Source organism: Sphaerodactylus townsendi, linkage group LG01 (assembly GCF_021028975.2).
Source record: "Sphaerodactylus townsendi isolate TG3544 linkage group LG01, MPM_Stown_v2.3, whole genome shotgun sequence".
Lineage (NCBI taxonomy): Eukaryota > Metazoa > Chordata > Lepidosauria > Squamata > Sphaerodactylidae > Sphaerodactylus > Sphaerodactylus townsendi.
Window position 1 is genome coordinate 23,170,637 of NC_059425.1, and position 71,470 is coordinate 23,242,106.

At 45.0% G+C, this 71,470-nt stretch overlaps 2 protein-coding genes and 1 pseudogene across 2 annotated transcripts; 2 read left to right on the forward strand and 1 right to left on the reverse strand.

Annotated features, from left to right (window-relative positions):
• Positions 1-1,493: 1,493 nt before the first annotated feature.
• On the reverse strand, positions 1,494-25,759 carry LIX1L (limb and CNS expressed 1 like). Its single transcript, XM_048513634.1, has 6 exons — positions 25,318-25,759; positions 12,560-12,723; positions 8,854-8,994; positions 8,300-8,395; positions 6,449-6,526; positions 1,494-5,184 (listed from the first exon to the last, which is right to left on the reverse strand). Exons 1-6 carry the CDS (start codon positions 25,667-25,669, stop codon positions 4,942-4,944), a joined length of 1,074 nt encoding a protein of 357 aa, XP_048369591.1. The 5' UTR covers positions 25,670-25,759; the 3' UTR covers positions 1,494-4,941.
• Positions 25,760-26,224: 465 nt separating this feature from the next.
• Positions 26,225-46,871, forward strand: PEX11B (peroxisomal biogenesis factor 11 beta). The gene is made up of 4 exons (XM_048513645.1): positions 26,225-26,595; positions 40,010-40,125; positions 42,859-43,060; positions 44,339-46,871. The coding sequence occupies exons 1-4, from the start codon at positions 26,540-26,542 to the stop codon at positions 44,709-44,711; spliced, it is 747 nt and encodes a 248-aa protein (XP_048369602.1). The 5' UTR covers positions 26,225-26,539; the 3' UTR covers positions 44,712-46,871.
• A 20,578-nt stretch (positions 46,872-67,449) lies between these two features.
• Positions 67,450-69,493, forward strand: LOC125436998 (annotated as a pseudogene).
• The last annotated feature ends 1,977 nt before the right edge of the window (positions 69,494-71,470 follow it).

Genomic DNA, 71,470 nt, shown 5'->3' on the forward strand with positions numbered 1-71,470 from the left:
TTTCTGAGTCAAAGCTCACATCAACTGATATCACTTCAAGTATCTGATCAAGTGTGCTCTGACTCATGTTTTACCCTGAACTGTTTGGGCTGGGTCTTTTAAGGTGCCACTGGACTCACATGTTATTCGAGCCGCCTTGAGCCTGACTTTGGTTGGGAAAAGGTGGGCTAGAAAGCAAACAAACAAATAAAAATACTGCTTACACAGCTATCCGTCTGAACCACTACAGATTAGAAGAACGCTGCGAATAAGACCGTAAACCAATTTTGCAAACAGGATATCTGGAGCTCTTAAGCTGCAGCAGCCAAATGGCAAAGTCTTATCTTTAAGAGCGGAGCAGGGAGACATCAGATTAGACTCCACTGAGAAGACTGGCATGTTGATAGACAAGCAACGGGACAGTGCTTTGTAAGAAAACAACAGACCTCTGTGAAAGAAATATCCACCCAAATACTACTTTATTGTATAAAATTATACATTACGAAGTAATTGCTGACTTTACAGAATACTGTGGGGAAAACACTGGACAATGTATAAAACAATACTTTTAGGTAACCTTTAAATTGGAAAAACGCTGAGATTAACTGATTACAGCTAGGTCTTACCCAAAGGTAACGTTTACAGGCCTGTCTTCAAGGGAAATTCAGGAATGCTACTTTATACAGACGGAACTTAAACCAGCATTCTATCTGTAATAAGCCAAAGACTGAGAGAAGAGAGGGAAAAATCTTGAGAACCTTCAAAGAGTTATAAACTGAGTATATAAATGCATTTAAACATGACTAGTACTGTATACATAAGTTTGTATATAAAAATATATATATTATATATAAACTGCCAGACAGATGAGCTCAGGTATAGAAACAACAAGGCGCTAAGGCCAAAGAATATTGCTATTTCTCGAGCTCTATGTCTTGAATAGACATAACATCCATGCTTCTGCAGCAACCTGTTTTTGAGAAAAGGGAATGTGGTGAAGAGGTCAAACTTCTGCAAGCTGACTCCAATCCATACTCAACAATTCTGAGTTGCCGGTATATCGGCTGAACTGTCAGAATTAACTATCTAGGACACTTGAGGATTTCTGCTTGTTTACCAAGCCTGACACCAAATCCTAAATTCACATACAATATACCAACTGTTACGGATTAAGTTCCAAGAATATAAAGCTACGGCCAGCTACCAGGTGTACAAGAGTCTTGACTAAGCGGGCGATGGATGATGATCTAGGCAATACAGCAAAATGACGATGATAGAAGCCTTATTAACACAATCCTAACACAACCACCAGTCTCTCACATGGCTGTGCTTTGTTAATACAAAAGGCCTTCAGGTCCTCCCTAGAAAGCCCAGTTTGGCTCCAGGGCCTCCAGCAGCTCATCTCTAAGTTAAGGGCAAGGAACAGAAGTGCTATTTGTGTTGTCGAAGGCTTTCACGGCTGCAATCACTAGGGTGTTGTGGGTTTTCCGGGTTGTATGGCCATAGACATGGCCATACAACCTGGAAAACCCACAACACCCTAAAAGTGCTATTTCTGCACAGAACTGCATTCCAATCTTGAGTGAGCCACACAAATGTCCAAGTACATAACCAGTACTTTTTGCACACTTGTCAGGGCTGCCATCCTTTTAGGATGGGAGGTGTGGCAATGCCAGGCCAATTTTGGTTGCAAGAAACGTATGGAAAGCCGAGACATCAAAAAGAATTATTGCTGAAAACTGGCTGTAGAAAAAATTTCCCAGTGGCAACCGTTGAAATGGGAGTTAAAAGAACTTAGTATTTTATGATTCACTGGAATCCAACAATGCTGAATGAAGCTGAGATTTAAGGTCCGCAAGGGTAGAACAGAAGTGGCAAGTTAACCACCCTTCACTTCTTTTCGTCCTCCCTCCCGTAGTTTGTTCACCTGCAATGTCAAGATCAAAAGTGCAGAGAGCCAAATTGGCCTAGCAGCTAGTGTCTGAGTAGAGGTGGAGTCCCAGTTTCAAATCTCTCCCACTGCCATAAAGCTGAGTGATGCTGGGGTAGGCAGCCTATCCTATTTTGCGATGATAAAAAATGGTGAAGAGACATCCATGTTTATCACCCTGAGCTAACTGGAGGAAGGACGGGATAAAAACATATTGAATAGCCCCAAAAACCTTCTCATGCTGCCTTGTAAACGGTAACGGGGTTTTGGTTTGTGTGAACACTGTGATTAATCTCAAGTCTGCATCACTGGGATGAATTATGTGCTTCAGAAGAGAAGGAATGGCTAGACCCTGGGCACTTGAGGTGGGAACACTCACATGGTAAAACGAACTCTGTACTTTCTCCCTGGAAATACATTCAGCCCTACAGTTGAGCCTTCCAGTATGGCTCAGCCATGTCCTAAGCTACATTAAGATCTGAACCACTGATAATTTTTTTTTCTTTACAACGCCTTTTTGAAACCAGCCCCATAATTGCAAGATAAGGGGAAAGTGCCACGTGGCACCAACCTAAAATAATAAGCAAGGTATTAAGATGTTATCCTAGAAGTGGCTCCTAAACAGAGTAAATTTAAGGTATCCAAAAATTCACTGCACAAGGACTCACAGCTCAAATAAACGTCCCACTTTAGTGTTAACTGATTGTTACGTAGCCCCTCAGAGAGATTACTGGCTGGCCATGTCTTTTTGTCGCTTATCATTATTGGTTGGTATTTTACAAAACCAAGCTTTAGCAGCAAAGTTTCAGATAGGAATTATTCACATGCAGAACAAAGTCAAATAAAGCAATCCTAGTGTTCTAATGATGGTGCAGCAGAGTTAAAAGATTAAGCGGCTGTCATGATTTCCTTATGTTTTACTGTTGCTTGAACCAGAGTGTCTCTAGCTAATCAATACATGGGAGAAACCACCATGTCACAGCTGATTCATGACGACCCTATAGGGGCTGACGGGAATTGTAGTCCATGAACATCTGGAGTGCCATAGGTTGGCCACCTCTGCTATAGGGTTTTCAGAGCAGAGGTGGTTTGCTGTTGCTTTTTCCCACCTAGCAACCCTGGGCTTCCCTGTGGTCTCTCAGCCAAATTTTAACTAGCGCCAACCCTGCTTAGCTTCAGAAATCTGATGAGATTGGGCTATCCTGGACCATCCAGGTCAGGGCTTCAGTACATATGACCTGCAAATTACCTGTGAATATGAAGCTTGCTTCAAGCTAATATCTATATCTATATATATACATAGTCAGTGTTTTTACTTAAGAGTCCTGCTTCTAGTTTCAGTCTCCCCCCCTCTCTTTAAAAAGTGCACATATAAAAGTTTTTTATCCTAGGAATGTTCTGTTCAAGCAAGATCTGAAAATCTCTGAAGAAGCTACCTTCCCCCAACTGCACAGTTAAATCCTTTCAATGCTGCGCGTTTCACCAGAAAGTAGCTCTAATTACTACGTGGCAGGCAAACTCAAGACTGTCACACACATTTCCCAAGACGCATTAGGCTGATCTACCCACAATATGTTGAGGAGTCCAAGCATCTCAGTTCACAGGAGGTTTATGTACACACTGGCTAATGGAAACCATGTGAGCAAAATGGGACCAGAGCAGAGATCTTGCTATGATCTTTTAAGGGACCAGATCTGGCACAAACTCTATTCTGGTAATAAATGCGGCTGATACGATAGCATGCACTGACTAGGTTTGTCATTGGCAACCTCAAGTCTACAGCAACATCTGTAGCCTAAAGTAATTATAGACTCAGAAAGACAAACTGGTACGAGAGGCACGGGTTCTGCTTGAGGAGTAACAGCTACTGAGTGCCTTAGAAGCAGCCTTTCTATCTACTTACCTACTACAGTAAGAAGCAGCTAGAAAGAGGCTTAAATGTTAAAGGCTATGAACTCTCTACTTAAACTTAATTACTCGATTAATTAATCTCCCCCAAAGCCATGACAACTCCTTTAAGCACCTCAAGTCTTGTTCTTTGGCACAGATATTCCCACTGAGTGTAAGCCACAGAAAAGCCACTGGACAGATCTGATGGGACAAATAAGAGAAAAGTAATACCATTATGTGTGGACATCTAAAACTCTCTGAAACTCACTGCGGTTTTCAGTATCCACAAGTCAAATCTTCATACTATGTGAAATTTTGCAGAGATACCTGTCAGAACAAGATGCCACAAATACTGAGGCAACACAACTGAATCACAACTCTAGCACAAGCCAGAGGTTATTGCAACAGAGCTGTTTAAGTGCTGTGCTTTTCAGGTAAGTGAGGGAGGGGAGACAATACCAAGCCAGGTTCACTTAAAAGTACCTAGCGTGAAAAATAAATGGCCTCATGAATCATTATGTATCAAATCTGGGGCACAAGCTGGTATTCTCTAGGAAATGCTACATTTACATTTAATACTGATAGCTGTACAAGACCTGGAAAGAATGGAGGGCTAAGTGTTTAACACTGAAAGGGCTACATTTAAAAGGTGCTCAGACTCAAAAAAATCCTCCAGCAAAGAGTATACATGAACTAAGGAAACCCAAGTACAAAAATTATACAAAATGTCAACCAAAAAGTTTAAAATATGTGCAAACAAGCCACAGTTCTTGAAAAGAAGGCATCTGTGCACTCGTAACATGGTTCAGATTACAGCCTAAACAAAGATGGAGCAAATACAAAATTTGGCAAAATTTCCAGATTCTGAAATGCTCATTGTGCATTCCAATTGATGTATACACGCATCTGGACTCTGACTAGGAAAAAAGACAATCAATTTGCCAGCTTCAGTACTTTACAACCCAACAGGAATATCCCCTTTGATATTCAACGGTATGTGTATAATGGCAAATCTTGTTTTAAAAAATCAATTTGCTTATTTTGCATCCTCAAAATTTGTTAAAACTAGGTCAGATCCCTTTAACAGCCTGGCTCTATGGAAGAGGAGGGGAGAGGAGAGGCAGAATGGCTCTCCTGAGGTCCTAACAGTTGGAAGAGTGCATGTTCCCTAGCTGGCCAGCTGCCAACATCAGGATGTCTTTCTTCTCCTTGTGGAATCGTAGTTCCTTCCCAGCCAGCCGGGCTTCATCCAATTCCCGCTCTGTAGAGGCCAACTCTCTGGAAAGGGCCCCTGGGATATTTTGTTCCCGACTGACCCAATCCATTGCCATCTGGTTCCTGATGTCATCATCCAGGGCACGGTGAGAGTAGTGAGCCAGCACCTCCTAGAGAGGGAGGGACAAAGACCTGCAGGTGAGCCTTTGAATGATACAAGTAGTTGCTTCCCAAATACCAGGGCTGTGAAGAAAACCGAGATTGATTTCAGAGGACCATATGGGATAGCTTACAACTCCGGTACAGGCTTTAAGCTGCACTCAGAAAGCCACACAAAGTTGGAAGAACAGCCAAGGACAGAGATGCATTGCTAAGCTGCAGAACTGATGGAAATTCTCAATTACATTTGTCTTCTGTGCCTATCTGGAGAGCGGATTCAATGAGAAGCCACTAATTCCACTATAAATATGCATTTATATTTAGGATTTATTTACAAAATGTGTATCCTGTTTTTCTGCCCTTACAAGGGACACCCAGGTGGCTAACTATTTAAAGCAGGGGTGCTGAACTCATTTGTTGCAAGGGGCAAATATGACAAAAATGTGACTTGGTCGGACCAGGATGGCTGCCTTGGCTGGCCCTAGAACAGCATTGGGGGGATGCCTGCAGAGGGGTGGGTTGGCTGCCATAAGAGGGCTCATCAGGCCCATGAAGCAGCTGAGGCAACCTGCCCCCCGCTCTGGCCTGGGGAGCCTGGCATGCCAGGCCATATTGGAAGCAAGGGAAGGTGCCTTATCCAGCTCACGGGCCTGATAAACCCACTCAAGGGGCCAGATCTGGTCCCTGGGCAGCATGTTTGACACCCCTGATTTAAAGCATCATGATAAGATTTAAAAACCCCTCTCCCAAACATACACGATTAAAATCATTTTTCAAAAGAGTTAAAAACATATGCAAGGCATAAAAACTTTGGTTAGGAAGGAGAAATCATTAAGGGAGTGCTAAACAAAGCGAAAAGACGACAGCAACAGAGAGGACAATCAATCTCCCTGGGGAAGAGAGTTCCAAAGCTTTTGTGCCATGGCCAAGAAGGCACTCTTGCAGGTTGTTGCTGCCTAATCTCAGAAGGTGGTCAAGCAGGTTCATAAAGATCAGGTAGGTCTTCAGGTTTGTTGGTCCCAAACCATGCAGGGCTTTGAAGGTCAAAGAGACTTAAGCACTGGTTAGAAAGTTCTGAACTCACTTTCAGAGGCAAAGTGGTAACAATCGAAAGCCTACATTAGCTGAGACACAAGCATGCTTCCACATTATCACACCTGGTTCAACACCCCATGCCACTTCAGGAAAATCCACTGGCATTACATATATATACGAAGAGGGATAGATGTTCACCAGTTAGAAAGTGGGCCAGGGATTTTTCAAGGCTGTCCTCACCTGTCGCGAGCACTGCCTCTCTCGCATGGCTTTAAGGCTACCGTTCCAGTGCAGCAGCTGGAAGACTGTCATCAGTTCCTGCCAAAGGAGAGTAGTCCAGTTTTGAGTACCATTTCAACACTAATGAAAAAAGGGAAAGGAAATGCAATAGATATGCACTCACAGGAGACATGCACTTTGCAGGAGCTAAGACCACCGGCCCTTTTCCATCCACAAAAACCCACTACTGTGGTGGAATGATTGAAGAGTGGTGCTCTAGATATAATCTTGAATAATCCTGGACCACCCAGATCCATCCTCCTGAACAGAAAATGGCTTCCATGCAGCTAGAATTGCAGCCCAGTGCAAGAGAATAAGGTTTCATGCTGAGAATTCCAAAATTACCGGGCGATCAGATCCTTCAATCCATCTGCCCAAGTACATGCAACTCTTAAAATATCTGTTGGGGTTTAACACAGATTTACCACATGTTTGACATTCTTGGAATAGAAGTTTGTATCTCTGCAGCAATGTGATATGGCAGAGGGATCACCAGGTCACTAACAAAAATCCCAGCTTTTACAACGACCTTTTGTGCTTCTCAAAAACCTTGTGTTATTGCATATGTTTCGAACAAACCAGCTCTACTATGTCAGGGGATAGGGAAAAAACAGTCCTGGGAAAGTATCCATCTGCACATTTGAGGATGATAGTCAGAATGCCTTGTGGGTTGTACTATCATGTGTACAGGGCTTATCAGTGCCACCAACAAGTCTGGAGCAGTTAAACTATGCACAGATAAGCAACAGCACACCCACAATGCTTTGTGCAGGTCACATCGAAGCTCATGCCAGAGCTATCCCGTAAACCTCACAAGCAAGTCAGGGAGCCCTATACATAACAAATCAGAGCGGGAAGGAAAATACTGGCAATGGCGTCACTCTGTGTAAACAGGGCCATTAATGTAAACCTTGCTCTGTCAAGCTACCGGACTGTTACTATTCCTGGGAGACAAACAAAAGGAGAGATCAGCACTGGAGAAGTTGGCTCATAGTGGATTGCCAGACAAAGCATCAACTGTAAGAGCCAAGGTGCTGGGCTTTGAAAAACAATCTGGCTCTGCAACAGGCTGTAACCATGGAGCACTGACGCTAGACTGTGCCTTGTTCAAACGCCTCTCCAGTCAAAGCACGGCCAAGACTGAGTAACCGCCATTCAAGATTTCCTCTGACAACACATAGTAAACAGCAGTGAAATTCCTCCCAGTGCACTTTGAGGTTCAGCTACCTAGAAAGAGTGTTGCTGGACCAGACCAGTAGTCCATCCAGTCTCAGTAAGCCAAGCAGATCCTCTGGAGGCCCACCAAGAGGGCATAGAGGCTAAGGCCTTCCCCTGATGCTGCCTCCTGATATTTACTGCCTCTAAACATGGCTCTATATGTCTCCAACTTTGAAAAACTGTGACAAATAATGACCCAGGTTGTAGAAGGCTGGAACTCACCCATCTCCAAGGATTATAAATTAGATTGTGTTTTCTGAGAGTTGTGGCAGAAGAGGACATTGCGTCCTGCATGTCTCACATTGACAGACTGCTGAAGTCATACAAGATCTCTCTTGGACCTGCTGCAGTTTGTATTCCACAAATTTCAGTTCTCCAAGAGAATAATTTAAAGGTGTTGCACAGGTCTTGTCTTAGAAATACAAAGATAAAAGTCTAGCTCTCCACTGGTCAATATGTTGTAGTATACTGGCATATACTTATTCACTTGTTTAACTATTTTAGCTCTGAACCTCCTTGAGTGGATCGGCAAAAGTGGAGTGCACACATTTTCTAAACATATAAGGGAACATTTAATCAGACTGTCAAAAGTACCTGGAATTCCAACATAGACTTCCCTTTGTTTGACTCCAGCATGAAGCGGAATGCACCAATGCCAGTGCTCGGATTATCTGCCTCTTCTCTGTTACCCTGCAGGAAAGGCAATGTTTAAGGGATTGTGATTCTTTCAATCTTGATGGGTTTATTGTATCAACTGTCACATGTAGTGACATCCTGAGAATTTCTCACTTAAAAAAAACAGCATACAAATATCCAAAAGAAATACACTCTTTAGTTGCTGTGCTCTACCAGCACAATGATTGTGGCATCTGTGCAAAGAGAGTAAGAGGACAGAACTGAATTATCAAAGGAACATCAGCTTCTACAGTTACCATAATAACTAATAGGCAAAGGTCTGGAGCTTATGAGAAGAAAGCTTAGCAAACATTAAGGAGGGTAATGATTGATTTTCATGAAATTCCAAGAGCGGTTAGAAACCCTTCCATAAGGATTTCCAGATGCAAAACACATTTCTTTTCCCATGGATGCACATAATTCCCAAGGCTTCTGCCCCCAATCCCAACAATGGAGCTTTCAGAAGCACTTACATTGAAAGATGCCAAGGCCTCCAAGACGCTTTTTTCAATAAATTCATCCGTGATTCTCCGGGATGGATGTTCATTGAACACAGAATTCATCAGCGCAATTTTTGCTGCACTCCTCCTTGCTTCAGCTTTGGTGGGACAAAACTGGTGGAGGGGGGAGCATAGGCATCAGAAAGAAAGACAGAAGGCCAAGGTCAATTAGATTCTATACACTCCAAAGTGGTACCTACTCAAAATTATTATGCTGCAACCAGGCATTGCTGAACTGCTATTCTTTAACATCCTGAAGTCATTAGGAGTGGGTTTTAGAAGCCAAGCAACTCCAGCCGCTAGAATGCAAATTATGCAAGCAGCTGAAGTCAGCAAAGACATACATGGGGAGGGAAACTCCATAGCTGGAACTGTCAACAAAATTAATTAGCCTGAAGTCAAGATATAGCCACCTTATTGTAAATAATCCAGACTGCTTTCCAAGTAGACTGGGTGGTTCAGAAGCCAGACTGCTTCTTTTGGATGTCTGTTTCAAACTGTAGAACTAGAGCTTTATTCTAATGTAATCGAATGCCTCCCTACCAGTAACCAATAAAATTTGTGGGCATTAAACTTTACAACTAGTTATCAGTTACCTTTGTTAAACAGACTGCAGTTGTCAAGCAAAACTTCTTAGATGGATTTTCAGTCATGGGGAACCCTTTATGAATGCACCAGGATAATAACTGGAAGTGCATCTCTGGCTGCCTGGACACCAGATTCCAAATTCAAATTCTCCAACACCACCACCTCTGAGCTATGACACACATAGGGTGAAACTCTGGAAATCTTACTTGCTACAGATATTCCTAGTAGAGCATGCTCTCCTAGTTACTCTTATGCTTTGATAAGTTTGAACTGAGTTCAGTGTTTGTATCCTGTTGTTAAGATCAAATAACTCCAATTTTTTTTAAAAAAAATCTGTAAGTATAAAGCAATGTAAAAGTATAAAGCAAAGATTACACAATCTGAGAACAGGAAAAATCAAATACAAACTCAATCCCTTTTTAGGTCTAAAACTTATCCCTGTAACGTTAAAGAGATAAGCAGAAATATCTTATTGGTTCCAGATTTGTTGTTATCCGCAGTGCATTACAGCTTTACCTTCTTCCATCTGGCTGATCACCACTGTTTAGACCATGTATCTGTCTGACTGCAGGACTTAAGTCTGCACTTAAGCCTTGAACACTTAAAGTATGAACCTAACATTCACAATGCAAAACTCACAAAAAATTTTACCCAGACACTTGATTGAAATGTCATAGCACCACTGCAGAACCATATGGAACAGCAGCCATATGGGTCAGGAGGGTGCAGAGAGCAGGGGTCAAAATCACTCCCTCCTGCCACTTTTATTAGTGACAAAAGAGAGTGATTTTCCCACTCCACTGATGATTATGTAGATAGTGCAAACTCTGGAATAAAGTTTTCTCTGTGTTAAGTTTTGGTATAATGGTTAATAAATTTGACTCTGGATATAAAATCAGACATCTTTATTGGGTTGTCAGCAAGAACTGAAGAGGCAGGAAGCCAGATCTGGGGATCCTGGCTCTTGCAACCACATTCTTTTCCCGCTTGAACACCCCCTCCCATCTTCCTACAGATTAATAGAACAAGGTGTGAAAAGCTTTGTTATGGAGTTCTGAGTGTCTCAAGGTCGAGATATAGTCTTCTGCCTGGAGCCTCCCGCCTTCCAGAGGCCCTTGGCAAGGTCACCTACTTAGCTATGTTACCAAGCACAGCGATTAAGAACAAAAGGTAATTAAGATTAAAAACAAAAGGTAACATATGACAGATGGGTATATGAAAGGATGTTTCCCCTTGCCCAGATGTGGCCTTTGGCCTGGATGGTGTGAGGACGGGAGCCATACCGGACACTGTGGTTAAAAATGGCTGCTGGGGGGGTCCTTGAACAGACCTTGTAAGTTCCTTGCTCTGGATCCAATCCACAATCAACCCTACTGCAACAAATGTGTGCGTGCTTGGTTTGCCTACCAAATTGTGCCCCAGCTCATGCAGGGAGATGTTCCTTACCTCCAATTACCTGGAGCATTTTTGGAATGCTTTTTTATAGTTTTAAAATTATAGTACATAAACACATGGACGTTTACCTCATTTTTTCAAACCACTTTAAAAAAGTGATCCAGACACTAATTAATTGATTCAAATAGTATTAGAAGAGACCGTTGTCATCGAACTTCCATTTTGGCCTGCCTTTCTCTTTTGAACTCCATCTTGAGATGTGGGATTGGCTTTTGTTTGCTAGGCCAAGAGGCTTTTCTGGCCATTAGCACTTCTAAAGAGTGAAGGCTAGCAGGTATGGCTTGTATAGCACACTTGCTGGCAAAAGAGTAGCTCAATAGAAAGCAAGTCTTTCCTGGTATATGGTAATCAGACCATTCATCAAGAATATGCAAGTGATTAATCAATCAGTGGGCTATCAGACACAAGTGGATTTTGATGTATTAACATTCTTCAAATGAATTAGACAACTCTATCACCCAAAGAAGGCTGTTTAAAGTTTCCAACCAAAAAAATCATCTGTAGGAGATTATCAAGACCAGTGGTTCTTAACCTTCCTAATGCCGAGACCCTTTAATACAGTTCCTCATGTTGTGGTGACCCCCAACGCTAACATTTATCCATTTTACAGATGGAGAACACTAATGCAGAGAATCTTAGGTGACCCCTGTGAAAGGGTCGTTCGACCGCCAAAGGGGTCCCGACCCACAAATTGAGAACCACTGATCAAGACTCTGGTTCCTTGCCTTTCTTACTTGGAATATTCCCTAGACCACGGAACCACTTCCTCTCACCACTGAGGAATGAACTGTCATCTAGCTAACATATTGTCTCCTCCCATTTCCAACTTTCAAGAAAGGTTTGTTTTGTTTTGAACTCAAGTCTTCTGTGTTATAAGTGGAACTAGAATCTCACCACAACCACATCCAGCAGTCAATTTTTGTGCATTTGCAGTGTACTTGCTGCAAATATGTCATATGATTCCTTGTTTCTCTTCTCTTGTAAATTACTGGCTGCCTAGATGTTAAACTGGCCCTCTACCCAAACCTCCATGGATAGGTAAGTAGCTACAGTACCTGTCTCTCTCTCTCCACCTCTTTGGCCTGTTTCATTGCACCTTGGTGTGTGCCAAACTGGAAAATTGGCTACCTTCACACTGATACAGGTATAAGGCACATCTGAATCCCGACCACACATGATAAAGTGATCACCATCAAAATCTGGAGCAAATAAGTTCACCATCATAATATAATTCCTTAGCTACCCATGTAGTATCAACACATGGCAGCAACAGAAAAGGAATTGGCTGCTGCCGCCCAACAATTGTCTGTGCAGTCTAAACTCTTTTAATCATTCCTATCAAATCACAGCCTTGACTTGAATAGCCTAGGTTAGCCCAGTCTTGTCAGAACTAAGCTAAGCAGGGATGGCCCTGGTTAGTATTTGGATGGGAGACCAAGGAATACCAAGGTCACTACTCAGGAAGGCAATGGCAAACTACCTCTGAACATCTCTTGTCTTGAAACACCCCCCACCCCGGGATCGCCATCAGTTGGCTGTGACTCAATGGCAAAGAAGAAAATCAGGTCAGATTTCTGTAGGGATGAAGGCAAAAAAAAAGAAAAAAGGAAAACACCAAATGAATAAAAACTCTAACCTGAAAACTGCCAAAACAGCTCCCTCCAGGCAAAGTGACATAGCAAACATAAGGAGGACTGTTAGATGGCACCATCTCATAAACCACCAGAGCACCATTTTTCAGATCTGCACCACGGGATTGTTTCATCTGCCAAAACTCCTGAAGAGCTTCTACAACATTGACTGAAAACAGAGAAAAAGTGACGTATATCAGAATATTAAAAATGAGATGTAATTTTTCATAGCAAAAGAAATAAGGAAAATGTAATACGGATGTAGCATTTTAAACTTGTATTTTTCCTCTAGACAGTCAAATCTACGTGCAGTTTCAGTCATTCGCAACTATCAAACAGCTACCAGTCACCTCTAATGAACAGAATCTCAGAAGCTTGGTCTCTTCAGGTGACAAATCCAAAAGTAGAGGATATAAGGGCTATTTTACAATAACAATTATTAAATACACATTATTTCAATGTATATAATAGTCAAATGACTAAACAGTGTCATTTGGAATATGCTGCCACAGGAGGTGGTGATGGCCACTAACCTGGATAGCTTTACAAGGGGCTTGGACAGATTTATGGAGAAGAAGTCGATCTATGGCTACCAATCTTGATCCTCCTTGATCTGAGATTGCAAATGCCTTAGCAGACCAGGTGCTCGGGAGCAGCAGCAGGCCATTGCTTTCACATCCTGCATGTGAGCTCCCAAAGGAATCTGGTGGGCCACTGCGAGTAGCAGAGTGCTGGACTAGATGGACTCTGGTCTGATCCAGCAGGATCTTTCTTATGTTCTTAGTGAGTAGAAGGCACCCTCGGAGTGTGCTTCAGGTTCCCCCCTAAAAACAGAAATCTTCTTGCTATTTAAAAACCAAAAAGACATTGCCATGTCTTGCTTACCATTCTGATTTGAAGGGAAAAATTGTGACAGCGTATGTGTGGGTGTATGGGTGTGCGTGTGCTAAGGCAAACAATAGCTCAGCTGACCTGCACTGGCATTAAAATTTCTAACAAAAGTTGCAATAATTTTGAATGACCTGTGAGATGAATTTTTGAGATTTTTGAGATGAATACAAGAATATTTTGTGACCAAAAAGTGAGTAACATGAACAGCAGGTCTATTCAAGGATAACTTGTTCCTTTTCAATTAAACTTAACTGGGTTTACAGTAGCATCCTTCCTCAAATATTGGTAACACTATTTCCAATATAGGAGTTAACAGAACCATGCACCTCTGTTTCAAACTTCTAGAACCTATTAATAAAATTAAACTGGCCATTTTACTGTAGCACAGTGGTTCTTAAGCTTTTTCTGTCAGACCTCCTTTGGGAAAGATCTTATGACTCACACCTCCCATGCATCTGGCCTAAACTTTAAGCAGGGTGAGTTTTAGGACATAAAAATGCAACTTTTTTTCAGCCAGATCCTAAATTTAGCCACTGGAGTGAATTAAAAATGCATGCTCACAAGCAATAAAACAGTTTTGAGGGAATACATTTTGTGAATTCTGTATATGTAAAATACAGATAACACAATTTTTCTCTCCCAATATTGTTAGAAAACTTCAGCACATCCTGCATGGGGAAAAACATTAGCACACACTGTAGAACTCTTGAGTTGAAAGAGCTTTGTTTCACAATGGAACAAGAGAGAATTGCACCTCCCACCACTGGACACCACTCCCTTGGGTAAAAGGTTTCTTTACCCCAGTGATTCTCGTTAATAGTAAGTCATATTGTTCCATCAAGTCACACTCAGACCAGAAACAAAATTAAAATGGAATCAAGGTATGTTCACATATTATTCTGTTCCCCTTCATTTTATCTTCACCAAATCCTCTGAAGTTGGGGAGACAGAGTCTCCCAATGAATTTCAAAGCTGAGCACAAATTTGAGCCCAAATCTCCTTAGTCCTAGTCTGATATTCTTACTACTATTGGGCACTGGCTCAGCCAAGCAAACTCAGGTCTACTCAGTGGCTGGATGAGAGACCTCTTGGGAAGCTTGCCTTGAGTTCCATAAATGAGAAAATATGGAAAAATAAACTTAACTAATAAAATTAATACATTAAAAAGCAGGACCCTTTTGGTGATCACAGAAGAGGGATTGCCTGGAATACATAAAAGCATTTGAAAGATATTTTTCTAAATGCAGATCACCGTTAGAAGGGAAATATCCATTGTACCTAGAGAAAATGCCTCTTCAAACAGCCACCAATATCTTTCACCCCACAAGTTCTCAGCAAAGCACTGTTACTATACGCTTTTCCACCAAGAGATCCATATAGAATTGTACCAGTAAATCCATCCACCACTCCTTCCTGTACCTTATTTGCAGTAGAATGCTTCGCAGGGGTCACAGTGCGTGCCTTTTTCTGTTCTAGCGTCTGTCATTCAGGAGCCTCCATGCAGCTGCCACCATTTGCAGAATGTTCCCAGGAATTTCTTCTGCTTACAGCTCATTTGAAGGTCGTTTCACTGCAAAAAGCTGATGAATAAAGTTTGTTTTTCCTGGCAATTGCATGCACATATTGCACTCACGATTTAAAATAATCTGTAGGTCTGTCTTCCACAGCAGACAGATGCACCCATTGCTTCTTAATGGGAGGTAGACCAGCCCTCCAAGCAGCTGCAATTTTTAAATGGTATCTTCGTAGATATGAAGAATTCTCATTTAAAACAAAAAAGAGGAAAAAATGACACGTGAGGGATCGCCAGGAAAAACAAGTTTTACGCATCAACATTTTACAGTGAAATGCCCTTTAGATGAGCTGCAAGCAGAGGCAATTCCTGGGAATTTTCTGCAAATGGCGGCTGCGCCGAGACTCTTGAAGCTAACACAAAATAACGGCCATTGAAAAAGGAAAGGGAGAACTCTAAGGTGGGCGGCGGGAGGACGTTTCTTCAATAGTTGTTCAATACACTATAAATGCTCTTTTATCAAACTACCATGTTCAATAGCGCACAGAATTATGGTTTGACGAAGGCTGTGCTTAAAATTGATTCTTCAACACTCACACACGTTTGGCACTATTTTCACCTGTGGAAACATGGCACTTTCACTTCCACCAAACCACAACTAACCGCACTTTTGGTGAAAAAGGGTATAGACCACTATGTTTTAATCTTCTTAGCAGAATCAAGAAAAGACAGTGCGTTACAGGTCTTTCTGAAAGACTTCCTTGGAATCTGGCTGGAATTTTTTTTTTAATCTATTAATGGAAAACTTCTGGTTTGGGCCGTTTTCAAACCTGGGATTTCTACATTCACTCCCCAACTCAGCCCACAAGCACTTGCCAAAACTGAAATGTTATTTTAAAAGGGCAACTGTGCCTATCATCAAAATTAGCTCAGGAAATCTCAAAATTGGGCCAGTCAAGTCAAAAGTGAAAGAAGTTCTGGCCAGCACAGTTATCTTTAGACATATTTTCCTGACATATGAACAGCAATTCTTCAATATAGTACTTTCATTGTTGAAGTGGTACAAACCTCTTTTATTCTGAAGTCCTCTGCATTGGAAAATAAAGTGTCACTCAATCAACTAAAGTTCCGAGACTTTAAATACTACAGACCAGCAAAAATCAACATGTTTTCTAACTAGTGCTTTGAGGTGATCTAGAATCGAGGTGATAGTGGGTGATGACAGCAACTCTTTCAGTTTCTGCCCTTCAAAAGAGGGGGAATGTCATCCCATCTCCTTCCTTTGGATTGAGTTCATATGCCCTTTCATAGAAACCCAAAGGACTGATTTATCATATTTACCAAATGGGCAACAGTGATTTGATTTAAAACCCATTTGTTTGTTTTTTGGCGGTCCACAGTATCTGTAACACTCTCTGTCAATACAGTATTCAAAAGGAATATATTGTTTTCCTGTCAACTTTCTTCATTGTCCAGCTTTCACACCCATGTTCAGTAACAGAGAAAGCATGAATTAATTTTATTTTGGTTGCAAAAGACACATCCTTACACTTAAGAACCTTTTTAGCACCTCCATGGTTGTCCTTCCCAGTCTCAATCTTCTGATTCCTGGTTGCAGACTCCCTATTGGTTGATTATGGAGCAAAAGAATAAAAAGTTTCCTCATTGTCCACATCAATGTTGAGTAATTCTCCAGTAGTCCTCCTTTCCTTTAACTTAAAGCAGTACCATACCCTGTTTCCCCAAATATAAGACATCCCTGGAAAATAAGACATAGTAGAGGTTTTGCTGAAGTGTGAAATATAAGGCATCCCCCAAAAGTAAGACGTAGCAAAGTTTTTGTTTGGAAGCACGCCCGATGAAACAGAACACAGAAAAATAAAACATCCCTGAAAATAAGACATAGCGCATCTTTGGGAGCAAAAATTAATATAACACACTGTCTTATTTTCGGGGAAACACGGTAGTTGTTTCAAGTCTTCACTATTTTATGCCAGTAATGTGGTATCAGTATCATTCATATCTGTTACTGTTCCTTTTCCCTTTACCTTCATCTAATTCTAATCCAGCTTTCCTTATGATGTGCGGTATATCATTAAACACTAAACTAAACTAAGCCTTCAGAAGCCACAAGATCAGCTCTTCAACAAACCAGCCAACTTGTTGACATTATGTTGCTTGAAAACAGCCAAAAGAATCCTCTATAGAAACACTAGAGCACAAGAGTTGTATTCTCAGCCTAGACAAGGCTCTCCTGTTACACATTGCCCCTTTCGTACTACAAAACCACTGTTTCAAAAGAAAAAACACAAACTTTAGGTCAGACAGCAGTAAGAATATCAGACAGCCACAATCCTTGACTGAATTAAGCACTGCATTTCCAAAACCACAAAACAGTTCTATGGAGACAAGGATTTCATTTGTAAATTAGATTTTATAAAAATGCTTGCATTTTTTGAAAAACAAGTCAGCAGGCCAGTGTAGATGCTGGTCCTGCCCTGCAAATGTGGCTCCTGCACTTCTATCATTCTGCAGAGTGCATAAAACAACTGTTCATAAGAGCATTTTTTTTAACTAAGGAAATAGGACTGTAATAACATTGGAATTGTTTGGCAGGATATTTTGAAAGACTGGCGGTTTATGGCACTATTTACTGTATGCCTTTCTTCATTTTACAGCATTGTTTTCTAATTTCTGTAATTCAGTTTTTCCATTTCATATGTCACGTTTTCAGTGTTCTTTTCTAACTTTGTAATCCAATTTTATTACAATATTTACGATATACCTTCTATTGTTTCTAAGGCACTGCTACATTGTGTAATCCGCCTGGAGTCTCAGAAAGAAAGGCAAATTATAAATAAATATCCAAGTTCTACTGTAATGTTATTAAAAAGTTCCTATGATCCCACTCCTATAATTTAAAGTTTAACAAGAACATCATCTATCTAAAGCAACATACTGCAAAATATAATTTTTCAAGCTACCCCAAATCCATGAATTCAGAGGAAGCTGTAATGCATCTTGTGTTGGGTAAAAGTCAGTGTTTTTTTGGTCCTCACCAACATTCTTTCAAAAAGCCCAAAACTCACAGTGACGTAAAAGAAAAAATTCTGCCAGGCCCGCAAAGAGAACATACTGGTCCCCTTTCAGACTACTTTCTGTCTTGTATTTTAAATAAAGACAGACGAGGTTCTGATTTAGAAAGAAATGATGGAAAACAAGCATCAGCAGCTCAAGCAAAACTAGGATGACTACTTGAGCCAGGATCAATTGAGAATGCTAGAAAAAATGACTATGATGTCCAGGTTTCCATAAAGAGTTGGCAAAATCCAACCCCGAAGTATGCAAACTCTGAATACAAGATAAAAAGCTTAACAAAGAACAGCTTTCCAGAGACTCCTTACTGCCCCTTAGGATACTGTGGAAAAGCAATGCTGTCCAAGATACTTCATCTGAACCTGGCTGCAGCACACAATGACATAGTCTAAGACTGCAGGTGTTTAAAGGTTAGAACAAGAAGCCACCTTCACTGACATCACGTAGCTCTCTTTGGTCTTCTGGCAGAAGTATTTTTTCCATTTGTTTTTGCTGCAGAATGCTTGGAGCTAGGAATGCAGGAACATTCACAGTTCAGTTTTTCTTTGGTTTTATATGCTACCATCATGAGCACTTTAATTTTACTGAATTTGGTTCCTGAAGTTCTCAGTTTGTTCGTTATACATCATGTTTATACCTTCGATACACAAACACTGCAAAATGCATACATTTTACTGGAATATATTAGCGTGAAAGCCACAGAAAATAGTGCAAATACAAAAAGAACTGTTATTCCAGGCTGTACACTGCCAAGTTCTGCTAACAACATTTCCACTCCATCAACCGCTGCACTTTTTTTGGTAGAATACAAAGAGAAGTGGTTCTGCAACTTAGCCCTTTTAGGTTACTATCATCTGCATATTAATATACAGTGTTCCCAAACACAACCACTTAATACTTAGCTGTTACCAGACTGACCTATGGTGGGTGGGGGGAAGGGTCTGTTTTAAGAACAGTGTCTCTACCCATTCTGCCAACCCTTGGGATCCCTAGCAGTGCCAAAATGGGGAGCCCAGTCTCTGCATTAACTAGTGTACCCACAAGGACAAGGTAAAATCTTTCCTGGACTTGCCCTTGCCCACATCTGCCTTACAAATAGCCACCACACCCATCCTAAAGGGAATAAGAAAACACAGTGCCTCCATCTTGGTAGCTGTTGTTTGCCATCTCCAGCCCTGGGCTATTCACTCTGTGAAAACAAAGGACTTGTTAATGTATTTGCCCTTAGTATTACCCAATACTACTACTTCTGACTAATTTATCTCTAATGAGCACCTCATTTACATTGTCACAGAAACTGTACTTCATCATTTTCCTCCCACCTTCAGGTATTCCCAAGCTTGGTCCATCAAATTAACATCTCAACCATTAGATTAACGACTCAAACCATTAAGGTTGATGTCTGTCTTCTGTCTTTCACCAGAAAGGCAGGAATCCTCGAAGTCTGGGAGATTAAAGGTCACTCTGCATAACCCCGAGGGTTCCTTTTTCCCTACAAGAAGCCCCCTCTCCTAGAAGCCACTGTTCAATATCTCTGGACACCAGAGATGTTGATATTGTCCCACAATGCATTGTTCTTTCTTCTTCCAGAACTAAGCGCTGGTCACTCAGATCTGTTCAACGGACCATTCTGCTCCAAGATCAGGTGACTATAACCCATATTCCCCCCATCCCCTTCATCTATTCCAAACCAATCCATTCAACACTGTTTACATCCTAGGACTCTGTGTGTATTGCTTTGATTATTGAGTGCTTCTGTACCCCTATTATCCCTAAATAAAACTGTTACACTTTATTTGCTCTCCTGCTCTCCTGATTTCTAGCAAAAGCTGACTTTCATATGCTAATTTCCCCACTCTAAAAGGGACAAACTTCCACCATTTTGGGTAACACATCTGTCTTTCTCTAAGCAATGTCAAAAATCTCCTGATTTCAACCTCCTGAGTATCTAACTGTAGACCATACAACCTACTGAAATACAAAAATACTCCCTTCCCTTTAAAAACTGCAACACAAAGTGCTAGACTAGGATGTGGGTGAGTCAGGTTCAAATCTATAATCGGCAATGAAAGCCCGCTAAGTGATCTTGAGTCAGTCACTTTCTCAGTCTAAACTACCTCACAGGGTTTTGCTACAATGATAAAATGGAGGAGAGAAAAACAATGTTGTAAGCAATTCTGGATCTCCACTGGGGAGAAAAGTAGGGTCTAAGTATTTAACAATTATGTTCATGGAGTACAAAATTTCCTCAGATATCAACATTAGAAATTATTAATTTTAGACGTTATCCTTTACAATTATAATAGTTTATTAATTTTCTAGTACCTTACGTTCAAAACATAGGGGTTTTTCCGCTGTTTTGTATGGTTTTGTATGGTTCAATATGCAAAGGGAAAGCCACTGGGATAAATCATCAGGAGGTTTGGGTTGCAGTGTCACTGTTATTTCCACCTCATTCCAAGGATCCCCCTGATGCTCTGAGCTGGTGCTTGGAGTCATTCATGGGCTAGATGAGGGTGAAAACTGCAACTTAATCCTGACAAGACCGAGGGTTGGTAGAAAGGTAGACTCAAACTTGAGGTCTCTCCAGTTTTGGATGGGGCTATATTTCCTTGAAAAGCCAGGTTTACAGCTTGGGATTGTTGCTGGACACAGCAGTCATCTCAGAAAACCAGGTAATAGCAATGGTCTGAAGTACTTCAGCTGATGCGTCACGTGCATCTGTTCCTGGGCCTAGCTACAATTAAACTTGACAACTGCAATGCACTCACCATGGGGCTACTCATGAAGAATGCTTGGAAGATACAACTGGTGCAGAATGCTGGGCTAGATCACTGTTGGGGCCAGCCATCAGGCACATGATATTATAGTAATTCTCCTGACCACCAATCTGCTCCATCAGGTGCCGATTTTGACCTTAAAAAACCTCACATGATTTGGGACCAGGGTCCCTGACATACTATCTTCTTCCATATGTTCCTGCCCCAGAATTAAGATCACAGGGAGTGGCCCCCCTGAATGTCCTATCAAATGTGCTTACTTGGTGTGTACGCAAAAGGACCTTTTCATTGGCAGTTCCAGGATTATACAATAGCTTCCTCAAGGAAGTGCACCTGGTCCCTCCATTTTGATCTTTAGTAGGCAGTTTAAGACAATTAGATTTAGGAATGCATTTAATTAAAGCAAAGCTGAACTGTGATTTTGGTTTTATGTTGACTAATTTTTTAATGTTATGTTTATTAATTACTATTGTAAGCCACCTTGAGATCTATAGGAAGAAAGGTGTCTAATAAATAAATAAAATGGACAATTGTGTTTTCAGGCTCTGGGTATTTGGATACCGTGAAACATAATGACTACTTCCAGCACATGCACACAAACTTCTTTGGAATTTGCCTTGGAGAACATTAATGCAAAAGTGACTTGACAGAGTTGTGAATGTTTTCTGCAACCATGGTCATCTTTCAAAATAAGGAAAATTAACTGAAGTGAGCAGATTTGCAGCAATGATCTTCAACACAAGTTTTAAAGAGCAAGACTGGCTATTTTTTAATTTGTGCCCCATTTTTACTATTATTGAAGGTGGTTATAAGTTAACAATTAATTAAAAAGCAGAGACACAGATTAACTAAGCCAGCCCCAGTTTCCAGCAACTGAAAAAAACTTTGTGATCAGCTCATCTGCATCAGGAGAAATCTCCTGAGACTTAACCACAGCTTGTATTCTACTGAGATCAGATATTTGAACAGTTTGCTACTCATCTCTAACATTCAGGGTAACAACTATCTGAGTCTATCCCCAACCCTACCCTAAAACTCCCACATCTTGCCCAGGAGAGACGAGTGACTTCAAGGGGCAGTGGCTAGAGATTAACAGCCGGAGAACAGCAAATCTTAAAACTGAAAGCTATAATACACCCATCCAAAAATATTCCTATGAGGAAATTGGGGTTGTGGCATGAAGCAGAAAGAGAGAAAATGTCTGGAAAACTTATGAAGAAAACCAGTTGCTTATTTTTAACATTTGTTACTCATGGTTTCAGACATTTACAATTACAGTCCACTTGGCTTTTATTTATATCCATTGTTTATGGCCTTGGAGCAGACACTGGTCCCTGCTTTGTGTATGACACCAGATCTGACTTGCATATTAAATAGGAAACAGTAAATTATTCCACATGGCCTTGAAGGTTTCCAGAGCCAGAAAAGCAGCACTGAGTTTAAGTCAGATTGCTTGCCAAACCTTTACCGCTTAGAATGTGCAAGGCAGCATCTACATAGATTTGCAGCCCTATCTAGGATCAAATATTCCAAATGTCAAAACTCCAAAGCAAGGAAAAAATATTTCTCTACTTGTGAGTTTTGTAAAATCTCAGATTTTAACAGCCCTTTGTTCCCTTTCCATACATTTGCTATGAAAACTAAACAGGTCTTGATGGTGACTTAAGTATGAGGTTACCCAGGGGTGTCAAAAATTTGACATCTTCTATGCAATCCCAGAACAAAGTGTGATACGAGTCACATAGAAAAAGCATACACAGGTAACTTATTGCATTCAATTAAAAAAATAAAATTCAACCATTCTGGAAAAAAAAGGGGGGGGGAGTTTACAGAAGGAAACTTCTGTGAAGAATAAAATACCCCTTCCTTTCACACTACTTTAATCAAGATTTTGACAAGTATCCTATAGTCAACATGTATAATTAAAATTCCCATGGGACAACTGTTGGTTACAAAGGTTTAGTTTCATCTAGTATATTTGAGACTGAAGTCTACGTCTTTCTGTTTGGAAGCCTCCTTAAGCGCAACAAAAAATAAAGCAGAAATAGCAGTCTTGAAAATAAATCAATGATAAACAAACCTCTGGGAAGGTAGTTTACATTGTGTCACCCACTATCAGTTGAAAGCTCTGCTTAGCAAAACAAAGGGGACAAGAGAAAGAGAGAAAACTGCCTCAAAGGACTTGGCAGCACTCCAAACCCTCTTTCTCCACCATTACATGAACTTTTCTACCCTGCAAGCTATAAAAAGTTGGGACCAACACTAAAGCTCCCTTGTTCAGAAACCCACGAACAGAAACTGTATGCTTTTACTTTGCACTCACAGAATCCTCCCCCCCTCCACCTTCTTGTCCAGTCTTGGTTTAGAGCCAATACAGCAAAAGGGACAAAACTGTCCCACAGACACAGGATCCAATGATGTTATTTTAAAACACAAAAATTCAAAGAAATACAAAACTTGAATGACAATGCCAGCTGGTATTTAAAATGCTTAGTTGCAAGTCTGGACCACAAAGGGCTTTTAATTAGGTCTGGATGTTCAAGAAAGTTGATATAAAGGTGAACTAGAGAGTGTGAGAGTGAGCTGCCTCAACTCTCACATTAGCCATGTCTCCATCTCTCTGCTGTCCATCTGCAATTTGGTGACACTATTTTGCACCTGAAAGTTGTTAAGCCACTGATTCTCAAACTTTCTGAAAAGCATCACTCTTCTAAATTTACAGCACTGTTCATAACCAGTGCTACTTTCCCTTCCACAAAATTAAAAGCAGGCATCTCATATCAGTTAACGCCCAGCTACATATTCTAACTATTGTGTGTAGTGCTTGGAAACATAGCATTACTATATTTCAGCATTACTGCCTTTTAGGACATTTTGCACACTGTAGAGGAGCAAAACCTGGTGTTACTATTAAGTCTCCTCTCCAAGCTTACCTTGTTCCTCTTCCTTTCGGACTTCTCCACCCACCTGCTAGACAGTCTCTATGTACATTTTGAGAGTCACTATTAAAGCATTTCAAGAAGAACTCTAAATGCTAAGCAGAATTTGGCCAACTACCAGAACAAAAGGATGCAAAAATTGTTTTAGAGTCAACGTTTCCCCCTCATCCTCTACATAATATGCATTAAGCATAAATAGTCTTACGGGCAGAGAGAATGGATCTTCTATTCTGTACTCACTTAGGAGCACCACCTTGACACAGATTTCTATTAAAACCATCTGGCAGTGTTTCTTGAGGTTAAGCAGTGGTCAAACAAAATGAACCCTCCATGCCCTTACCACAGCTAAAAGTCTCACATTACGACACTGGAAAGATAAAAGCCCACCTCTGGTGAATCAATGGATGACCTTAGAATTCTATCAATATTCAAATGCATAGTATCTACAGAGCGAATGAGCACAGCCTTATTTTTAGATATTTATAACCTGTTTATAGAAACACATGTGCTGCTCTGCCACCACTATTACATTTTCGGCTTTATGTATATGATTAAATGACTTTTGTTTTTTATCTTGAGTTTCTTTTAAAGGACGCCAGAAAAAAGAAAAATGATCCTGGCAGAATGGCACTTTGCCTACCCATTTTAAGCAATTAATCTGAAAAGATGATCCACAGTTGCTTTTTAAATATAGGCTTATTTTAAGCCTTGTGAAGCCCAGAGAAAGAGCCTGCTGGATCAGACCAGAGTCCATCTAGTCCAGCACTCTGCTACTCGCAGTGGCCCACCAGATGCCTTTGGGAGCTCACAGGCATGATGTGAAAGCAATGGCCTTCTGCTGCTGCTGCTGCTGCTCCACAGCACCTGGTCTGCTAAGGCATTTGCAACCTCAGATCAAGGAGGATCCTACATCCTGTAGGAATTCTGAAATAGCAAGCAAAGCCTTTATTGGCATACAGAATTCTGAAAAACCATCTTTAAACAGTGAAAAGGCCCTTTTTAATTGTCAGTCCAGAAGTAACATACTGCAAACGTTCAAAACCATCTTTCACTTGCATGTCCTATTTGTTTCTGAACAGAGAAAAGGGCAGCTTGCATATGCCTATTCTATTCATGCTCATCCCCTGCATTTCGAAAAAGCATTCTGCACATGCCCAGAGTCCTTTTCATTCAATTCATGTCCAACCCTCACTTTTTTCCTGCATTTATAAAAAGCACTCTGTACATACCCAGAGGCAGGGTACTTTACATTCCATCCATGCTCAACCCCTTCTTTATCCTGCATTTCGAAAAAGCACTCTGCACATGCGCAGAGGCAGGGTCCTTTACATTCTATCCATGCTCAACCTCTACTTTATCCTGCATTTATAAAAAGTACTCTGTACATGCGCAGAGGCAGGGTCCCTTTCATTCTATTCGTGCTCAACCCCTTCTTTATCCTACACGTATAAAAAGTACTCTGCACATGCCCAGAGGCAAGACCAGAGCCGGGGAAGGGGAAGAGAAACCGTCCCTCCTTCTCTCCCCCGCCTCGCCCTCCTCACCGCGGCCGTATCCCTGCGTGTGCTTGGCGAAGCTCCTGACCACCGCCTCGACGGCCTCCCTCAGCACAACGGGCGGCCCTGTCGTCGTCCCTCCTGGGGAGATGGAGACGCCCAACGCGCCCGGCAGGAGCGGCGGCGGGAGAGGCGGGAGTGGAGGCAAGGGCGGTGGAGGGGGCGGTGGCGGAGGCCCCAAGGTGAGCCCGAGCCCCAGCGGCGGAGGGGGCGGCGGTAGCGGCGGAGGGGGCGCTGAGGCGGCTGGAGCGGGGATGGAGACGGTCACGCCTGGCCGCAGCGTTCGCAGCGTGGCCCCGACTCCCGGTTGCAGCCGCTGGGCTCGCAGAGATTCCATCATCACGGCAACGTCGAGCCGCTGAGGGAGAGGACAAGAATAAAACTCCGTTACCTACACCCTGCCTTCTCTGCCTTTCCTCATATTGTCAATCATCCCCTAGTCGCGGGAGTTCTCCAATGGCAGAGCGCGACTCCGGACAGAGGCGTGGCCGGGCGGGCGTGCCCTCCAATCGCCGTCGTGATCGCCTCAGGGGTGTGGGCGGGCAAAACAAAAAACTCCAGCCGCTTGGAATTCGCCTGAGAAGACTTTAATAAGTAGGCGGGTTCTTTGGTGCTTTATCCAATCGGCGTCGCTTTATCTCCCTGACCGGCGGGGGAAAATATGGGCGGAGATGAAAAAGAGGGGCTTGGCTCAGCCCCTTGCTGCGAACCAATGAGCGTGTCTCTTTGATATGCATAGTAGGAAGGCTTTAATAAGCAGGCGGGCTCTTTGGTGGTTTATCCAATCGGCGTCGCCTAATCTCGGAGACCGGCGGGAGAGAAAAATGCTGCGAACCAATGAACACGTCCTTTTTATTAAGTTTGTCCCACGAGCGCCACCGTGTTATTTCCGGAAGTGGCGGCGGTTTCTGGAGTTGGAAGGCAAAGTATGAGCGACCCTTGTCCCTAGAACGAGTCTCGGCGGTCGTCGCTCGGGGCGGCCTAGAACGTGAGCGTCCCCGGTCAGGGGTGGTGACTCGGAGTCTGTCGCGACCTCAGGGCGGAACTGCATAAGGAGATTGAAGGCCCTACGGCGGAGTGAACCTGAAGGCGGTTTCCTCGGAGAGCTGCACCGGGCGGCCCATCAAGAAAGGCTATAGTCCCGAGGGGAGTGCCTGCGAGAGCTCTCCGTCCTCATTCTTTCTGAGCCCCGCGGAGAGTGACAGGAGCGATGGATTCCTGGGTGCGATTCAGTGCCCAAAGCCAAGCCAAGGAGCGGGTGTTCAGGTACGGTGCCAGCCCGGGAGAGTGTGGTTGAGAGTAAGTGGTTCCCTGGAGACCTCGCAGCTTCTTACCTCCGCTCCTGAGAATTGTTCTGTCAGGTGAGGTACAAAAGCTTCTGGCTGTTCGGGGATAAGGCTGAGCTCTGTCAGGGCTGCTGGTTTTGTATAGGGAGGGGGTGCCCTGAGCAGGGGCATATCTACACAAAATATTGGCCAGGGGAAGCACTGAAATTGTGACACACCCACACCCTTCCCCAAAACCAACAGGTCTTCCCCATCTTGGTGGACCAATTATTTGGCAGCTAAGCCTATCCATTGCTTTTAATTGTGGGTCACCAGATCTTTGGAAGCCAGGTCTACCCATGATTGTAATCTATGGATGGACTTGTTGGAGGCCAGGTCTACTAATTCTTCCTAATTTTTTTTTGGGGAGGGGTGTAGACCAGCTCTCTGAGCGGTGGTGAAAGGTGGAGGCTTGTCGGGTGCAGGCAGGAGGAGGAGAAGGCATGGTGGTTTCCTACCTTGCATGGTGTCTTCCTACTCCCAGGCAAGTGGTGCCCAGGGCAAATGCCCTGGTTTGCCCAACCCTCAATATGCCAGTGGCCCTGGGGCTTAAAGAATTGGGTTCTCCACAGGGGCTTAGTGGCAGGCTTAGTGACAGAAGAAAGAAAACTGGAGTTCAATAGTGCTTGTAAAGACTAATGAATCTTATAAACATTCATTAGTCAGAATCCTTCATCAGATGCGTAGGTGTATACAGCCATAATTGCTGTGTATGAACATGCTGTGCATCAGATGAGGTAACCTTTGATTCTCAAAAGCTTTTCCTAGAATATATTTTGCTAGTTTCGAAGGTAGGTGCCCTTGAAGTCATGTTTATTTGGTACTACCTTAAGGAGTTTGGGCACTGAATCGCACCCAGTTCTACCTCAAGGAGTCTCAAAATGACTTATAATCACCTTCCCTGCCATACAGAAACTGTGACTGGTACAAGATTACCCAGCAGGCTTCAGATGGAAGAATGGGGAATCAAACCTGGTTCTCCAGATTACAATCCACTGCACTTAACCACTGTACCACGCAGAGGTGGTAGTGTGTACCGAAACAATGTTATTTTAATCTGCGCAGCCAACCAGTTCCCCAACACTAACTGAAATGCTTCTCAGTCCACTAGTCATTCTCACTTTGTAAAAACACTTGGCAGGCACCAGAAATGGTATTGGTGGGCACCACACATTTGCATGCACTCTGTTGGAAACTCCTGCTTTTATGCTCATGATGCATTGAGCCGGGGATTGGAATAGATGGCCTGTATGGGCCCTTCAAACGCCATGATTCTATGCAATGGTGGGGGAGAGATTTGTAGTGAGGTTAGAGATGAATGTTATGAGTTGCTTTGGGTCCCTACTTGGGAGAAAAGTTGGGCATATATATCTAAAGCAGGGGTAGGGAACCTGCGGCTCTCCAGATGTTCAGGAACTACAATTCCCATCAGCCCCTACCAGCATGGCCAATTGGCCATGCTGACAGAGGCTGATGGGAATTGTAGTTCATGGGCATCTGGAGAGCCGCAGGTTGCAGACCCCTGCTTTAGGGGGTTGTGGATGCTAAAGCATGACAACATGGAAGAAAAGGAAAAGCTGCTGTAAAGCGTTGTAAAAAGAGTCAAAGTGGTGGGCGTTTTCTTTCTCATGGCACAGCAGCTTCAATATCCCATTTTGGCCTGCCTGAGTTTGCCAGGCCTCGAGAGCTAAGTCCGGTTGGTTGTGGCCAGTACTTGTGTGGGAGACTACCAAGAAAGACTAGGGTTGCTGCATGGAGGAAGGCAATGGCAAATCACCTCTGCTCATCACTTGCCCTCAGCAACCCATGGTTGCAGGCATGGGCAACCACACACTACACACTCTTCTCATGGCAGCCAATCACCTGCTTCCATCACTTGAAACTGACAGTGTACATGCTTACATACGTACATGCTGTTTTTGTCTAGCAGCTGATCCTTAGAGGTTCACTGCCTCTGAATAGAAGTCCTTTTTAGCCATCGTGGCTACTAGCCATCATCCATGAACTCATCTAATGCCCTTTTAAATCCATTACTATACTTGTGGCCATGAATCATATTATTGTGTGAAGATGTGATCTGGTTGGGTTGACTGAAATCTGCTGACCATTGTGTGACTCTGTCTTCTTGTATTGCGGGAAGAAATGGGGAATGGCCATTTTTTAATCTACTATGTGTGCAATTTTATTAATGATCATATGCCCCCCCCCCCCCAAGTTATCTTTTCCCCCTGATATATAAAGCTGTTTCTTCCATTGGTGAACTGCACTGACAGAAGAGAAAGCTGTTTCTCCCCCTTCCTTGCTGCAGCCCATCAATCTTTGTGGCTATTTTGCCATGTAGGTCCTGTGACACTTGGAATCAGTAGGGAAGATTCATGATGCCTTTGCTTTCGAATCCCTGGATCCAGCCCAGTATTCCAAACGCAGCTGCACTGTAAATCTATGCAAGGGCATCATCACCTTTGTTTTCTAATTCTTTTACTTGGAATTTGCTTTTGCAGTTGTATTTGTTTAAAATGTTTCTAAGCCTGCCTACCCTGACGAATCAGGAACTAGGCTTAGGCTTCCTACCCTCTGAGTGGGAAACGACTGCTGTACAAATCTAACATTTTTGCAGTTGCTATGTAGGAAGCAGAAAATTCATGAGGTGTGGAGAAATCAAAGATGAATATCACCTTGGTTTAAAATAACTAGCCAGACCTTTTCCTATGTTTTTTAAAAAGAGTGATCCCATGAGTGCTGGGAGAAGAGATCCAAGCTAAACGTGCAGTTCTGGAAAAATTGCTTCTAATTACCTGTGCTTGTTATTCTAGTATGCGGCTCTGGAATGATAAGCAAGCACGATGCTAGTACACTTTGGTTCACTCCTGTATGGGAAATACTTTATTTTATTTATTAGATCTTACATCCTTGACAGTGGAAGGATATCCACACAGAGGTTGCATGTCATAAGGCTTTCTGAGGAGATTTTAGTTTCTCCAGATGCCAAGATATTTCACAAATTGAGCAGTCCTTCCTCCATTTGCCAAATAATACGAGAACATCAGAAAAGCCTTTCAGGCCAAGATCCACTTCCCCCTACTTTCCATAGCGGCCAGGCAAATTCCTCTGGGAAGACCAAAATCAGGACACAAAATCAACAGCAAGCTGGAATGCAAAATCTTATTCTTTTAAAAAGAGGCTGTGATATCAGTATGTTTTTGTTTCTGTTGTGATATAATATCAATAATTTAGAGTGTTGGTTTGCTGCAGTCTAAGCAGCTAAGAATCTTGTGGTTGCTTAGAAACTAACACCCTAATATAGTTGTAGTAGTAACTCGTGTGAGTAACCTAATTCTGCTATCTTCCTTTCATCTCCTGTTGCACCCAAAGATTGACCAAGAGCTGCCTCTTATACAACATCTGTGCTCAAAGTTCAACTATTGAGTGTTAAAGTAGAGGCATTCTATGGAACTGCTCTGTATTTATTAAATTTCTTCCCTTCTTTCCGAGAAGATTTCATGAAGCCTGAGAATTTACCCAAGCCAGGGAATATATCCAACAGTTTGCAGATGGGGATTAAGCAAGTGGCGTGTTTATTTGCCCAGTTGGATCTTTGCAAACAGAGTAGATCATGATCTTAAGATAAGGAACATTCTGCTGCTGCCAGCTCCTTAATAGACGCTCTCGGTTTCAGTGAGTGGGCATGATCTTGGGATCTTAAGAATCTTGTGCATTTAACTCCAGTATCTTGTGCCTTTAACTCCAGATGTGCTTCTCCCCACCACATCCTTGCTTCCAAATTGTAGCTGTTCATTAGAACATAAGAACATAAGAACAAGCCAGCTGGATCAGACCAGAGTCCATCTAGTCCAGCTCTCTGCTACTCGCAGTGGCCCACCAGGTGCCCTTGGGAGTTCACATGTAGGATGTGAAGGCAATGGCCTTCTACGGCTGTTGCTCCCGAGCACCTGGACTGTTAAGGCATTTGCAATCTCAGATCAAAGAGGATCAAGATTGGTAGCCATAAATCGACTTCTCCTCCATAAATCTGTCCAAGCCCCTTTTAAAGCTATCCAGGTTAGTGGCCATCACCACCTCCTGTGGCAGCATATTCCAAACACCAATCACACGTTGCGTGAAGAAGTGTTTCCTTTTATTAGTTCTAATTCTTCCCCCCAGCATTTTCAATGTATGCCCCCTGGTTCTAGTATTGTGAGAAAGAGAGAAAAATTTCTCTCTGTCAACATTTTCTACCCCATGCATAATTTTATAGACTTCAATCATATCCCCCCCTCAGACGCCTCCTCTCCAAACTAGGAGTCTCCAAAACGCTGCAGCCTTTCCTCATAAGGAAGGTGCTCCAGTCCCTCAATCATCCTCAAGCTCCTTTCTCTGCACTTTCTTTTTTCTATGTCTCTTTCATGATATCCTTTTGGAGATGTGGTGACCAGAACTGAACACAGTACTCCAAGTAAGGTTCGCGACTAACGTAAGCTTTATATAAGGGCATGACAATCTTTGCAGTAGTTTTATTGTCAATTCCTTTCCTAATTATCCCCAGCATAGAGTTTGCCTTTTTCACAGCTGCCATACATTGAGTTGACTATTCCCAAGTGGAACTATCACACTAAGACGCCTAAACTCCCTTTCCCTGGTCTGTGACTGATAGCACTGGACCCCTGTAGCTGCGTAGTAGCGTGAAGTTTGGATTTTTGGCCCCTATGTGCATCACTTTCTTACATTTTGCTACATTGAACTGCATTTGCCATTTCTTAGCCCACCTTCACCTAATCTCTATCAAGGTCCGCTTGGAGCTCCTCAAGAATCCTTTGTGGTTCTTCAACTCCACCCTACATAATTTGGTATCATCTGCAAACTTGGCACACCTCACACGCTTACTCCAACACCCTACTTCCAGGTCATTTATATGAATAGGTTAAAGAGCACTGGTCCCACACGGGATCCTTGGGGACACCACTCCCCACATCTCTCCATTGTGAGAGAATTTCCCATTTACACCTACACTCTTTGCTTCCCTGTTTCTCAACTAGTTTTTAATCCATAGGAGGACTTCCCCTCTTATTCCTTCATTGCTGAGTTTTCTCAATAGTCTCTGGTGAGGAACTTTGTCAAAAGCCTTTTGGAAATCCAAGTAGACAATGTCCACTGGTTCCCCCTTCTCCATATGCCTATTTACATCCCTCAAAGAACTCTCTAGTAAGTTTGTAAGACAGGATTTGCTCTCTGCAAAAGCCATGCTGACTCTTTCTCAGGCAGGTCTTGCTTTTTGTACATGTTTTAGGGAATTTTATCTTTAATGACAGATTCTACTAATTTCACCAGGAACAGATGTCAAACTGACTGGCCCTGTAATTTCCCTGGTCCCCCCGTAGATCCTTTCTTAAAGATTGGTGTGACATTGGCCATCTTCCAGTCTTCAGGGATGGAGCCTGATTTCAAGATAAGCTTGCATATTAAAGTGAGAACATCAGCAATTTCATGCTTCAGCTCTCCAAGAAACTTCTTGGGTGAATGCACCTTGGGCCAGGGATTTTGGTAGGCATTGTAGTTTATCAATGGCTGGCCATGAAACTTCTTCCCCATCTACCACTATCTTCAAGTTAGTTCCTCGGATTCTCCTAAGTAGCTTTCTACTCAGGTGCAGGAATTTTCCTCACCTCCTCTTGGGTGAAGACAGATGCAAAGAACACATTCACCTTTTCTGAAGCCAATCTCCCTGTCATCTTTAGCACACCCTTTGTTCCTTTGTCATCTAACCGGCTCTACCCAGCTCCCCTTGCTGGCTTCCTGCTTTTGATGTACTGCAGAAGAACTTCGTTTGTTGCTTGGCTCTTGATGTTCACAGCCATGCCCTCATAATCCTCTTTTTGCCTCCCCCCTTACAGCTAACTTGCTTCTCTTTTGCCACCATTTGTGTTCTCTCTGGTATTCTTTATCCAGTTAAGTTGGACTTCCATTTTCTAAAAAAGACATCTTTTTTTTTCTCTAATAATTTCCTCAACGTCCCTTTGTTAACCATGGTGGCTTTCTTTTTGGACTGGGTGCTGCTTTTCTAACCTGTGGAGACACATTCCAGCTGAGCTTTTAAGACTGTGTTTTAAATAACCTCCAAGCATCTTTGGACATTTTTTTGACTCTCTTTGATTTTTCCCTTTTCAGCCTTCCCATGCGCACTATCCCCCCTCATCTTTGAGAAATTTCCCTTTCTGGAAGGCAAAATGGCATTAGTAGTTGTCACCAAGTTCTATGTAGAGATACTGAATCTGGACAGCATTGTGGTGGCTGTCTCCCTATCGGCTCAACAACACTGGATCTCTCCCGCACCAGAGTCCTGGGTCCCCACATAGAATTAGATCTAGGGATCACATCTCCCCTGGTTGGTTCCTACCAACGACCATCTGCTCTGTAAGCTCACAGTCATTTAGCATATCCAGGGAATGTTCTCTCCTTACTATGACCTGAACATGCACTTTTCCAGTTTATATGGGGATAGTTAAAATCGCAGCCACTTACCACGCATATACATTTTTTTTGGCACTTTTTGTTGGCCTCCTCTAATTTCTTTTTTTTTTTTTTTCCATCTCTGTAGAGATCCTCTTGTGGCTTTTGGTCAGGGGGACTATAATATATTCCTTTAATGTTAAACTATGCTTCCACACCCTGGTATTGATATCCACAGTGCTTTGCTGTAGAGGAATCAGGCCTCCCCCTGCATTGTCTATTTTATGTGACACTTTGCTCTCTTTGATGTAGAGGGCAACCCCACCCCCAATACGCCCTGTCCTATCCTTCCTGTAGAGCCTGTAACCTGGGATAACAGGCATCCCACTGCTTTCTCCTCATTGGCCCCACCATGCATCTCTCTGGCTGATGCTCCACTATATCAATGTCCTCCTTCAAAACTCTGTAACTCCAGCTCCCCCATTTTAGGTCGTAATTGCTTCTACTGATTAGCATATGAGACACTTCTGTATACTCTGTCTCTGTCCCTAACCTGGGATTTATGTGTTTTGCCCCTTCAGCCTTTTGTAGAACCACTATCACTCTTATCACATTGCTATGTTCCTCACTTGTATGTGGATTTGATTTAGTGAACCTCCTCTTCTGTCTGCATCCCCATGCTGACTCTGTATTCTGAACCTGTCACCTCCAGCTCCTGTCCAAGCTTTCCCCCAGAGGATCAGGGTTTAAAAGCTGTTCTGCCACCTTTTTTTAATGTTGAGCGCCAGCAGCTTCTGGTTCCTCATTTTTGGTTAAGATGAAGCCCGTCCACTTTGTGCATATTACCAGGCCTGCCTTATCCCAAAAGAGTTCCCCAGGTTCCTGGTTTCAAATCTGAAACCCTCTGCCTTGCACCACCTTCTCATCCACGCATTGAGACCCTGTATCTCCGCTTGCCTAGCTCGCCCTGCAGGAACAGGTAGCATTTCAGAGAATGCCACCTTGGAATTCCTGGATTTTAACCTTTTTCCTAGCAGCCTAAATTTAGCTTCCAGAACCTCCCGGCTACATTTCCCAATGTCATTGGTACCAATGTGGACCACAACTGCTGACTCCACCCCAGCACTGTCTAACAGCCTATCTAGACGTAGCGTGACATCCGCAACCTTCGCACCAGGCAGGCAAGTCACCATGCGGTCATCACACCTGTTACAAACCCAACTCTCTATATTCCTGATGATCGAATCACCCACTACAAGGAGCCCCCCACCTCCCCGAGGGGTATCCTCATTGCGAGAGGATATCTGACCACTAGCTAAGGAAGGGGTCCCATCTAAGGGAACATCTTCCCCCACCTCAGACTGGCACCCTCTGTCACCCAGACTCTCATTCTCCATGACATCTGAAGAGATGTCACCTTGGGAGTGGGACCCGGCTGCTAGGTCCCTGAAAGCCTTGTTTGTTGCCCTCTCTGCCTCTCTCAGCTTCTCCAGGTCTGCCACCTTGGCTTCAAGAGAACGCACACGTTCCTTGAGTGCCAGGAGCTCATTGCAGCGAGGGCACACCCACGACTTCTGGCCTAGTGGCAGATAGTCATACATGTGACACTGGCAAGCCCCCATCCCCCATCCCCCTGCTGGCTTCCTGCCTTCATATCTGCTTTTGTTTAGATATTTAGATATTAAACTTTTAGTCAGTGCCCCTTGGAGCTATCTGTACCTACTATCCCTCAAGAAATGTCCTTATTAATTTATTAATTTATTTTTTTAAAAAAAGAAAAGAAAGAAATTGCGCGCGCCGCTAGGCGCGCGCCGCTGGTTCCAGAGACTGAACTAAAGACTGAATGACTCACCTCAGGAGCCCCACCTTTAGCAGCCCAGGACAAAGAGTAACCTCTGTTAACCCCTGTTAAGCCCCACCTCCAGCAGTCTCAGCTCTTAGCAACCTTACAAGGAGAAAAAGAGATAACCCCTGCAAACCCCTGTTAAAAATACACTGTTTTAAAAGATGTGGCTTTGAGAAAAGCCCTCCAAAATGAACACCAGAGTCACTCTGCTCTTCCTGGTCCAGTTGCCTTGTCCACTGCTGCTCCTTTCTGCTGGTTCCAGAGACATTCTTCAATCAAGCTGCTTAAAACATGCCTGCATCTGACTACACTTTAATCTCAGCCCTCCTTCTGGAAGATCAGGGCGGGCCACACAGTCCTCCTTTGTTCTTGCAAGGGAAGGTTAGGTTGAGAGAGAATGCTGAGTGGCACATGTTGGTGCCCAATGTACTTTTGTGGCCAAATGGGGCTTCGGACTTTGAATCTTTCTTGGCAAGGTCCAGAACTCTCCCTACCATATCACTAGTACAGAGCCTAAAGCAGAAATACTGTAGGTCACAGGGAGCAGCACTTGCAGCTTACATGTTTTCTGATGGCAGTTGCTTCAGGGTAGGCTCCAACTGCCAACCACAAAATCCAGGAAATGATCTTGCCTCATTTTCCGAACTATGAGGTGGGTACCACATTGGGGAAGGGGTTTTCCAAGCCATTGAGTCAGCCAAAGATTGAAAAGTACTTGATTTTCCCTTCCCTCATTCCCTTTTCCCCCCCAGTGCTTTTTTTAAGGGTGGGTGGGTGTAACAGTGGCTAGTGCAGACCTAGTGGGCACTCACCTAAGGTTCCTGTCAGCTTCACTCTTACTGCCACCAATTAGGTATAATCATTTTCCCTCCAAAACAGACTCCCTTTTTGTGATTTAAGTATTGTCCTTGTGAAGATGTTTCCCTAGGACAGTGGTGGCGAACCTATGGCACTCCAGATGTTCATGGACTACAATTCTCATCAGCCCCTGCCAGCATGGCCAATTGGCCCTAGGACCTTGGCACAGGCTTCACATTTAGCCCGGCCTTCCTGGTCCTTCACCAAAACTCGGCTATCCAGGCTCTTGAGAATCAAAACTCTCCCTGTGCTTTTCTCTCCTCCTTCTCTTCAAACACTCATCCTCTGGCCTTTGCAGTACCAGCCAGCCAATCAGGTGGAGCTCCAAAGTAACTCCTTAAAGTCCTTTTGCTCTGGCAGAACTGTTCTTCAAAAGTAACCCTTAATCAGCAGTCCGTCACAGGGGGATGTTCCTCTAACACAGTGGTGGCGAACCTATGGCACGGGTGCCAGAGGTGGCACTCAGAGCCTTCTCTTTGGGCACGCGTGCAGAGAGTTCATCATGTGGGGGGGAAATCACACACACACACACACACACACACACACATGCATGTAGGCTGGCCTGGCCCCCTGGACTTGATGTGCATGCACCTCAGTGAGCAGGCACGACTCGGCTGGTGGGCCTGGTGCCTGTGCTCCAGGTGGCTGCTGCCCGGGGGGTGGGGTTGGCCATAGATGCTAGAGAGGCGCAGAGTGGCGCATGTGGAACTTGCTGGAGGCTACAGCAGGCTGGCCCCTGCTCGAGGGGGTTATTCAGGTTAAATTGCTGCGTTGGCACTTTGGGAGACATAAGTGGGTTTGGGGTTGCAATTTGGGCACTCGGTCTTGAAAAGGTTCGCCATCACTGCTCTAACATGGAGGTTAACATGAGCATGCACCTTTTCTAACCCTTTTTCAGAACACACACGCTTTGCATGTCAGGGGCAATTGGCTTTTGGAGTAGATGACGAGACGAAAGGGACAGCTTGCTGTTTTCTAAGGCAATAGGTCCTTTTTGATAGCTTGGTTGCAGCTCAAATTAAATAGGTAATTCCCAAGCTGCCTTCTGTGTGAGAACTTGATAACGTGCCACAAGAAGTAAATTTAATTAAACGTTTAAAGGTTCCCCTGAGTCCAATCTGAGTACCCACCTGCTGGGAAGACTTTTTGTTGCATCTTTTCATGGATGACTGTTTTCCACACCTCCTTCAGCTGTGCTTAGGATAAGCAATCCTGGTCCTTTTCTGCTGAGGTTGGGGGCATTCAGTTGCTCTCAGTTGAGAGGGACAGCAAAATCCCCAGCCTTCAAAGGAGGCTGCTGTTGCCTCCTCCAGCCAGGTCAGTGACTCATGTGGAAATGCAGAAGGAGGCTTTCTCTGAGGGTAGATTTATTATTTACTAGCGGGCCCGGCCACGCATTGCTGTGGCTCAGTCTGGTGAAGTGGAAAAAAAAGAAAAGGGGAAGCAAACGGTTTGAGCATGCGTCATTGCACAATGCTTGCAAGGGAGGGGAGGGGCAAGGGGCCCCTCACTCCCCTCCCTCTCTCCCATTCCCTTGCATGGCACCCCGCTCCGTCCCTCCCTAACGTTCCCCTTCCTCTGCTAGGGTGGGTGGGCCATGTCCAGGTGGCGGGCCCTGTCTCTTTCACTCCCTTCCCTTGCAGACGAATTACCTAGCTTAAAACACGCTGGGAGGCATGAGCTACGTTGTGTTCAAATTTCAGAGTGTTTGGTCCAGCAAACCCCCGGACCCTCCCTCACCTTCCCCTTCCTCCGCTAGGGTGGGTGGGCCATGTCCAGATGGCGGACCCCATCTTTTTCACTCCAGATGGCAGCAGTTTTCAAGGAGGCATGGTTGTTTCCCTTGTATCAGAGGGTGTTGCTTTGATGGCCAGCAGATGGCACTGTTGCGGAACAGAACTGTGGTTCCAACTGTCACAGGTGTGGCATGTACACAATAACTGGCACAGTTGTGACATGTACACAACAGGAGGTGTGGAAACAGTATGGAAACCTGGCCGCATGTGAATGCAACGTTGTGTGAAAATTTCAAAGCAATCGGTCTAGTAGTTTGGGAGATTAGCAGAAAAACGCACTGATAGATTTATATATATATAGATTAAAATTTTTGCATCCCAGCTTTCTTCTCATGAGAGGGCTCAAGGCAGCTAACAAAGTGAAAGGTAAACAGATCTGGGCAAAATCCACCAATAGCATTATAACAAAAGATCAGTGCACTGAATTCTGATGAACACTTAACACAGAAGATTAGCCTCCCCTCAGATGCCTTTCGAAATGGAGCCGTTTTACCATGCTTCCTGAATGCTGGTAGAGAGACAGCTCCATGCCAGAAAGGCAGGCTGACTGCTGAAAATGCAGATTAATGCCCATCTGAATCATATTAGGTGAGGACAGTGAGAGGAGCAAACAGCTGGAAGAACTGAAACTTGGGTATTGGTTCATACCTGGGTTATTTTTATACTGCCTCTAAAAATAAAAGCATCGCATTTATTAGAGGAAAACGTGATTCCAATGTTAGCTGAGGTACACTTTCCTCTAAATTATCAAGTAACTGGGCAGCATTGGCTTAAGTTTGTCTAGAACTGGGATGAAGAAAAGGTAAATTTAGTTCATATCTCTTATCCCTTTTATTCTTCTGCTTTTCAGTAAATGGCCAATTGTGTAGCCTGCCTGCTTACAAGTCCTTCACTGTAATAATGCCAAACCTTGGATGGGTGAGAAACACATTTATAGTTTGACTGGCAGCCACAATTTGCTCCCTTCTCCAAGGTCAAGAGTGTACACTAAATCAAAGTTACTTTTATGTGCCATTAAGTCTCTGTGGTAAACCATGTCCTGTCAAGTCTCTTCCAGCTTATGACAACCCTATGAATGAATGATCTCCAAAACATCCAATCATTAACAGCAATCATTAACAACATCTTCAGATGCCAGCCACAGATGCAGGCGAAACATTAGGAGAGAATGCTGCTAGAACACGGCCATACAGCCCGGAAACCACACAGCACCCCAGTGATTCCGGTTGTGAAAACCTTTGACAAGCCTATTAATGTTTATCATCGCTCCATCTAATAACAAACTTCAGATGAAGAACATTTGGGTTTGCGGAAGTCCTCCATTTGTTGTGGCACTTCAGATGAACAAATGGAGGACTTCCGCAACCCCAAATGTTCTTCTTCAAAGTCTCCCTTCTGTGGCACAGGAGTGAGATGGCTGAACCAAGCTTCTCTGAGCACCTTGTTGATCACCTGGCCCCAACGCTCACAAGTCTGGCACAATACCAGTGCCTTGACTGCAAAGCTGTGGGTCTGTGTGAGCAGAAACCTACTAATCTAGCCTTGGAAAGCCTTTACTGAGTCAATTCATTTCACATTGGATCTTCCTATTGTCCTGTTGCCTTCAACTTTTCTTAGCGTTATTGTCTTTTCCAGTAAGTCTTCTCATCATGTGATGAAAGGACAGTAGCCTCAGTTTAGCCATTTTGGCTTCTGCAGACTGTTCAAGCTTGATTTGATCTAGAACCCACTTATTTTGTCTTTTTGGCAGTCCACAGTATCAGTAACACTCCCCCAATACCACATTTTCTTAATCTTGGTCGCCAGCAATACATCCTTATGCGTAAAGATCTTTTCCAGATCCTTCATGACCTGCCCTGCCATTCCTCGGCCTCTTCTGGTTTCTTGGGCGCAGTCTCCCTTTTGGTTTTTAATTTATTTTTCATTTGATTTGATTGATACCCTGCTCTTTTCTGGCAAAGCCAGGTTCTGGGCATCTAACATACAATAATCAATAAATATGCATTTAAATATAAAATCAAAACATATTATTAAAAACATAAATCCTAATCTAGTACATTATAAAATGGCACCCTAAACTACTACACTCTCCTACCTCACCTAGGGAGAAATCATCACAACCTGGTGATGGTGAACCAACCTGGTGATGGTGAACCAAACGATGGCATTAGAGAGGTGGATGATTGAGCTGAACGTACCAGTGTTACTTGCTTACCACCACCACCACCACCACCTTGTCTAAAGCTGGACTATGGATTTCTGAGACTGGAGGAAGTTTCTGGTTTGTTTGAGCTGCTGAGGTTGGGGGCTGGGAATCAGGCTGATGTGATGAGGCCCTTCTGAACAACTGTACCAACCTAACACTTTTATTTCTCGTGTGTGTGTGTGGCGTATTGCTCTTTCATTCCCAGGGCTGCCCAGTATGCCTGCACACTGCTTGGCTACACACTACAGAAGAATGGGGCCAGCCCTGATTTCCTTGCTCAGATCAAGCAGTTGGAAGCTCACATGAGTTTGGGACGCAAATGTGAGTACCAGGACAACTGGCTGGGTGTGGGTGGCAAGATCTAGTGAAGAAGAGTTGGATTTATACCCCAGTTTTTCTCTCAAAACAGCTTACGACTCCTTCCCTTCCTCACAACAGACACCTTGTGAGGTAGGTGGGGCTGAGAGAGCTCTCAGAGAACTGTGACTAGCCCAAGGTCACCCAGCAGGCATCATGTGGAAGAGCGGGAAAATAAATGTGGTTCACCGGATAAGAGTCTGCTGCTCATGTGAATTAATGGAGAATCAAACCTGGTTCTCCAGATTAGAGTCCATTGCTCTCAACCCCTACACCAGGGGTCTGCAACCCGTGGCTCTCCAGATGTTCATGGACTACAAATCCCATCAGCCCCTGCCAGCATGGCCAATTGGCCATGCTGGCAGGGGCTGATGGGATTTGTAGTCCATGAACATCTGGAGAGCCACGGGTTGCAGATCCCTGCCCTACACCATGCAAAAGTTATTTTTAGGATACTTTTGAGGAGAGGAGTACCCCTTATTAGGGACTGACTGGCCCTATTGCTTACCAAAGCACTGTATAGTTTTTTACAGACATGTTTGACTTTGCAAGGACAGCCCTATTGCACCTGAAAGAGCATTAAGATATTTGGGGATAGGAGCTTTCAGAAAACAAAGCTCCCTTTGTTGGCCGTGAAGCTTCTGTTGTCAAAAGCTCATACCTATAAAAAACGTGTTGGTCTCTAAGGTGCCACTGGATTTGAATCCAGCTATTCTACTGCAGACCAACACGGCTATCCTCTGAAACTATGAGCAGCCCTGTGAGGCTGGTTGCTGTTGTTTCCAGTGGGCAGCAAAGGGTTGAGGCTGAGGGGGGAAGACTTATCCAGAGCTTACCAGAGACACTGTGGCTGTGAAGCGGCGTTTGATTTCCTACAACCGTGTGTCTGAGTTCCGCAACCTGCCCACCAGCCACAGCTGGTAATTAGCTGCAGACACGGTTTCCAACAGTGAGCTCAAATCTTTTCCAGGTGACTAGGCAGGGAAGGAATTTTTTTTAAAATAGTAGTTTGGTTCTTTTCTTTTCCCCCCAGGCCACCTGTAGGCCACAAATGTGCACAGGTGGAATCATTAAGATGTCTTGTTACCGCAGTCCATTCCAAGCCATGCAAGGCTGTATATTTTAAACAGAAGTGTTGCAACGTTATAAGGTCTTGATCACCAGCCTAAAATGCTGTTGTGGGGGAGGCGGGGAGGGCACTAGCAGTGCATTCTTAACATTGGGTTGGATCCCACCACTCAGTGCACAGCCTTCCTCCAGCACAAGAAGCTGTCCTCCAAAGAGAGAGGATCTGCACCTCACTAGGATCCAACCCATGATCTCCATCTGGGTCTGAGTGAAGCTAAGGCTGAAACATGGAATGACTTGTATTGTCAAAGGCTTTCACAGCCGGAATCACTGGGGTGCTGTGTGGTTTCCGGGCTGTATGGCCGTGTTCTAGCAGCATTCTCTCCTGATGTTTTGCCTGCATCTGTGGCTGGCATCTTCAGAGGATCTTCTGAAGATGATGGTGATCCTCTGAAGATGCCAGCCACAGATGAAGGCGAAACATCAAGAGAGAATGCTTCTAGAACACGGCCATACAGCCTGGAAACCACACAGCACCCCATAGAATGACTTGCCTAATAATGCCACCTGGTGAATCTATCATAGTAATCAAGGCAGGTGTACAACAGGTAAAGACCAAAGTAATCACATTAATGCATACTTACACTCACAAAATGAGTAATATTTAAACTAATAATAAATTGGAATATCTTTGTTTTCCCAGTAACTCAAAATATTGTCAATGTAGTTCAACAGGTAAGCATGTAGGCTATTTGGCTACAAAACCTCCCGATTTGGTTTTTATTTCAATGATTCTTTTTCAAGCCATTATAATTAATGTAAGGTTGTTCTTTCTCTAGGAGCAAACCTATTTTCCAACAGTTAATATCGCCCAATTTTTTTACATGAATCATAACATCTTGAAAAAGAATAATTGAAATGAAAACCAAATCGGGAGGTTTTATAGCCAAGTAGCCTACATGCTTACCTGTTGAACCTGTTGAATCTATGACAGAAGCATAATTCAAACAAGGATGCAAGGAGATCTAAGGATCTAAATTCCAACTCAAATGGACTCCATTTAGCCAAATTGGCCCTCCTACACAATTCAAACTGGAGCGTACCTGGTTTGTGGCATTATACCAGCCATTCTGTAGACTTTCATGGCAAAGCTAACCTAAAGGAGCAGCAGTGGTGTAGTGGTTAAGGACAGGTGCATTCTAATCTGGACGAACTGGGTTTGATTCCCCGCTCTTCCGCTTGAGCTGTGGAGGCTTATCTGGGGAATTCAGATTAGCCTGTGACATGCCAGCTGGGTGACCTTGGGCTAGTCACAGCTTTTCGGAGCTCTCTCAGCCCCACCCACCTCACAGGGTGTTTGTTGTGAGGGGGGAAGGGCAAGGAGATTGTAAGCCCCTTTGAGTCTCCTATAGGAGAGAAAGGGGGGATATAAATCCAAACTCTTCTTCTTCTAAAGCCCCAGACCCTGCTCCTTAAAGGCCCCCGGTTGCTTTGTCCTCCCTGGGCCCCATCTTCAGATATCTTTGTCTTCATCCATCCTGAGGCAGAACTGCTGCAGCTTTGTTTTAAACTTCTGGATGAAGTCTTGGGGACTGGTGCGTTTCTCAATATTTGCTGGGTGTGTTTCAGTGTTCCGGCTGGGGAATTCTGCCGATGCCCTGGAAGCAGCCAAACGAGCCATTCACCTGTCGGACATGGTCCTTCGGTTCTGCATCACTGTGGGCCACCTGAACAGAGCCATGTACTTTGCCTGTGACAATATCCTGTGGGCTGGGAAATCAGGCCTTGTCCCACACATGGACCAGGAGAAATGGAGCCAGAGATCATTCAGGTGAGGTCAACCCACCTCCCCATACCTGCCTTATGCTGTCACCTCAGTACTTGACAAATACTTCCAGGGTGGCGGAGAGATGTGTTCTATGTTACCGGAAATTGTGAATTCTTGCACGTGAAATACGATGAGGTTAATTCTATGGAGAACTCGGATTTTGAAAGTTACTGTTGTAATTGTTGAGGATGGAAGAGACAGCTGTGCAACGCTGATAGTCCAGCGGCCCTAAGCAAAAAGTGAAATATTGGACTAAACTCAGGGAGGGAACCTGGCTCCTTCTGCACATGAATCATGCGCTGCCCCACAGAGCCACTGCCCCTCCTTTGCAAGGAGAGAGATGTTTTCTTTCCATTTCTTGCCAATTATGTGTTAGGTCTCGGACCTTAGACCAATAGACAGACTCTGGATTCCTGATCAGAAGTGTTTATTGAAGGCATCAAGTCCCTAGCTTGAGAAAGCCAGTTCTGCGGGATCTGGCTTTCCTAGGTTGTTTTATCACTGTCCAAAACCCCTCCCTTTTCCCCAGAGAAAGTCTGAAAAGAGTTGTTTAGAAGGCTAAGGCACCTCAAGGACACAAGAAAGGAACAATATGCCACCTGTCATGCCTCCCCTCTACAGTTCAACGGAGATCCTGTTGGCCAGGACAGGAGGCTTCTGGGGGTCATTCGCCTACTTATCTATAGTCGATGTCAAGCCATAAACATCGAGGAGGAAGGTACAGAGGAGAGAGAGAGAGAAGGGTCCCTTCTACATATCAATCACAGTACATATCATTCAGGTTACACATCAAACAGATGGATACATGGCACCATTCAGGCTTTGGTCCTGACATGCCGTTTTGAAAATAACTTCCCTGAGTATGTCCCTCAGATCATCTCCCCGTGCATCTCAGTTATATGTTTGGGGGGCAGTCCTGAACTTCTTTGGAAACTTGTCTGGAATTCCTCATGACAAAATGAATAGTGGTAGAAAAGCTCTCCTGACTGCTATTAATCTTTTTCCAGATACACGCACTGCCTCAAGCAAATATCTGAATATGTTCAAGGTGCATTTCACAGTCGAGTGTTTAGTTTCCCTCAGTAGCCAGCTGAATCAATTCGGGAAGCCCAAAAGCAGGGCTGGAAACTAACAGCCTTCCTCTGTTGTTGCTTCTAGCAGTTGGTATTTGGAGATAGCCTGCCTCCGAATGTGGAGGTTCTACTTAGCATCCATAGTTGACTGCTGTTGACAGGTTTTCCTCACCGTCAATTAAAGGCTGTCTTCCTTCACACATTTCAGATACTACCTCTTTGCACTGATACTGAACCTAAGCCGGGACGCCTATGAAATCCGGTTGCTGATGGAGCGCGAGGTGAACGGGAAGTGCCAAAAGGGGGCCAGCGGGGACAACAGCTGCGCCCCCAGGGAGGAGGGCAAGCTCCAGCAAGTGGCATTGAGACTGAAGCTGCAGCTCCGCCTCCTCGTGCACGTGCTGAGGAGCAACCCGCCTCTGCTCTTGGACCTGGCGAAAAACGCCTGTGATGTTTTCATCCCGCTTGACAGGCTGGGCCTGTACAAGACCGGCCCGGGCTTTGTGGGCCTCTGCGGCCTGACGTCTTCGGTCCTCTCCATCCTCACTATTGTTCACCCGTGGCTGAAGCTGAAGCCCTGAAAAGGTGTAGGAGGCAAGGGCCAGCTGGTTTCCACGGAGACAGCAGCATCCTTCACAGTGTTCTGGTTCAGCAGCTGGCTGTGCTGACGAGCTGAGGGCATCACCCAGCCCGCGGCTATTGTGGTGGCTCCAGGACTTGGACCTGTTCTTCTCCCAGACACTCTTTTGCACTCTTTTAAGTGGCAGATAACAGCTTCGTCGCCAGACTTCTTGGAATGGCATACCACAGCCCACCTATACAGATTATCCTTCACTCACATTCTTTTATCTGAATCCCCCCCCACCTTGTTCCAGCTCAGGAATGGCCCTTCTTACTCCACAGTAGTCCTTCTCACAAATCCCCCGCCCCTTCATCTGTCTTTTTAAAACCAAGCTTAGAGCTCATGGGTCAGCCTCCCACATCTTGTGGGAATGTATTCCTCATTTCCAGGCAGCCGTATCAGGGAAGGTGGCTGGAGCAAGAGCCCTTGTTCCTGTTTTCCAGGCCCAACTAGAAGAAGGCGAATATAATAATAGACTCAGGGTCAAGCCTCACCGGATAGTAGGCCTACCTGCGTTCCTTGTAGCCCTGGCAGCCACACAGTGAGGACCGGCCTGGGGTATTCTCTGTCCTCTGCTTGCTGTTCCAGAGACTGATGGGGAGCAGCCTCACTGGAACTGAAGAATAAGCAGTTGCTTAGCAAGCTAGGCTGATCTACTCCTCAGAGAGAAAGCTCTGAAGGCCAGAATCCTGCTGTGTTTGGTGTCCCTCAAAATGCTTGGAGATTCTTATCCGCGCCTTCATCTTCCACCGTCTCTCCATTCTTTCCTTCCCTTTTCACTCTTGATTGTAAGAATTCCTCACTTCCCACCCACCCGCTCACTTTTTTTCCTTGCCACGAACAGGACCTTTAGAGTCTTGTCAGTGAGCCAAGCGTCTGGATCTAAACGTAACCATTCCCTTCCCCCACTTCTAATAACTTTTTAATAGTTTGACATCTTACTTTGGTTCTTCCCTCACCTCCCTTAAATTCTGAGCCGGGGGCTGCTGAGGTTTTTTCCCCCTGCACCTTGTGATTTCCACACCAAATGCGGTTTCACACTCAAATCTTGAGGTGGGGGGTGGATCTTGTTTTCAGAGCGGCTTAGTCCTCATTGCTTTGTTTTGTCCCTCTCCAAAGAGGGCTCCTGTCAGACTGGAGAATTTTGGCCAGAGCAACTTCTCATTTCGCTGTGATCCATCGCAGTGATGAGCTGACCACGTTTCAGTGTCACTCCCAAAGAAGGCAAGGAATCCTCTTGAATTTGGTAATCTTGTTTTTTATAATACCGTCTATCTGCCACCCCCTTCCCCTCTTTCTTTATAGTTGCACAACAGGCAGGCAGAAGTTCGACATATGCACTGCTTCTCTCTTCATGGTCTCTCTCCTGGGGAGAGCTGCACGGTTTGACTGCCTACCTCCTGTGCAACAGCTGTGGATGCATAGTTTTCAGGGTGGCCAACCTGTGTATGGCTGTCTCCTTTTGAGGGTTTAGGCAGGCACTCGCTTAACTGACAACTCTCTTTAAATAAATCAGCTGCCTATGGAGAACTAGTGTGCTGGGAGAAAGGATCTGGTAGCTTCTCCCTGACAAGCCAGCTTTCTTTGGGCAAGGAGTAGTTCTCAATGGAGGACTCTGAACAGTCCACAGCAGTCAGTCAGGCGCCCTACTGAGACATGGGCCTATGCCAGAGATGGAAAGCTGGTTCCCCTCCTCCCCGCCCCTTGCCCCCCACCATGGTTCAGCCAGGCTTTCTACAGTGCAATCCTAAACAGAATTAGTAAACCAGTTCTAAACTGGCCTAAGCCAATTAATTTCAGTTGGTTTTGAAAGGTATAACTCTGCTTAGGATAGCCCCAACAGTCTCTTGGGCGGTGAGCTTTTACTTTTGTCCTCAGATCCCATTTCTGGACTCATCCTTAGTGCCTGCTAACCCCCCCCCCCCCCCCCCCCCCAACTTTAGCTGCTAGCACCATTCATCTGCTGAATAATTAACTTTTCTTTGCTGTGTTGTGACTGAGTACCTTACCTTGGAAAAGGCAGCACCCTCTTCTTTTAACCATTCGTTCTCCCTCAGATCCTCTCCTGCACCTGTACTCCCTTGTAAGATTATTGAATAAACACAGTTGATAATTTTGATCCTGTCTACTGAATAATGTTTGAATAGGTTGTGTGCACCTGGGTTGTTTCTGGCTTAGGGTGATTTTGGTTAAAAAAATCATTTGAGATATTTATTTAGGGAGTAAGCAGCCATCTCTCTCCTCCACGCACCTGCACTGCTGCTCATCTCTTTTGCTAAGCTAGGGATTTCAGGAAATGTTGAAGTCATGAGGGGGATTCCCCTCCCTGCCCCCCCAGGGGTTTCAGCTGGGAAATTGAAACAAATGCAATACTTGGTCATCACACTTAAATATTACCATTTTCACAACATAAAATGCATGTTTTGTAGTTTAGCTTGCAGTATTTTTATTGCACTATAGTATTTGGCATATCTATATAATTAGAACTATAAACGCCTTGGTTTTGTACAAGCAAAATTGTGAACACACCCAATAGCTGAGAAAGAGAATGGCAGACTGCTATACCCTATGCAGCCTTAGCTGCATATCTTTGTTTTTGCCTTCTGAGAGACAGGGGCAAACAAAAGCTGAAAATAGGAAATAATTTGTAGCAGACCAAATCATGTATTTTTGGACAGAAACACTCTTAACAGACCTAGTGGCATATATGAAGCAGTAATGAGCATATATAATGCATAGCATTATATAAGCAGTAATAAATGTATTTTTGAAAAGATGTGATATTTTTCTAAAGGTGGGGGAGGGACTTTCTCCCTTTCACATCTTTAACCTGCTCAGCCACACCAAAGACCCATCGGGCCCAGCTTCCCTTTTTGTGGTTTCCCCACAGTGGCTGGCCAAATACTTCTGCGGAAGCCAAAAGCATGGCCTGAAGGTAGAGGACTTCCCTACTTTTTCTCTGGCCCCTGGTGTCAGTCAGTCAGAAGTGGACTGGCCCTGAACAGGACACCTCTGCTTTAGCTATCATTGTTTTTGACCAGGGGTCTGCAACCTGTGGCTCTCCAGATGTTCATGGACTACAAATCCCATCAGCCTCTGCCAGCATGGCCAATTGCAGACCCCTGTTTTAGATGTGTCACTCTGTATAGGTATATAAAGACCATCTTGCTCAGTTTGGCCTATCTACCCCAACATGGTACTTCCTAAAATGGCCCAGTAGATGCTTCAAGGGCATCCAACAAACGGGGAGAAAAATAAAAGCCTTCCTCTCCCTTTATGACCACTGGATTTATACTTAGGTTAAAAATGGAAGTTCTGTTAGATGTTGTGAGTAATAATTTTTTTACCCAAGGAGCCCTACTGCGTCAAACCATTGAGTCCAGCATCATGTTTCCCACAATAGGTGACCAGTAGACTTAAGGAGCCGTGTGGCGTAGTGGTTAAGTGCTTGCACGGCCACTCACACAGGAGTTCAAGCCCCCTGTGGGTCAGATATCCTGGTAGCTGGCGCATGGTCAGCCATCCATTCCTTGGTTGATAAATGAGTACCTAGTTCATAGCAGAAGAGACTTGGCCAGGAAGAGCAGAGTGACCTGCTGGTGTTCATTTTGGAGAGCTTTTCTCAAAGCCGCAGCTTTTAAAACAGTGTATTTTAACAGGGGTTATCTCTTTTTCTCCTTGTGGGTACAAGGCCGCTTAAACCCTGGAAGGTGGGGCTGCATTAGGCTAACAGAGTTCATCTCTGTTCCTCTTTGTCCTAGAGGTGGGGCTTTTGTCCTGAGAGGTGGGGCTTTAGTTCAGTCTCTGGAACCAGCAGAGAGGAGTAGCAGCAGAAGAGACTTGGCCAGGAAGAGCAGAGTGACCTGCTGGTGTTCATTTTGGAGGGCTTTTCTCAAAGCCACAGCTAAAAAATAACAGTGTATTTTAACAGGGCTATCTCTTTTTTCTCCTTGTAAGGCTGCTGAATCTGGAAGGTGGGGCTTAACAGGGGTTAACAGAGTTCATCTCTTGTTCCTCTTTGTCCCTCAGAGGTGGGGCTTTTGTCCTGAGAGGTGGGCTTTAGTTCAGTCTCTGGAACCAGCAGAGTGGAGTAGCAGCAGAAGAGACTTGGCTGTGGAAGAGCAGAGTGACCTGGTTGGTGTTCATTTTGAGGGCTTTTCTCAAAAGCCCAAGTAGCCTTTGGAAACAGTGTGTATTTTGCAACAGGGTTATCTCTTTTCTCCTCCTTGTGGGCACAAGCTGAATCTGGAAGGTGGGGCTTAACAGGGGTTACCAGTTCATCTCTTGTTCCCCTTTTGTCCCAGAGGTGGGCTTTCTTTGTCCTGAGAGGTGGGGGGCTTTAGTTCAGTCTCTGGAACCAAAGCAAAGAGGAGCAGCAGCAGAAGAGATCATTGGCCAGGAAGAGCAGAGTGACCTGCTGGTGTTCATTTTGGAGGGCTTTTCTCAAAGCCACGGCGCTGCAATTTTAATTTAATTTTTTTGTTTTTTAAATTAATAAGTGACATATTTGACAGATAGTAATTTGCGTAAGATAGCTCCAGGGGGCAGTGACTAAAAGCTTAATATTTAAATATCTAAACAAATCAGATATGGAAGGCAGAAAGCCAAGCAGGGGATGGGGGCTTTCCAGTGTTTTGCACTGAGTGTCACATGTATGACTATCTGCCACTAGGACAGAAGTCGTGGGTGTGCCCGCTGCAATGAGCTCTCCTGGCACTCAAGGAACGTGGTGCTCTCTTGAAGCCAAGGTGGCAGGACCTGGGAGAAGCTGAAAGAGGCAGGAGAGGGTGACAGACGAGGCTTTCAGGGACCTAACAGCTACGGGTCCCACTTCCCAAGGTGACATCTCTCTCAGATGTGTCATGGAGAATGAAGGCCTTGGGGATGGAGGGTGCCAGTCTGAGGTGGGGAAGATGCTCCCTTAGATGGGATCCCTTCCTTAACTGGTGATCAGCTATCCTCTCGCGACTGAGGATACCCCCTCGGGGAGGTGGGGGGCTCCCTTGTAGTGGGTGATCTCGGATCATTAGAAATGTAGAGAGTTGGGTTTGTGGAGAGGCGTGATGACCGCGATGGTGACTTGGCCTGCCTGGTGCAAAGCGGTTGGCGGATGTCACGCTTCGCCTAGATAGGCTTTAGACAGTGCTGGGGTGGAGTCAGCAGTTGTGGTCCACATTGGCACCAACGACATTGGGAAATGTAGCCGGAGGTTCTGGAAGCTAAATTTAGGCTGCTAGGAAAAAGGTTGAAGTCCAGGGACCTCCAAGGTGGCATTCTCAGAAATGCTACCCGCTCCACGCGCAGGGCGAAGCCAGGGCAAGTGCCCGGAGATACAGGTGGTCCAACAACAAATGCCGTGGGATGAGGCCAGGTGGTGTAAGGCAGTGAGGGTTTCAGGATTTGTCAGGGAACTGGGGAACCTTTGGGGACAAGTGCTGTAGGCCTGTACAAACGGGACGGGCTTCATCTTTAACCAAAGAGGGAACCAGGAGCTGCTGGCCAACATTAAAAAAAAAAAAGGTGGCAGAACAGCTTTTAAACTGATCACTGGGGAAAGTTTCTATTGCAGGAGCTGAGGTGACTTCGGTTCGAATCACAGTATCTATGGGGGATGCAGACAGAGAGGGAGGTTTTTCTAAATCAACCACATACAAGTGAGGAACACAGCAATGTGCATGTGACAAGGGATAGTGTCTACAAAAGACTTGAGGGTAAAGCACATAAATCCCAGCGTTAAGGGACACAGAGACAGGGCGTTATACAGGTGTCTCTATGCTAATAGTAGAAGCTATCTCGACCTAAAATGGGGAGCTAGAGTACAGAGTTTTGAAGGAGGACTTTGATATAGTGGGCATTACAGAGACATGGTGGAATGAGGAGAACCAGTGGGATGCTGTTATACCAGGCTACAGGCTGGCTATAGGAAGCTGATAGGGACAGGGCGCTTTGGGGGTGGAGCGTTGCCCTTTACATCAAAGAGAGCATAGTATCACATAAAATAGACAATGCAAGGGTAGAGTTGCATGTCTCCCTCTACAGAATCACTGTGGATATCAATACCAGGTGTGAAGGACAGTTTCAATATTAGGAATATATTATCGCCCCCCTGACCAAAGTGCACAAGAGAGATTCTGAGATGGAAAAAGAAATTAGAGAGGCCAACAAAAAACACAAAATGTAGTGGTAATGGGTGATTTTAACTATCCCCATATAAACTGGAAAAATGCATGTTCAGGTCATAGTAAGGAGAGAGCATTCCTGGATATGCTAAAATGACTGTGGCTTAGGAGCAGATGGTTGTGGAAACCAACCAGGGAGAGAGGTGATCCTAGATCTAATCTCTATGTGTGGGACCCAGGTGACCTGGTGCAGGAAGTCAGTGTTGTTGAGCCTGATAGGGAACAGGCCACCACAATGCTGTCATCAGATCTAGTATCTCAGCATGCTTAACAAGTGGCAACTACTAATGTAGTTACATATCTGCCTTCAGAAAGGGAAAATTTCTCAAAGATGAGGGGATAGTGCGCAGGAAGCTGAAAGGGAAAATCAAGAGAGCTCTAAAACTGTCCAGGATGCTTGGAGGTTATTTAAAAAACACAGTAATAAATAAAAGCTCAGCTGGAATGTGTTCCACGGAAGTTAGAAAAAGGCAGCTCCCAGTCCAAAAGAAAGCCACCATGGTTAACAAGAGAGGTTGAGGAAATTAGCAGAAAAAAGAAAATGTCTTTTAGAAAATGGAAGTCCAGTTTGGCTGATGAAGAATATGAGAGGGAAACACAAAATGGTGGCAAAAGAGAAGCAAGTTAGCTGTGTAAAGGGGAGGCAAAAAAGGATTATGAGGAACGCATGGCTGCCAACATCAAGACCGGCAAACAAACAAAGTTCTTCAAGTACATCAAAAGCAGGAAGCCAGCAAGGGAAGCCGTGTAGGCCCGTTAGGATGACAAAGGAACAAAGGGTGTGCTAAAAGATGGTGCAGGGAGATTGGCAGAGAAGCTGGAATGAATTCTTTGCATCTGTCTTCACCCAAGAGTGGAGGTGAGGAACATTCCTGCACCTGGAAATCCAAGCTACTTTAGGAGGCTTATCCCCGAGGAACTAGCTTAAGATAGTGATAGACAAGGAAGAAGTTCTGGCAGCCATTGATAAACTAAATGTTACCAAATCCCCTGGCCCAGATTGCATTCACCCAAGAGTGTCTTAAAGAGCTCAAGCATGAAATTGCTGGATCTTCTCTACCTTTTAATATGCAAACTTATCCCTGAAATCAGGCTCCATCCCCTGAAGACTGGAAGATGGCCAATGTCACACCAATCTTTAAGAAAGGATCTTAGGGGACCCGAAATTACAGGCCAGTCAGTTTGACATCTGTTCCTGGTAAATTAGTAGAATCTATCATTAAAGATAAAATTATAAAACATGTAGTGAAAAGCAAGACCTGCTGAGAAAGAGTCAGCATGGTTTCTTTGCAGAGGCAAATCCTGTTCCCTTACAAACTTACCAGAGTTCTTTTGAGGGTGTGGACAGGCATGTGGGACAGGTGAACCGTGGACATTGGTTCTACTTGGATTTCCAAAAGGCTTTTGACAAAGTTCCTCACCAGAGACCTGTTGAGAAAAAAACCTCAGCAAATGAAGGGAATAAGAGGGGAAGTCCCTCCTATGGATTAAAAAACTGGTTGGAAAAAAACAGGGAAACAAAGAGTGGGTGTAAAATGGGAAGTTCTCACAAATGGAGAGATGTCGGAGTGGTGTCCCCCAAAGGATCCTGCTCTTTGGGGAACCAGTGCTCTTTTTAACCTATTCATAAAATGACCTGGAAGTAGGGGTGGGTAGCATGGTGGCCAAGTTTGCAGATGACGTACCAAATTATGTAGGGGTGGTGGAGAACCACAAAGGATTGCGTAACGAGCTCCAAGCTGACCTTGGATCACCATTAGGGTGGAAAGTGGGCTAAGAAATGGCAATGCAGTTCAATGTACGCAAAATGTAAAATTATGCACATAGGGGCAAAAAATCCAAACTTCACATACACGCCACAGGGGTCAGTGCTACTCAGTCACAGACCAGGAAAGCGGATTTAGGGCGCTCTTTAGTTGATAGTTCCCATGGGAATGTCAACTCAATGCATGGCAGCTGTGAAAAAAGGCAAACTCTATGCTGGGGATCATTAGGAAAAGGGAATTGATGTAACGTAAAACCTGCAAAGATTGCTCATGCCTCTTTATATAAAAGCAGTGGTGCGACTCACACTTGGAGAGTACTGTGGTCCAGTTCTGGTCGCCAAGATCCTCAAAAAAAGGATATTGAGGAGATAGAAAAAGTGCAGAGAAGGGGCAACAAGGATGATTGAGGGACTGGGAGCTAACCTTCCTATGAGGAGAGAAGCTGCAGCGCTTTCTTGGGGACTCCTTTTTTTTTAGTTTGGAGAGGAGGGCGGCTGAGGGGGGATAAGGATTGAAGTCTACAAAATTATGCATGGGGTAGAAAATGTTGACAGAGAGAAATTTTTCTCTCTTTCTCACAATACTAGAACCAGGGGGCATTCATTGAAAATGCTGGGGGGAAGAATTAGGACTAATAAAAGGAAACACTTCTTCACGCAAAGTGTGATTGGTGTTTGGAATATGCTGCCACAGGAGGTGGTGATGGCCACTAACCTGGATAGCTTTAAAAGGGGCTTGGACAGATTTATGGAGGAGAAGTCGATTTATGGCTACCAATCTTGATCCCTCTTTTGATCTGAGATTGCAAAATGTGCCTTTAACCAGACCAGTGTGATCGGGAGCAACTGCCGCAGAAGGCCATTGCGTTCACATCCTACATGTGAGCTCCCAAAGGCACCTGGTGGGCCACTGCGAGTAGCAGAGAGCTGGACTAGATGGACTTTGGTCTGATCCAGCTGGCTTGTTCTTATGTTCTTATGTTCTTAGCTAGGGGGTAAAGAATAGCTGGGGAAAGCAATGGCAAACTACCCCACAAAAAAGAGGCTTGCCTATGAAATCACTGCTTGCAGTGGTCCCCCAGGGTCGGACACGATTGAAGAGGAGATGTTACCTTTTTAGACTTAAGGAACCTTGCAAGCTAGCCGTGAAGGCAGCCAGACCCCTTGCAACTTGGGCCAAGAAACACTCTGCTGTTCTGTCTTCTGAAGGCTCCTGTGGGAAAGGTTTGCTCTGTGCATGAAATGTGCAGCTCCCTCTTACAAATGTTAAGACTACGTTAAAACTTCACGTGTGTTTAGCAGACAAGGCAGTTTTCAAATGAAAACTAATGCAGAGGGGATACTCCCTGTTGATTCTCTTGAACCCATCACTCGAAAAGATTGCTGCGACATTCGGAGCTGTCGACTGGTGGTGTCTTGATTTTTACAAATGCCAGGCAAATCCGTTGCACCCTTTCACCGCAAAGGTATTGGTCGCCCCACGTGCCCCACTTTAGATTGGTGGAGAACATTTCTTGCAGGCGGAACAGTCCTTTGAAACAGCTGCTTCATGCCTTTGCTGGAAAGGCACATTTTTGGAGAAGGAAACCAGGACCATGGTTTGTTTTCCCACCACCTGGTATGCATTTCAAACCCTTAACCTTGAAGAAAGGATTGCGCTGTTCACTTTCAACCCGATCTACATTGTGATGCATTTATTTTCACAGGTGTTGTCGCTTCAGCTGTGCAGTGTAAATTGGGGTGGGGCGGGGGCAGACCTGATTGATTGTTCCCTGATTGTTCATACTTGTTTTCCCTCATTATCTTCCCCAATGTTCCTTTACTTACTCTGAAGTAGGGCAGCCTGTGCTGTATGTTAATTAGCTGTTCCAAATCGAATGTGATGTTCTGCGTTTTCCCTGATGATTCCTGGGTGTCTCTTTGAAGGCTGTGGATGAGCAACAGTGTATGAAATTGCCTAGCTCATAATGATGGCCTGTAATTTATCCCAAGGAGAATATCCCAGTATCTGTAAAAATCCTTACACCGGCTTGGTTTCTATGCTGATCCATTTATAATTTTTTTTTTAGGATTGTATTGTATTTATTTGTAAGCCATCTTAAGCAGGTTTGGAGTTGGCACGTAAATGCCCTAAGTCAGTGATGGCGAACCTTTTCGAGACCGGGTGCCCAAACTGCAACCCAACACCCACTTATTTATCGCAAAGTGCCAAAACAGCAATTTAACCTGAATACTGAGGTTTCAGTTTAGAAAAAATGGTTGGCTCCAAGGCACGCGTTACCCGGGTAAGCTTGGTAGTAGTAGGTGACTTTGCTTTGAAGTAACCATGCAACGCTTTGAATGGGTGAATCACGACCCTGGGAGGGTTTACTCAGAAGCAAGCCACATTGCCAGCAACCGAGCTTACTCCCAGGTAAAGGAGTCAGCATAGGCACCAGTCCTCCCAGCCGAGTTCTATCTGCTCGGCGCAGTGCGCGCACGTCATGCCCAGCAGTCCAGGCCAGCCTAGATGTGTGTGGGGGGATGATTTTCTGCCCCCCCCTGACGAATTCTGTGCACACATGCCCACAGAGAGGGCTCTAAGTGCCACCTCTGGCACACATGCCATAGGTTCGCCACCACTGCCCTAAGTAATCATACAAGAAGTGATTAATAAGGTTGAGATAGGTGAGCTGCAAATTTGGAAGTTGAGTCCAGTGCCTCTGCCATTACTTCCCTTAAGTGATCTTTGTCAAGCTGCCTTCGGACTAAGCCCCACTTTGGCTATATGGGAGTAATTCTGGCCTACCCCTTAGGGTTGCTGTGAAGACTGCAACAAAGAATTGTATGCAATAGTGCTGAAACGTTCACATTTTTATAGACATGATCCTAATGAGCAGATACCAAATGAAAAGAGCTGTGACTGTCCAAACCTTATACCCCTTGGAATCCTGTTTGCCTTAGAAGTGTTAGAAGAAGAGTTTGGATTTATACCCTACCTGTCGCTGCTGTAAGGAGTCTTAAAGCAGCTTACAAACTCCTTCTCTTCCTGTTCCCACAACAGGCATGTTGTGAGACAGGTGGGGCTGAGAGAGCCCTGAGAGAAATGGTGAGCGGCCCAAGGTCACCCAAGCAGGTTTCATGTAGTTGTGTGGGGAAACGAATCCATTTCACTTGGTATAAGTCTGCCACTGGTGGACAAGTGTGGAATCAAACACAGTTCTCCAGATTAGAGTCCTTTGCTCTTAACCACTGCACCACGCTAACTTAAGGTGTTACTGAACTCCAAGTTGGCTCAGGCTACATTTCAGAGCTCTGCCATAAAATGTTCCTTCAAGAAAGAGAGAAACCAGAGATGATGCCTTGCTTCTCAGTTTAAATTTCCATTTTATGCTGCTTTCAAGCTACATCCATGAAACGTTAGTGTGCCATGTATAATGCAACTCTAGTGAACCGTGTTTCCTGCCTATTCATGGCTGGCCCCCCAAATCCCATCCAGTGGTTTCTGTAGCAGATAGGGTTAAAACTTGGTAGAAATCCCAGAATCTTTAAACCGCAAACTTTTTTTAAAATGCAAGATGTGTATGCTAAAATACATAGGGTCTGCAAACCAGCAATGGACAGAGACATGATTCTCCCAAGGCAACCGGTATTCTTTGCTTCCACATTACATCTTCTAATGAGAATCGTTACATGCATCTGGGCTTGGCCGAGTTGTTCTGATGCTCTGCATGTGTTCAAGGAAACTTGACATTTCAGAGCAGAAAACCTGGCATTGAATATGGATTTCAAGGCCGGTGTGCCTTCAAGTTGCCTAGCGCTGCTCCCCTCAAACATTCAAACTTTGCTTCCCAATCCAAATGAGGCTCTGGAAAATATAATTGGCAAGGTACTGTTCTTTATGTTTGCGTTTCTCCTAGGAAAAACCTCCTTCAGGACCTGCAAGGCCCACTCGCTTCCACTTGCCCACAATCCACAAATGTCCACTGGTTTTTATCCATCATGAGCATATACTTCAGCACCCAGGGCTGCCAGTTTTGGAATGCCTACAGCTGTGCCAGTATCCACCCACTCGTACGCACAATGTAGTCTGCGGACAGGCCCTGGATCCAATCCCTTCTTCTCTCGCTCTGCCAATTACATTCCCCCTTCCATGTGCAAACGTTCTCCAGCTGCTGTCCACAAACATCTACTTTTTAACTAGTTAAATGCTGCCTGTTTCAAGCAGTAGAATTCCACCAGGCTTCATCGTGCGAGGTGACATGTTTATGCTGCCACGTCTTTCCTACTTCCAAGGGAGATATTGCAGCCTTGGGATGTCCATCCCATGCCCCCTTCTGTTTGCCAGAGGCCCCATTTCTGTCCACTGGATGCCTTCTGTGATCTACTTCTTTCTTTAAAAAAAAGCATTTTGATTAATGTTATAATATCCATAGCTGCAACATAGGGGGGAAAATACACCAGAGATCCAGTCACGTCCTGCAGAACAAAGATTAGTGCTATACAAACTGTGATGGAACGGGCTTGCTTTGCCTGGCAGGCCCTATTCCACTCCCAAGCCTCTACCAGGGGTTGCCACCTTTTCCTGGAGAGAGCTTGCTTTCTCCCTGGGTAAACCACTGCCACCACCTGACCGTTTGAGGAACTGCCCGCTGAGGAGGGTCAGGGCTCCTCAGCTTCCTTTCCAACCGTGAGGCCTAGCCTCAGTTTCCCCTGGTTCTCCTCTCCTGGACTCCACAGGGCAGATTGGAGGTCCTGGAGGAAAAGCTGTTTGTCAGTTGCCAGCCTTCCTCCCCCCTCCCATTTAGATAGCACATCCAAGACAGTGGGGGCAGTCGTGGTGCAGAAAACTGTTCCCCACATCCAAGGTTTAAAAAGTATTGATTAAAAATAAAGTGGTCACAGGTATGCTTTAGCACTGCACCAGATCGAGCAAGGGTTTCCAAAACAAATGAGATATAAATGGCAAATCCTCTATCCCTCTCTCTAAACATACCCTAGCGGTTGTTGAAAATTGGATAGGCACTTAAAGCTTAGAAGGTTACAATTCTCAAAGAGTTCCCATTACCCGGAGACAACTGTGACTGGTCCAAGGTCACTCAGCAGGCTTCCCATGAAGGAGCGGGGAACTGAACGCAGTTCTGCAGATCAGGGTCCGGAGCTCTTAACCACTCCACCACACTGACTTCCAGGCTGCCATCACTTTGCTCCATTCCTGTTTTTAATTTTGTAGCTGTGAGCTGACCCTGGCGGTTCTGAAGAAAAGCCAAAGAATTAAGATTTTTCAATGAATCTGGAAGCTGCCCCAGCAAATGTTGTCATGGATTCAAACCTTCTCCTAAGACTGTTAAAAAAAACCACAAGGGCATTTTGTCCCATTAACGGTTTGCTAATACGTGTGGAGGTTGTAATTAGCATTAGTATCCAACCTGTGGATGATTAAGCACACCTTTGATGTTGTTCTATGTTGGGAGAACCACACCTGGTGTGTGTGTTTCCCTTGCAAAAGTAGCAGAGCGGCACAGAGGCTGAACACAGGGAAGCTTACCTGGGCACGCACCCGTGGCTCAGCTTGCTAGAGAGAACTTCAGACACAAAAGAAAGCCAGAGTTGTTTGTAGTTTCTAATCTAAGAAAAAGAGTATTTATTAGTGAACTCCATTCTGGATAGAAAGATGGAGAGACAGGTTCACTAACTAATCTATTCTAACTGGATGGAGGTGGATGCTCGAGGCATGCATCCTCTCCCTAGGCATGGTGAAAGTAAGATGGAGAAGTTCTGAGAAGGCGGCGGAAGCAAGGGAGGAAGTCCCTAAGAGTATCAGTCTACATCGAAGGGATAGAGTCAGCATGATAGAGTAAAGGTGACAAATTCCTAAGTCCCTATCTAACCACTAGCTCGCTAGTAAAAAAAAACACCCCTCTGTAGGATGAGGCAGGAAACAGCGTAAAGTCCCTTTCTTCCAACATTCTAGTCAATTTAATGCATTTAAACTGTTCAAATGGATCAGTGGACCAAATATTTTTCATGGGCTGCATGCCTGTCTATAGCTCCAGAGATGCCTGCTTTTGCGAGAAGCTTTCTGGGTATGAAATCCAGAATCCAAGAGGCCCTCTTCATCTCCTCCTCCAAGGCATGGCTGTGGGTTGTCTGGCCAGCATTACACTGTTCAGCTCTACAGATCGTTGTGTTAGCATTTAGAAGACATAATCCAAATGCCCCACTTTTCTCAAGTGTAAGGAGTCTCAAAGCAGCTTACAAACCCGTTCCCTTCCTTTCCCTATAACAGGCACCATGTGAGGCAGGTGGGGTTGGGAAAGAACTGTGACAAGCCCAAGGCCACCCAGCAGACTTCATGTGGAGGAGCGAAGAATGGTTCTCTAGCTTCCTCAGGGTGTTAAAAAAATGGCACACAACTCAGAACTAAACTTTAGGGGTTTGCTAGTGGCCACCAAGCACAAAGGTCTTGTTGCCTGCATGTTGATACTGTTCCCTAACGGGGCATTAAAGATAATGTTGCTTCTTTGGTGGGTGGTAATGGAGGAAAGGTGAAGAGCCACTGATTTTAAAGATAATAGCCAGTAGTGGGATTCAGCCGGTTTGCACCACTTTGGCAGAACCGGTTGTTAAAATGGTGCTTGTAAACAACCAGTTGTTAAATTGGTTCTGGTGGGTTTTCCGGGCTGTGTGGCCGGGGCCTGGTGGATCTTGTTCCTAACGTTTCGCCTGCATCTGTGGCTGGCTTCTTCAGAGGTGCATCACAGAGGGAAGTCTGTGGAACAAGATCCACCAGACCATGGCCACACAGCCCGGAAAACCCAACAGAACCAGTTGAATCCGGCCGTGAAAGCCTTCGACAATAAGTTGTTAAATTATTTGAATCCCACCACCGAAACCGGTTGTTAAATTATTTGAATCCCATCACTGATAATTACCAACATTATCCTTCAACCTGTTACAAATAACAATAACATACTCTCTTAGTACCCAAATCCCCACACCAGTTTCAGGCGGGCAGCTATGTTGGTCTGCAGGAGAAGAGTGAAGTTTGGATCCAGTAGCATCTTAAAGATCAAGAAGATTTCCAGGGAGCTTTGACTCTCAGAGTTTTATGCCCTGGAAATCTTGTTGGTGTTTAAGAAGAGTTGGGTTAATATCCCATTTTTCTCTATTGTAAGGAGTCTCAAAGAGGCTTGCATCCTTCCTTCCTCTCCCCACAACAGACACCTTGTAAGGTAGGTGGGGCTGAAGAGAGTTCTGAGAGAACTGTGACTGACCCCAGGTCACCCAGCAGGCTGCATGTATAGGAGTGGGGAAACAGACCCGGTTCTCCAGATTAGAGTCCACCACTCATAACCACAACACTACACTGGCTCTCTAAGGTGCCACTGGACTCTAATCTTGCTTGAATTTGCATTCAACAATACTGCTGCTGCTGCAAGGAATACAAATGTGAATCATTCCCTGGACTGAAAAACACCACCTGCAATACAATACTATCAACCATACCTTTGAAGAAGAAGAAGAGTTTGGATTTATATCCCCCCTTTCTCTCCTGTAGGAGACTCAAAGGGGCTGACAATCTCCTTGCCCTTTCCCCCTCACAACAAACACCCTGTGAGGTGGGTGGGGCTAAGAGGGCTCCGAGAAGCTGTGACTAGCCCAAGATCACCCAGCTGGCGTGTGTGGGAGTGCACAGGCTAATCTGAATTCCCCAGATAAGCCTCCACAGCTCAGGCGGAAGAGCGGAGAATCAAACCAGGTTCCTTCAGATTAGATACATGAGCTCTTAACCTCCTACGCCACTGCTGCTCCCTAACTCCCTAACTTGCATAGCAAGTTCCACCCAAACACTTACTGATTTGTTCCCTACCCAGGGACATGACAATTTATACCCCACTAAAACATTCCCTTCTCACTGGACACAGTGTGTAACAGACTTCCCTCTGTGATACACCTCTGAAGATGCCAGTCACAGATGCAGGTGAAACATTAGGAACAAGATCCACCAGACCCCGGCCACACAGCCCGGAAAACCCACAAGAATCAGTTTAATCTTGCTGTTCTCCATCCTGAATATTCTTTCAGTCAGCAATAACTGGTTCCCAGTGATTGGGAAGCAGAGGGAAAGGGGCAATGAAAGTGTGTTTACCCTTTCGATAAAAGCACTTGAACATCATCATTATTCTACAGTAAGTTGGCAACAGCTTAACAGCTGAAGGGTATGAAATGGCATGGTGTGTGCTTCATAATACCTTAATATTCATGCAGTAGGGACAAGATGCATCCCTTCCTCATTTAGAAATCCAGGGATATTTTTTTTTGGGGGGGGGGCAGAGAAGCACACTGAAGAATGACAATGTGAGCAATTTGTATTCCGTATTCTAACAAAACACACACACACACCCCAAAAAAGCACAAATAGTGAAATCACAGAAAATAGGGAAAGCAATCAGAAAATGGGGACAGCTGGAGTATTGGGAACTAGCACCTCTGAATTGCATCGAGGCACAAATTGGTAGCCAGTGGAGTTCAAGTACATGTGAGACATAGTCCATTCTGCACTTACTAAGCACAACTTACACATGAAGGAACAAGAGAAAAACACTTTTGAATTGAGGCTTAGGGCAAATGTCATAACCAACTCAATCACAAGATGGTGCTGTAAACTCATATTTGTGCCACATCTAGCCATGTGCTGCCTGTGACTGGTAGAAGAATTTGACCTGATCAAACAACACAATATTATTCTCTGCTCTTTATTCTCTGCTCTTGAGAGCTTCCAATTCTTTGCTCTGTCCTTGTGCTAACTCTATGCATCATACCAGGTCTGTCACCCCAACTCAACCGACCACGGATGTCTCCACTAGTTTTGGATGGTTTCTACACAATGAATGCATCTCTTTTTGCGTCAGCTTTGGAGGAGCTTCTGGGTCATTTGTAATGGTTACAGAGAAACGAGCAGCCTGCACATAAAATGTAAATACCCATATTGATTTGCAGGAAACTAACAAGCTGGATCCCCACAAATCTGTTAAGCTCATGTTCTTCCTCCAGAACAGGGGGCCTTTCCTCCTGTTCTAAGAGCCTCTTGCATCTGAGGAAGGCTCTCTGCACCAGGCAAAGGTGCTTCCATTAGACTAGAGGAATTGATCTGGAGGATCGAGCCCACAGGTTTTGACCAGCATAAGAAGTTGCATGCTGTTTATAGTCGGGGTTTCCTCCTGTTATACACTGTTTTGGATTCCTTTAGGAAGAACAGCAGGACACATATAAACAGTGGTGGGATCCAAAAATTTTAATAACAGGTTCCGATGGTGGTGGGATTCAAACAATGGCGTAGTGCCAATGGGGCTGGGCGGGGCACGATGGGGGCGTGGCCAGGCATTCCGGGGGCGGGGCAGTAATAATTTCTCTGTTACTGTAAAAAACTCTTACTGTAAAAAAAAAAGTTCCTAATTTCAAGCTGGTATCTTTCTGTCCATAATTTAAACTCATTATAGCAAGTCCTATCGTCTACTGCCAACAGAAACAACTACTTCTCCTCTAATTGACTGCCTGTCAAATACTTAATACTTTCAAATACTTAATTTTGTTTCTAGAAATCAAAAGAAGGATACTTTCCTTAAACAAGGAACTTTACCATATTTCTAAAACATGTTTTTAGAACAGCCCAACAGGGAGAATTATCCTGTTTTCTACCTTCGCTAACCAGCCACATAGGAAACAACAGGACTTTATGATTTTGGGACCTAATGGAATTTCTAACGGAAAAGCGGACCCAATTAGTAACCCCCTCTCGGCACACACAAATAATTAGTAACCCACTCTCAGGAACTGGTGAGAACCTGCAGGTTCCGATGGTGGTGGGATTCAAACAGTGGCGCCGCCACACACACGCACCTCCAGTCCCCATTGGGCAGGGAGGTTGCTTTAGTAACCCCTTCTCGGCACTCAGAAAAAAATTAGTAACCACTTCTAGAGAAGTGGTGAGAACTGGTTGGATCCCACCTCTGCATATAAATATATAAAATGTACTCAGAGAAATATAGAATCATACAGTGGGAAGAGACCCCAAGGGCCATCAAGACCAACCCCCTGCAATGCAGGAATGCCCAATCAAAGCACTCCTGACAGATGGCCATTCAGCCTCTCTTTAAAAACCTTCAAAGAAGGAGACTTCACCACCCTCCAAGACAGTGTATTCCACTGTCAAATAGCCCTTACTGTCAGGAAGTTTTTCCTGATGTTTAGGTGGAATCTCTTTTCCTGCACTTTGAACCCATTACTCCTGGTCCTTGTCTCTGGGTTCAAGGTGACCCCCCAAAAGGGCTGAGTGTAAATACTTTTCGTAGCCACTGGGTTGGATCCAGACTAAATTTTTCATTGGTTGAGTAAAACTTTCCTGCCTCTTTCTCCTACTGCAGCCCACTAATCTCCATGAAATGCTGCTTCTAGTGGACTAGAGACCCCAAGGAATGACATCAGGGGATCTGCAGCAAGAAGACAGAATCGGCGGAAACAGCCAATTTAGTTTGGATCCAACTCACTCACAGGCTGTTAATGTTTTGTTAAGATGTTTTGGAGAACACTGATTCATAGCATCGCCATGAGTCGGAAGCGGTTTGTTGACACTTAACACACATGCACCCCAACATCAGTGGCGTAGCTCCAAGGGGACGGGGGCACAACGCACCGGGTGTATGCCTCTTGGGGCGTGGCGGGGGTGTGGCGGGGGCATTCCAGGGGTGTGGCGGTGTGGAGGCAGACGTTGGCGAGGATGCACCAGTTCACCAGGCTCTTTCCCCCCTTGCTACGCCTCTGCCCAACATTATGTGTGGAAATCCTGCTGGGGCAAATAATACCCTGATATTTCAGGTCAGGAAAATGACGCAAGATAGTTCCCCCCACCCACCCCATGCCATGGTCCCAATCTAAACTGGGCTCCTGCATGCCTATGAGAATTCAGTTTGTAGAAGCTTGCAACCCAGAGAGGTAGGAATTGCTAGTCTGAGGTTGGAAAATAGCTGGAGATTTTTGGGGTACAGCCAGAAGAGGGCAGGACTTGGTGGGAGGGGAGGGACTTCAGTGGGATAACATGTCACAGAGTCACCTTCCAAAGTGACCATCTTCTCCAGGTAAACTGATCTCTGTCGGGAGATCAGTTGTAATCTTAGGAGATCCCCATCCAGAACTTGGAGTTTGGCCACCTTACAGAGAGGACAAGAGGCAAACGTAACATACAGTTAGGCCCTCATGACAGCCTGCAGACCTGCACTGCAGGGTCTCTAGAGAAAGGTCACTAGCTACTCAAGATCCCCTTTTTAACTGGAAAGGCTGGAGAGTCAATTCAGGATCTTTGGTGAGCAAGGAAAGTGTGGTGTTACTGAACGACAGATTTGTGGCAGACAGAGTGTACTTACTTGGTGCTGAGTTGAGAGTGCAGTCTGTCCATGCTTGGGGATCTCCTTGTCTCCATCACCTTAAGCCTGATTTATGCACTCAAAAGACTGACGTGACAATAGGGTGGTGGCATGCGGAGATGGCAAAACAGTTTGTACCACTTCAGACTAAAGGAGGAGGATCACAGGGAGTCACAGCTTGGAACTTTCCTCCGAGTTAAAAATTCACTGACGGTAGAAAACCAGCACAGCATGCAAAGGGGCGTGGTAGAAGTGTCCTTCTGCATGCTCTGCTAATTTTCTGTTTGCATGGAGTTTTCTATGTGATGGTACTTTCAAAGCTGGAATCCATCATCTGTAATCGAAAGTGGTAGAGGAAGAAGAGTTTGGATTTATACCCCCTTTCTCTCCTGTAAGGAGACTCGAGGTGGCTGACAAGCTCCTTTCCCTTCCTCTCCCCACAACAGACACCTTGTGAGGTAGGTGGGGCTGAGAGAGTTCTGAAGGACTGTGACTAGCCCAAGGTCACCCAGCAGGAATGTAGGAGTGCGGAAACACATCTGTAGGAGTGCGGGAACACATCTGTTTCACCAGAAGAGCCTCAGGTGGAGGAGTGGGGAATCAAGGGCACCTTCTGCACACGCAAAATAATGCGTTTTCAAACCACTTTCACAACTGTTTGCAAGTGGATTTTGCCATTCCGCACAGCTTTAAAGAGCACTGAAAGCAGTTTTAAAGTGCATTATTCTGCATGTGAGGAATGAGCCAAACCCAGTTCTCCAGATTAGAATACACCTGCTCTGGTACAGTCCAATTGACGGACTCCATATCTACCATGTCTCTCTTGTGTATCTATAAACCAGGCCTTTGTAAGAAATCACATTCTGGGACCAGCTCTGCTTTGGGTTCTTTTCCTATAAAGCTTCTCCATGGAGTTCTTTCTGCCTGTGTACGGCTTACGTTGACCGAGGACACAGATGGCTACACTTCAGTTCTGGTACCTCTTTGTTCTTGGAATGTCTTGTTCCAGATTCTACATTTCACACGCAGTCTGTCGTCTGACTCTTATGGGCCTGAGAAGAAAAGCTGACCTCACACATTCAATAGCAGAGTGAGCCTTAGCCAGTGTAATTTATTTCAGCACAGTCTCTGTGCATAGAGTGCTGTCAAGTTGCAGCTGGCAACCCAGTAGGGTTTTCAAAGCAAGAGACTTAACAGAGGTGGTTTGCCATTGACTTCCTCTGCATAGCAATCCTGGTATTCCTTGGTATTCCCTCATCCAAGAACACTGTAGTTGCTACCTGGTCTATATAAAAGGGTTGCCATCACAAGGTTGGGAAATTCCTAGAGGTTTGGGGGTGGAAGTTGGGTGGGTTTTGGAGAGGTGAGAGACCTCAGCAGGGTATAATGGCATAGAATTCACCTTGCAAGGGAGCCGTTTGCTCTAGCACAGTGATGGCGAACCTTTTAGAGACCGAGTGCCAGGGACGGAGCAAGGGAAAACTGTGTCCAGGGCACATGTGCGCTTCGCGACCCTGCAACACCCCGTCTGCCCCTGCCCTGCCCTGGAACATCCCAAAACACCCCCGTCGCACCCCCTGGAATGCCCTCTCCATGCCCGCATAGGGGCACGTGCCCAGTGCGTTGCGCACCCCTCGCCCTCTTGACACCATGCCACTGCTGAGTGCCCAAACTGGGGCAATGGCGCACGTGCCCACAAAGAGGGCTTTGAGTGCCACCTCTGGCACTTGTGCCATAGGTTTGCTACCACTGCTCTAGCAGAACAAATCTCTGTAGGCTGGAGCTCAGATGTAATTCCAGCAGGTCTCCAGGCTCCACCTAGAGCAGGGGTCTACAACCTGTGGCTCTCCAGATGTCCATGGACTACAGTTCCCATCAGCCCCTGCCAGCATGGCCAAGTGGCAGGGCTTATGGGAATTGTAGTCCATGGACATCTGGAGAGCCACAGGTTGCAGACCCCTGACCTAGAGATTGGCATCCCTACATGTAACCTGATGCATAGGAGACAGAGGAAGGAACAGCTGTGGGGTAGACGTGGACAGGTACAGGAATATGGGAGTTCCTGTTTACAGTGAAGGAATCACGGATTTGTTTTCTTCATTTATTTTAAGCCTTGCCAGTAAGCGTAGCACGCCAACGAAGGTTTTTTTTTTTAAGACCCGCTATGCCCAGAGGAAGCCCTGTGTGGAAGCCAAATAACCTGGCCTTTTTCATTTCCTGGTTAGATTTGCTTTATTTCCACTGGTCCGTCCCCGTATTTCACGTTCTTGGTCTTCCAAATTGGTCAAGAATGTCGTCCAATGGTTACTTCCTAAGGCTATTCCTATTGTCTCATCTCTATCTCAACTCTGACCTTACTCTTGCCTTCTTAAGATACTGTGACTTATTATCAGTGTTAGCCATGACCCGGATGGCCCAGACTGTCCTTATCTTGGGAGTTAAGTAGGGCCAGCAATGGTTAGTAAGTGGATGCGAGACCACCAAGGAAGTCCAGGGTCTCCATGCTGAGCAGGCAATGGCAAACCGCCTCTGAATGTCTCTTGTCTTGAAAACCTTACAGCAAGGGTCTACAACCTATGCCCTCCAGATGTTCATGGACTACAATTCCCATCAGCCCCTCCCAGTATGGCCAGTTGGCAGAGCTGATAGGAATTGTAGTCCATGAACATCTGGAGGACTGTAGGTTGGAGGCACCTGACTTACAGAGTCACCATGTCAGCCACCTGATGGCACTTTCCTCCATCAAAGTCCCCTCTCATGGTTCTCCCCTCTCCTCTGGGTCCGATGGCAGGTAAAAGGCAGCTAAGCCCCATTTTCACTGTGAATTTTGCCAGCCCTGGCTTAGGAAATAGCTGGAATTTTTACAGATAGATCTCAAAGGGTTTGGGGAGGGAAGAGAAATCAGTGGTGGTTAAGAGCAGGTGCATTCTAATCTGGAGGAACCTGGTTTGATTCCCCACTCTGCCGCCTGAGCTGCGGAGGCTTATCTGGGGAATTCAGATTAGCCTGTGCACTCCCACACATGCCAGCTGGGTGACCTTGGGCTAGTTACAGCTCTTCGGAGCACTCTCAGCCCCACCCACCTCACAGGGTGTTTGTTGTGAGGGGGGAAGGGCAAGGAGATTGTAAGCCCCTTTGAGTCTCCTACAGGAGAGAAAGAGGGGATATAAATACAAACTCTTCTTCTCTTCTTCTTCTATAATGCCATAGATTCCACCTTCCAAAGCAACCATTTTCTGCAGGTAAACTGAACTCACCTGGAGATCAATTGTAATCCCAGCAGATCTCCAACTACCATGTGGACTTTGTAACCCTACTCACTGGCCAAGATCCTCAACTCAGACCCCACCAATGGAGATCATTTGGGGCTTAGGCTTCTTGGTTCCTTCCTCTTGTGCTGCCACCAGGTGAGCATAAGCAAAGCAGATGCCATTGGGATGAGGCAACAGGTGAGCCCACAACCATCCCTGTCACTATCGCTGGCCAGATCTAAGGGTCCACTTAATTTAGCTTGCTCCTCAACTAAATTAACAGATCATCCTGCTCCTGCCGATCCATCCCTGCTCTCCAAACCACCTTGAACCATTGCGTGAAAGAAGCTGAAAGGAGTTAGACGTCTTTTAGTAGGAGATTTGGCAGCGGGAACAAAAAAAGCATCCCTTTCAACCTCTTTCCTCTCCAGATCTGGTTGAAATATTTTTGTACTCTTAAACCGACTTTTGACATGAGCCCCTGCAGGGGTGGAGAGTGTATATTCCTGGTTATGTTGGGAATCAGGTCGTCTGTGACTCTCCCACCATTCCAATTGTATCATTCAGTAGCACTGAGAGCTTGCAAGCTCTGTTTGCACAGGGCCGGCGTGCCTCTGGAGGCAGCCGGTCTTTCTTCCTTCCCTAGGAGGAGGTCTGCCTGAGTCACTCCACACCTCTGCAAACTCTATTCATCAAGTAGCTTTTAAGCTTCAGCGGCTGATTATCGGGAAGAGAGGGCAGGGTCCATAAATCTTGTAAGGCTTGCAATCTGCGGGAATGCAACTTTCTTCTTTTTAAGGTGCACAGCTGGGATAGATGGGGCTATTTCTGTGCATAATATCATGGCCTGCGATTCTTCTGCTGAACAAATGAAATATACTCTCAAGATTGAAGCAGGCAGACCGGATTTACCATTTGCCAGGCCCCATTTGGCAGGGATAGGCCTGGCTTTCCGATGTCTGTCCCTGAGAAATCACTGGTTTTGTTTGCCTTTGAGGGCGATGAGAGGTACCCTTCGAGGAATTCTAGAAGGAGGTGGAGATAAGAAGAAGAAGAAGAAGAAGAAGAAGAAGAAGAAGAAGAAGAAGAAGAAGAAGAAGAAGAAGAAGAAGAAGAAGAAGAAGAAGAAGAAGAAGAAGAAGAAGAAGAAGAAGAAGAAGAAGAAGAAGAAGAAGAAGAAGAAGAGTTTGGATTTATATCCCCCCTTTCTCTCCTGTAGGACACTCAAAGGGGCTTACAATCTCCTTGCCCTTCCCCCCTCACAACAAACACCCTGTGAGGTAGGTGGGGCTGAGAGAGCTCCGAGAAGCTGTGACTAGCCCAAGGTCACCCAGCTGGCATTAGTGGGAGTGTACAGGCTAATCTGAATTCCCCAGATAAGCCTCCACAGCTCAGGCGGCAGAGCTGGGAATCAAACCCGGTTCCTCCAGATTAGATACATGAGCTCTTAACCTCCTACGCCACTGCTGCTCCTGGAAGCAGTTTGGGAATTGCCTCTGCACACCCAAATGTCCCACTATAAGATTCTGTAAACCATTAGGGCAGGAGTCTGCAACCTGCGGCTCTCCAGATGTTAGCATGGGCTGATGGGATTTGTAGTCCATGAACATCTGGAGAGCCGCAGGTTGCAGACCCCTGCATTAGAGTCTTGAGCAGCCCATCTGTGCCACCACCAATTGCTTCTCTCCCCTATTGACAGATTTTCAGCTGCTCTCAAATTTCTGTGCCCCCTGAAGCACACTCAGGAACAAGCAAACTTACAGCACAGAACCCAACAACCTGAAAGCTCACAACTCTTTCCACTGCAACGGGCTGATGCATCGCAAGACTGTCGGGCTGAGCCTGTTGCTGACGGGAAGGGAGTCGTTGTAGTCCTCAAGAAACGTGCAGGCCAGCGGAAACCAGCCACCACCTATGAGAAGATCACGATCAACAAACATGCGCGGGCCACGCTCAACAGCCTCCGCCACATCATCCGCAAGAACAATGACCGCAAGGACCTGCGCACGGCTGCCCTGCATCGTGCCAGCGCCATTTTGCGCAGCCAGAAGCCTGTGGTGGTGAAGAAGAAGCGGGCCCATACTACCAAGACTCCTTAAAAGAGTTGCCAGATTATTCAATAAAGGATTGGAACCAGAACATAAGCTTTTAACTGATATGGCTAATTGCATACTGGGTTTTTTTGTACTGTTTTATTTGATTTACTGACGTGCGCTGCCCTGAGCCCTGTTGGGAGGGAGTAGGTATGAATGCCCCCACCTGAGGCCATCTGTAACGAACTTGCCCCACCCTGAAGGGCTGGTGTACAGCATGCCAAAGGGAGAAGGCCTTAGCAACAGCCAGAAAAAGAAAAAAAGGCTCCACAAGGAGAGAACCGACCTGATTGGCTGAAAAAGGTCCAGTAACGTTTGGCAGGAGCTTGGGGGTTTTAAAAACTGCCCAGACCTATCTAGTCTGCCTTGCCCTGTGTGTATCACCAGAATCACCAGTCTGGGAGAAGCCAGTCCAGAGGCAGTGAAGCCATATTAGGACTAGTGGGAGAGAGGGAGGCCAAGTGTGCCAGAATCTCCTGGGCTTGGACTGTGTGCTTGGGTGTGATCAGTGGGTATTGGAGCAGTGAGGAATAGTGTCTGTGTGCGTAAGGGAATTTATTAGTTCAAAGCTAAATCTTCCCTTAAGAGACACCTGCGTGTGTCGGTGTGCATATGAATCTGAAGTAACATCTTAAGACAAACTTATTCTGAAACCAACAAGCGTTAAACCTCTCCAGTTTACCTTGAGAAGCCTTTGTGAAAGCCAGCAAATAAACGTTTCAGTTTTGTTCACCTTTTAAAACCTTTCCAGTCATTAGTATTTTTGTCTGTGTGTCTGTGTTCCCCAGTCAGGGTGGTGACCTTGTGGAAAATCAGTATTGAGTGGGCTATATAGAGGAAAATATATTATTGGTGGTAGCGCAGACAGTAGAACTTAGATATATAAGTGGCTTTGCCGTTACATTGGCCATGGTAAGCTGGCGGGATCCGAAAGTAATATCTAGATCCAGTAACAACATCGCTGAGGAAAGCCGACATTTCATTTCGCTTTATTTTATTTTACTGATTTCTGTGAGGAAAAGTAGTCATTTTCTACCTCACACAATGGCATCACCTAAGACACAGGAAGGTGCTGGTGAGGGGAAAGTCACAGCAGATGATATTGAAGCATTTGAAGGAATTGGTCAGGAATTAGAGATTTTGAAACCTAAACTGGCCAGTATATAGATGCTGGGATTGAGAAAGCTAAGATGGCTTCTGGAGATGAAAGAAAAGCAAAATTAGAGGCTAGAGTGATGGCCGAAATGAAATAATTTACAAGGTAGAAGTTGAAATAGTTAAATTACTGAGGGCTGAAAGGGCCAGAAGAAGAAAGAGCGTTTAAAATGGCGGGAAATCGTGGAGGGCAAACATGAGCCACGAGAAGGACATGTTTGATTTGAGAGTGAGGGAAATGAAGCTCAGAGCAGAGCTGCCCATCCCCCACACTGTTGTGGAATTTCCCTCATCAGATGAGAAAATGGAAACAGTTTCCAGGGTTGCCAGTGTACCAGATAAACTGGAGGGAAATTTTTTCCCAAATGCTGATGGGAAACCCTCAGAATGGCACCCAGAAGATGCCAGTTGGAAGTGACAACGCCAACCCTGCACAAGGTGTGCGCCTTGCCAACATTTAGAAGTCCAGGAGGTTGCAGAAAAACTCCTTAACGCCTGACTTTGTGAACCAGGCTGGAGTCTGCAGCAGACCCAGAGTTGCAGATGGACAGTGTTCATGCCTGACTGGTGCCAAGAAAGAGCAGAGGCAGGATGAGTTCCTGAAAGAACGGAAGGAGACAGCTGAGCTTGCTGACCCAAAAGCTATCAAGATGGTTCCAGTTCAGTGCCAGGCAGTTCCAGAGGTGGAGGCGAAGTCAGTTGCCAACGCCCTCCCGACGTGCCCAGCAGTGCAGCTGAACGACGTTCCTGCGGAGCAGTACCCAGGAAGATCAGCGAGGCTGGGTTCCTGTGGAGGGAAAAAGGAGGCGGTTATAGCCAACGCCCTCCCAACGTGCCCAGCGGTGCAGCTGAACAACGTTCCTGCGGAGCGGT

Bases quoted from the DNA above. Each gene is read 5' to 3' on its own strand.
- LIX1L (XM_048513634.1), bottom strand. From the start codon at position 25,669: ATGATGGAATCTCTGCGAGCCCAGCGGCTGCAACCGGGAGTCGGGGCC. The intron at 12,724-25,317 runs GTGAGGAGGGCG...CTCTGTTTTCAG, and splicing joins CACGCAGGGATACGGCCGCG to TCAATGTTGTAGAAGCTCTT. The intron at 8,995-12,559 runs GTTAGAGTTTTT...CCCCTCCACCAG, and splicing joins GCTGTTTTGGCAGTTTTCAG to TTTTGTCCCACCAAAGCTGA.
- PEX11B (XM_048513645.1), top strand. From the start codon at position 26,540: ATGGATTCCTGGGTGCGATTCAGTGCCCAAAGCCAAGCCAAGGAGCGG. The intron at 26,596-40,009 runs GTACGGTGCCAG...TTTCATTCCCAG, and splicing joins GCCAAGGAGCGGGTGTTCAG to GGCTGCCCAGTATGCCTGCA. The intron at 43,061-44,338 runs GTGAGGTCAACC...CACACATTTCAG, and splicing joins TGGAGCCAGAGATCATTCAG to ATACTACCTCTTTGCACTGA.